Genomic DNA, 72089 nt, shown 5'->3' with positions numbered 1-72089 from the left:
AGTGACCAATATAATTAATATTATCAATAATATAAATTACAAAAACTAATTAATTATTAAATTTTAACCTATAATATCATAACTATTTCTATTAATAATTCAATTAGAAATTAAGAAATTACAATATTAATTTTGATAGTGAGAACTAATGTCAATGATATTATAGTTTTAGAATCAATTCTTTTACAAAAGCTTTTTGTAATACTAAGGCATTATAACTAATTTGAATATTAATTTAATTCATAATAAATAATAGAATTCAAACTAAAATTAAGTTTATAATCAATAATAGTTAACTAAGATCTCTAATTAAAATTAATATTAGAGATGCTATAATATTAAATTAATTTTAATTTAAAAAATAATTATTATTATTTGTAATTAAAGTTCACAAAAAAATAAATAATATGATTTCAATTAAAATTAATTATATTATCAAAATGAACTCTAAGGATATTTAATTAGATTAGCTAAGTACCGATAATTTCATAATACTTTTAATTAATAAATAATAATTAAGATTTATTATATTTATATAACTTTAGTAATTAATATTTCCATTATTAATTGAAATTTTAATTATTTAAAAACAATACATAACTAAAAATATTAAATTTAATATACATTTAAATATCATTAAAAAATGCGATTTGTGTTTATAATAATTAATTAAAATATTTTACTTCTAAATTTATGAAATTATAAATAAGGTTTAGGGCCTATTTGAGAGGGCTTCAACTTTGATTGAACTACTTTCATTGAGCCACTAGGGACCGACCTTATAGAAAGTCCTCCCAAACAGTCACTTAATTCTGATAGTGATTTCAACGTAAGGCCAAGACAAGTATAACATTATTATAATTATAAATCCGAATTTCGTCCTCACAAAATTTGTGGGAATATGTTATCATCAAGTGAAAACATAAAAATAAAGAGATATTCTCAATGCACGGCTGTAGGTATTACTAAGACGGTGTAAGGATAAAATCCTAATACAACGTTGGGCCCAAGCTTGGCTCATTAACGCACTTTTTCATCATTGTTCGGCTAAATTGGAAAAAGCAAGAAAAGGAAAAGAGGGATGAGAGGAAAAGGCTATAAAGTTCATATTTATGCCCTGTTGACATTAATTAATGGCAATTCTGTAATACTTTAACTGAACCAATGGCATCTTTGTAACAATGCCATTATATTATCACCACCATTCATCAGGAAATCAGTAGTAGAAACTAGAGAGCAGGGACCTATCCACGAGGTCCAGCCGTCGTTCTGACTTTGAGCCACGTCATCCGTACTACCGTGTGGGACCCACCAAAAGGCGAAAGTGAAAGGGAAAGCGAAAGCGAAAGACTCCCTTCGTCTCACTGAAGCGTTTCATCTCTTTTGCAGCTTTTTGAAAAAAAAAAATAAGCCACCCTCTTTACGTAACCCGTGTCAGAATTAGGCACGTGCGTACTTGTAGGAAATTTCGAGCATATAAGCTTCTTTTGACACGTGGCGTGGTGCATCACGTCTTTTTCATATAACAGACACGCGTCAGTACAGCAAGAAAAAGTGTCTTTCCTTACCAAGTCTTTCTTCGCTGCCCTGTCAAAAGCGTCTCTTTTTGGCTTTGCCCACTTTTTTATCTTTTCGCTTTTTTGGACTTTTCGCAGAACAAAATAACAAACTTTGTGAAATTGACAAAACCAATGTGACGCTCGGCAAAGAAAAGAGAACAACCTGATCGCGTCGAAATCAGTAGGCGGGGAACGTCTCCTCGAAATCATTAGGGATATACTACCAACGAGACGCTCCCAACTTCACCAAATTACCTAATAATTTTTTTTGAAGGGTTATTAAATATTAACTCTCCCTCACATTTCTTCATTTCTCTTTAAAAAACCTCTAAAGACCGTCTTGTTGAGCGTTTTCTTTATATAAAACTTAATAATTAGGTCATGTTCGCTTTTCGGTAAGTTATTTATCCAGATAAATGCAGTTATCTAGGTAAGTTTTTATTGGGAAATACTTGCCCAGGTAAGTGTATTTATCCATGTTCTTTTATTTCTCATGTAAATAAGGCAATGACTATCTTATCCATAAAAATTCATTACTAAAAGGGGCATTTTTGTCCCATTCAAGTGTTGCCAAATTTCCGCCTAGGTGGGAAAATTATTTACCCACCTAGGAGATGGGTATCACTTACCGAGTAAGTGGATAAGTGATACCCAGGAAAATAAATTTTCCATGATCCCCACATAAATCTGAAAAAAGAACATGGGATTCTTGGTCAATTAAAATCCTATTGACCAACTTTCCCCCCTCTCAAAATCTGAAAAAAGAATGCTCCCTTACTGTAATTGTAAACATTAACAAAGTTGTATACCTAGGCCATTAATTAATTTTAATGACCAAATTAACCTTGAGTGGCCATGTAACAATCTTTGTTACGCATCAAATTTTTACTATTGATAGTTAAAATATAGAAAAGAAAGGTTTTGTTATGCATATATTGGTAGGGCTGTCAATTAGATTGGACCAATCCGATCCAATCCAACATTGGTCCATTTACAAATGGACTGGACCAATCCGATTTAAACCCCATACAAACCGGATCCAATCTAGTCTAATTGAAATGCAAATGGACCATATTGGACCCAATCCAGTTTAAGGGTATTACACAGAAACACACTATAATAACATGAATCAATTATGCACTTTATTCATTTACAATAAATGTCAAAAAGTACATTAATCTAATTGGAGCTAAGGGCATATACTGTCTAACAGCTCCCACTTGCATTTAGGTCTAATTGGGTACAAGCCGAAGTCCCATACTTTCCATGTGTTTCTCAAACACTTTCTGTGTAAGTGGCTTAGTCAATGGGTCTGCCACATTCTCCACTGATACTACCTTCTGAATCTAAATGTCCCCTCTACCAACAATCTCTTGCAGTACGTTGTACTTCCTCTTGATGTGCTTCTACTTTGAGTGGGCTCATGGCTCTTTAGCCTGAGCAATGGCTCCAGTGTTGTCACACAACAGTGGAATGGGCGAGGGCTCTGCCCCCCAAGTGTCCGCCGCACAAGCCTTCATGAGTTTCGCGGAGTACCAACCCGGCTTCGGCTGGGCGCAAGCATCGCAGGTAGGGGAGCGTGTAGGATCGTCGGTACAACCGTTCGTCTATCATGACGTATTTGGCTGCCTGGCGCTGCACCCTCTTGGCTGCGTTGCGGTCCGCGGGGAAGGTTCCGTCTAGCAGGAATCTCGCGAGTGGGTCGATCCAGCTCGGCTCTGCTTCAGTGACGGGAGCGACCCCTTCTGCCCCACCGAGAATGCTGGGCCGAGGTAAGTCCTCTACGTACATGGTTCTCCTGGAGTTGTGGCTCGTGCTAGCTAGTCGGGACAGGACGTCGGCCTCAGCGTTCTCTGACCTCGGGATTTGCTTGATGAAGTGTGACTGGAAGTTGAGTAGAGCCTCCTTTACTTTTTCCAAATATGCAATCATTGTGAGCTCGCGCGCTTCGTATTCGCCTGTAACTTGGTTGCCCACGAGCTGGGAATCACTGCAGATAACTATGTGCTTTGCTCCAACCTTGTGCGCTAGGTTTAGTCCGGCTATAAGTGCCTCATACTCCACTTCGTTGTTGGATGCCGCAAACTCAAAGCGTAGTGCGTATTCCAGCTTTGTTCCGCTCAGGCTGCGTAGCACTATTCTAGTCCCGCTGCCTTGCTGGTTTGAGGAGCCATCTACGTGAATGATCCAGGGCTCCTCATCCCAGTTCGCGCTTAGTCTAACCAGGAGGGATGCTACACTGGCTGCTACTTCACAGGGTTCGGACTCGTTTGGCTTGGGAGCTCCGAGCTCGCCCGAACTGGGGATCTCGGGCTCGACCGGCTCAGGGGCTTCGGGGCTAAACGTGCATTCTGCGATAAAATTTGCCAAGGCTTGGGCCTCAATGGCAGTTCTTGGCTTGTACTGGAGATCGTACTCGCTGAGTTCGATGGCCCACTTCGTCAGTCGGCCGGAAACCTCGGGTTTGAGTAAAACTTGTCTCAGAGGTTTGTCGGTCAGGACGATGACGGTGTGAGCCTGGAAGTACGGGCGGAGTTTCCGTGCTGCTATCACCAGTGCATACGCTAGCTTTTCTATCTACGGGTACCTTGTCTCTGCTCCCTACAAGATTTACTAACATAATATATGGGTCGTTGGACCCAGTCACCGTCCATTACTAGTACCGAACTGATCACCTCTTCGTGCCAATCAGGGGCCGAAACAGCCTATTTACAAGTCTTTGGAAGGTCGCCCCGGCATTTTTTAATCCGAAGGGCATGACCTTGTAACAGTACAGACCGAACTCGGTTATGAAGCTGGTTTTTTCCTTGTCGGACTGGTCCATCCGGATTTGGTTGTAGCCTGAGTAGGCATCCCGGAAGCTTAGCAATTCATGTCCCGAGGTCGCGTCCACTAGGCGGTCGATCCTGGGAAGGGGGAAGCAGTCTTTCGGGCAAGCTCGGTTCAAGTCAGTGTAGTCGACGCACATGCGCCACTTGCCGTTCGCTTTTTTCACCAGCACAGGGTTGGCCACCCAGCTCGGGTAATGGACTTCCCTTATGAAGTCTGCCGCGAGGAGCTTCTCGACTTCCTCGTCGACCGCCTTCCAGCGCTCTGGGGCTAAGTTCCGTTTCTTCTGTCTAACGGGTCTGACTAAAGGGTCAATGTTAAGTTTGTGAGTTATAAGGCCAGGGTCAATACCAGGCATATCGGCCGCGGACCATGCAAAAATATCTAAATTTCGAAGTAAAAAACTTACCAGTTCGGTCCGTAGGGGTTCTTTGATGGAAGCACCGATCTGGAGTGTGCGAGCTGGGTCTGTAGGCGAGGTTGGAATCGCTACTGTTTCCTCTGTGAGCGAGGCTCGCTCTTCGCCTTGTTCCGCGGGCCGCTCCAGATCGAGGTCACCGGCTGCCTTGGTCTTTCCCTTTAGGGCGGCAACGTAGCACTTGCGGGACTCGAGCTGGTCGCCCCGCGCTACCCCCACACCGAAGTCCGTAGGGAACTTGATGGCCAAATAGTAGGTGGAGACCACCGCTCGCAGGATATGCGTGATTGGCCGCCCTATTATGGCATTGTATGGGGAGGGGGTCGCGACCACCAGGAAGTCGTGGTTGAGTCTGACCGCACAAGGCCACGTGCCGACTTCCACAGGTACCGTTATTTTTCCGAGGGGCCTGACTTCCTCGACGCTGAAGCCCACCAGGGGAGTGTTTGCGGGTTTTAGTTCGCTACTCGGCAGTTGTAGCCGATCAAACGCTGATTTGAAGAGGATGTCCGCCGAGCTGCCTGAATCTACGAGTACGCGTCTGACCTCAAAGTCGCTGATCCTTAGTTTAATAACAAGCGCGTCATCGTAGGGGTAGCGAACTCCTCGCGCGTCATCTTCCGTGAAGAGGATTGGTTCTTCGGTCTTTGGCCTTTTCGGAGGGTTTTGCTCCTCGAGGACCGCTTCGCGAACTGAAGTCCAGGCCGCTGCCGAGGTACACCCTGCTACCACCGAACCTCCCACAATTACATGGATGGTTCCCCGAATTGGCCTCTCTACCGGAGGCTGTCGCTGCACCGGTTCGGCAGGCCTGCTGCTAGATTCGGGGGCGTCCTTTTCGTGCTCGCCCGGCCGATCTGCTTTATTGTTATTATTGTTGTGCTGTACAAAGTTTCTCAAGTATCTGCGACGGATGAGCCCCTCTATTTCGTCTCGGAGATTATTGCACTGCTCGGTACTGTGACCATGGTCCCTATGGAAACTACAATACAAATTCTTGTTTCTTTCGTTCGGATTTCCCTTTAGGCGAGGTGGCCATTTCACGTACGGGGCGTCCTTGATCGTCATTAAGATCTCGGTCCACCTTGTGTTCACTGGCGTGTAATCCGTCCGAACTGGTAGGGGAGTTCGGAACGACTGGTTCGGTATTGGGTCCCGGGCCGGGTTTTTTCGGTCGACTGAGTTAGAGGGCTCGCCATCCCTCTTTCTTTTCTCGTTTCCGCCCTCGGTTCGTTGGTTGATCTCTTCCTCCGTCCTCATGAACTTGTCCGTGAGCTTGAGAAATTCGGCCACGGTCGCGGGCTGGTTAGCTACCATGTGCCATTTGAACTCTTTGTGCGTCACCCCTCTTTTTGCTGCCGCGAGCTGCACCGCAGGGTTTAACCGCGGTATCTGTAAGCATGCTTCATTGAATCGTTTGATGTAGCCCCGTATGGGTTCTTCTTCCCTTTGGACTACCCCGAAGATGCTTTCTTCTTCTCTGGGGCACCGTTTGCTGGTGACAAAGTGTGCAGTGAAGACCTGCACGAACTGAGCCCAGCACTTTATCGACCCGGGGGCCAGGTTCCTGTACCAAGTGCGGGCTACCCCCCTGAGGGTGGTGGTGAAAGCCACGCACATCCATGATTCGCTGGCTCTGGCGAGGTGCATTTGGGACTGGAAAGCGTCAACGTGGTCGTTGGGGTTGAAGGACCCGTCATACTTGTCTAGAGGTGAGAGCTTAAAATCTCTGGGCAAGGGGACTACCAGGAGTTCTGACGCGAGGGGGGAAGGAACTGAGAGAAGCGGGGCAACTCCTACCTCGTCCGAGCTCGTCTCGCCTTTGCCTCTGAGCTCTGACAGGACATGGGTGGCGGTTCGTCGACTTCGCCGGCGCCTACGCTGTTGAGTGGGCCTTGTGCTGGCACTGCTAGCCTCCGTGTTGCCGAGCTCGATGGGCCCGAAATGCTGGTAGTCCGCTGCTGCCAGTGTGCCGAATCGGTTTTCCGTGAGTGGGAACTCCGGTTTGGAGCCCCGAGGTGCCGATCTTGCGGGCGAGGTTCCCGACCCGCCTGCGAGCTGCGAGACGGGGATGACTTTTCTCTCTCTCCGGCCTGGGGACGAGGCCTGGCTGTTTGGGGGGTTCTGGGGCCTGGAGGCCTTTCCTTGGTGGGGGCACCCATCCTGCGGAGAGGCCTTGACCGGCTTCGGAGCAGGGTGGCGAGGTGGAAGTAGTGGTTGGTTCGGTGGCAGTTGGGGGAACTGCTGTTGATAGTGATACTGGGAGAGGTTGTGCAACACTTGGTGCTGGTGAAGCTGGTGTTGCTGGAACTGTTGCATCTGGGCTTGCATTGCCCGCATGCACTGCATCAGGTCGTCCAATCGGTTTTGGCTAGTTGCCAGGGGAACGGTGGTTGGTTCAGCGAAGGTAGTCTCGATGGGGAGAGGAAAGGGGATGTTTGTGGCAGGAAGGTTTGCAGGCGCCACTGCTTGTGGCGTATTCAGATTGGGAATTCCATCCATCAAGAGGGGGATGGTGAACTGCCCGACACAAACCACGGGAACTTGAGGCTGTTCCCTGGTGGTGTTTGTCTCTGTGCCGCGTCCGGCGTTGCTGGAAGAGGCCATGAGTGTTGAGTTTTTCAAAGAAGAAGAAAGGGGTATGAAAGTTTGGAGGGAGGCCTTTTGAAGCGTTCCCACAGATGGCGCCAATTGATGATGCACAATCCGGCCGATCTTAGCTGTCAACGATCTTGCCTCTGAACTGAGTGGCAGGGGACCTGAAACGGAGGGAGTGAAGAAGCTCCGGGGAGAACCCGGCGTAAGGGCTCCGAAGCTCAAGTTAGAGTCTTTCAAAGGCAAGATAAGCCAGATAGCGCAAAAGTTAGCATACCTTGTTCTCGGGGGGTAGGAGCCTTTTATAACCACCTCGCGCACTCACTTCCAGGCTTTTGTCAGATCGGGCATGATTATTTCTGAGCTCCTGCCAGTTCGGATTTCATTTCCTCTGGCCGGACAGAACCGCCACTGCTCCTTTTGTCGGAGCCGTCTCTGCGGCTGGTAACGACGGTGGTAGGTGGCGGTAGCAGGAGGCTGTTTGAAGTGCGGCTGTTAGGCGTCAGATCCCAAATCAGTCAGGTGCGCCGCCCTTCGATACGGACATCCTTGGTGTCAGGTACGTTTGGCCAGTCTGGTGTTTCGGAAGCGAAGTTCTGGAGTGGCGAGCGAGATGTCTTGAGTTCGATTTGGGGAGTGTTCCGAGCTGCCATGGGCCAGCTCGGGTCACTCCTTTGTGAGGCTTAGGACCCGAGATAGTTCGGGCTCCTTGCAGGGAGCTCGGGTTCTCAGTAGGGAGCTCGGGTTCTTAATAGGGATCTCGGACTCCCAGTAGGGAGCTCGGACTCCCAGTGGGGAGCTCGGGTTCTTGGTAGGGAGCTCGGGCTCCTAGTAGAGAATCTGGTCTGGTGGAGTTCGGGCTCAGTAGTGAGCTTCGACTTCGTTACTTTCGGTGCTCGTTTTGGGCGCTCTGCTGCCCCAAGTTGCTTGCTTTTGCCACGTGTCGGGTGATTGCGAGGTCGGGCCAAATTTCCCTTCATCAACAGGCATCTGATGTCTTGCCCTTCTATTGCTTTTTCGGTATGCCGACATTTTTTTTTAGGCTTCTTCTTTGCCTTCCGCTTTTCCTTACCCGATTTGCCACTTTCAACAAGCATGACAATCGGCCTATCCTTCTTAATCATTTCTTCAGCCCTCTACAAAATATTGCTAAGTTCCTAAAGGATAAACTTTAGTTTATTCATGTTATAGTTCATGATAAACTGATTAAAGGAGGGAGACAAAGAGTTTAGGATGGCATCAATTTTGGTGTCATCATTTAGCCCAAATCTGAGAGCCTCCAGTTCATTAATGTATCCCATCATCTTTAGACAATGGTCATGAACCTATTGGTTCTTAGTCATCTGTGTGGTCATAAACAATTTTAGGACCTTCTATCGAGTAGAACGATTCTGGTCTTCATACGTGGTCCTCAAACTATCAATGATATCCTTGGACACTTCGATCTTATCAAACTATCTCTGTATCGGATTGTTTAAGGAGGCTATAATGTAACACCGGGCAAGAGAGTTCTTCTCCTTCCATTCTTGATATTCCCTCCTATAGGCCTCAGAAGCCCTATCACTCAGACATTCCGGTGCAAGTTTTAGGCTACCTTGTCCAATTTCTCGGACGTCCGCATCAACATAAGGTTATGGAACTAGTCAGCATAATTTGGGCCCTTAAGTTTGTTGTCGTCCAACAATTTGGCGAATTGTCCGTTTGCCATTTCTGATAAAAGGCAATGCAAATTATTAGTCTTGAACCTAAATTGATTCATGTTATTTACATAGAAAAGTCTTTTAATCTATGTTCCATTTCCATTTCTTCATCTCTCAGATTTCCCTTCCATCTCAGTGATGGAGACTACGGTGTATGTGTCTAGAAATGTGGGAAATCACATAGAGTGCATGGAGCCAACTATTTTAGCTGCATAACCCCACCACCTTCTGTGAAGGATCATATCCACTCATCTTCTGAGTTTTCCCTTTGGCCACTGTCAGACAAGGTTCATTGCCATTTTAGGTTAAACATTTTTGTCCAATAAGTGCTTACCCATCATATTCGTGAACGCCAAGGTACCATGAGAGAGTCTTCCATTTTAGGATAGACCCTTCCCACATCGGTCTATGATGCCCCTATCATCTTATGAAGTAATCAAACAAATTCACCAGCAAATTGATAGCCCAATTTTATGGTACATCTCCTCATTACTGATAAGCCCATATTCATGTTAATGATGGAAGGCCTTCAGAGAGTTCATCATATGAATATTTCTATCACATGCACTTATATATGTTTGGAGGGAACAAGTTGTTATGCCCTAGTTTTGATTTAGGTCAAACCAAAGTGGCACCCACTGAATTTCAGTCAAATTCAAATGGGCCCGAAACGGCTAGGGTTCCGCATGGTTCCTCTTGGGAAGGAAACTGATCTGGGGCCCATTGGAAAGGGAGATCATCCAATGATCTTTTGGGCACCATGGCAATAATGTGCATTCAGCTACGGTGTGCGCAGGGAGCCACAAACGAATGAACATGGGCCAAGTGCTTATGGCCCATGTACGTAGCATATCACACATCATATGCATAAACAATCACATAATTGATCCAATCAATTAAATCAATTGTAAAACCCTAAATTAATTAAGTTAAATCAATATCAGCCCATTAAATCCCACGATATTATCATATAACATTATCTAGGTATATGGGCTGAACTGCAAAAGGCAGTTCGGCCCATATAGCATTTATGCTAAAATAGGGTTAATACAATTTTAACTTAACAAAACTGGGTTTTATAGGGTGGGCCAAATTGCATCTTGTAATGGGCCATCAAACCCCTAGCCAAAATCAAAATTTGGGGCTGAAAATAGACCCCTATTGCACCACAAGTTTGGACCAATCTTGGGTCAAATTGGCCTAGGGTTTGGTGTCCATTGCAAGATCCAATTAGTCGCAGATTGCATGTTCGGTTTCTGCAAATCACAGATTGCAGATCTTGTATATGCGAAAAGTCTTCTCCTCCTCCATGCGAACCAACACTTCTTCCAATGTAAAAAAGAAAGAAAAACATAATTTTCTATTAATTACATCAGATCAAATCCTATACATTTTGTCTAGAAAATAAAAATAAATTATTTACAGACCAAAATAATAGAACAAAAAATGAAGGGTGTGCAAATCTTAGCGCCAATAAAGATTTTGGTCTCCACCATACGAACAACCCAAAATTCAAGAAATAAAGATAGAACGGTTCTATAATTATTGCAGATAAATAAAGAATTAATTTGCAGATCATACTACCAATGCTGAGAACCGATTTCTCATAAAACATTAAACTTGCGCAAATCGGGTAGAACAGTTTCTGCCCATTTGCGCAGGTTCAAATCTGGTCTAGATTTGGTTCAAGACTTGAACTTGGCTTTGGTACTATTGAAGGGAAGGGAGATCCATCATATGGATGGCCCAACCATGCAGTGAGGTTGGGCGAAATTTCAAAAAAAAATTTTCACCCTTCTAGGTATCCTATTCTTGGATTTAGAAAAACTGCATTTTGCAAGGTTCGTTCTTGAAACAAACCGGACCAAATCTATAACCAAGATTAAGGGAGGGATATACCTGATACAGAATCAATAGTAGTTCCCAACGCAGGTGTTCACGCCCAAAGATTTCACCAAATCCTTCCTCCACTGAAGATGACACTTATTAGGGTAAAGCAGGATCAGCAAAGAGATTCTTCAGCAAGAATCCCATTTCTTCAACAAGAATCATGCAGGGATGTGAGCACAACTTCAAGATTGTTTCTTCCAGCAAGAAGCAATATCACGATCCAATCTTGATCTCTCCAAGAACTGGAGATCGAATAGGGTAGGGCAGCAAGAGTAGAGGGAGAAAGCATATTGCAGAAAAGAATAATTCTCTCTATAGAATTCGCCCCCTAATTCATATCCTTTCAAGATCAACTTCCCAATTAAATTAGGAAAGGGTTCTTTGATCCAAATCTTTATTTAGATCTGGACTCTTAAGTGGATAAGACTTATCTTATCCTCTTACTGATACCTATCCAGATATAAACCCAAATTCGCTCATTTTAGTTAATCTCATTTAACCCATTTTGAATTGGGCTTTAGGCCCATTAAGCTTTCAGGCTCGCTTTCTTTTAATTGCTGGCTATCTTGGTTCTCTTTGTATGGTGTGGGACCCTATCATTGATCTCCAAAAAAACCATATGGGTTTAGCCTAGCCTTTATTACAAGGCCTGGACGAATTCACTACTGAAGACAGTGAATTCACTACGAATTCACTAGCCATATGGGTTTAGCAAGCCCAACATTTACACTAAATGGTCTCTGGGTCTTGCCACCTTATGAAGACCTAAGGACTATGGACATATGTGAAATTAGCCCATCAGGTATAAACCCTAAATTGTCTTACACTTAACCTCTCAATCCATAATGATCAAACGCTGCCCGACAAGTGAGGACCTCTCCCTTGGCTGCAAGATACAGTGTTGCACTCTCTACTCACATGGATCCCAGGAATTGAAGCCTTTTGCAAACAATTTGTGAAACCATAATATATATATGTATATCTCTATATAAATATATTTTGCAAAACAAATCTCAACAAGTTTGAAATCAACTGCCGGCAGTTTAGGTTTTCATCAGAGAGAGTGCATTCCCCGATCATTCACTTTGTCCGACAAAGGGGCTGATTCTGTCACTATGATCACCACTCAGGTGAATTCTCATACTACCTCAACATACCTAGGTTTTGACCCCCGCTAAGGATCTCACTGATTAGCATATCAAAGACAGCCCAATCCAACACCTAGTGCAGTACCATAATCGAGTCTAGAGGTTAGGTGTAACTTTCCAGTTCTATCTCCAAGGTCCAGGGCATAACTGGAATATGGTCCAGTTCAGAGTTTCAAGCAAACCCACACTATATGTGCTTCAAGTCTCACCTTGGCAGTCGAGACAAGCTACCCCAACCGATTTGGTAGCACATTAGTGTTAGCCTTGGCAGGAACCTCCCCAGGTCTATCCAACGGCTGTGAAGATTTTAAACTAACACGAGTCACATAAGTGCCAATTTAAGGGTATTACACAGAAACACACCATAATAACATGAATCAATTATGTATTTTATTCATTTATAATAATTGTCAAAAAATACATCAATATGATTGGAGCTAAGGGCATACACTGTCTAACAGAAAATCAAGATAATAAATTGATAATCACCATGAATCTTTGCTGTCAAGATCATCCAACCCTTTATCCAATTTATTACCTAAGATTTGTGTTACAACAAATCATCATCATCACTCCAAGTCTCCAAACACAGCTTACTTGGGGGAAACAACTACCCAAAAGAGTTGTCATCATCATCATCACTCTGAGCTCTGCAATGCCTATAAAACAAATGTATAGAAAGTGAAAGAATTAATTAATCAGTGGAAAACGACTGTTGATGCTCGGATTAGCCGAGGGCAACAAGGTAAATTCACTCCTAAGCTTCGAAGGAAGGCCAAAGGCTTTGAGGGTCCGGAGGAGATAAGCCGAGGCCAAGGGCTGGAGGCCGAGGGTTGGAGGTCGAGGCAGATTGCTCCTTTAGATACTGTAGAGGCCGAGGGGTAGTACTGAGACGGGCGCCCGAAGAGGGACAAGGTACGGCTCCCACAGTAGTGAATCTACAAGGAAGAAGGTGTCAGAGGCGTCGGGTGGGAACTCGAGGCAAAGACTCCGACAGTCAAATTAGTATGTGCACAAGGTAAACAGTAAGTCTGGAGCCAAGGGGTCCAGACGAGGTCTTAGATAGCGCTAAATCCTTAGAGGAGAGAGCAGTAGAGATCACAAAGGTTTCGAATCCATTACCTTGTGGGGGTGCCTTGTATTTATAGTCGGAGCTGCCAGGGGGTAATTGGGCTTAGATGGTCCAAATGTGAGTCGTACGAGAGCCTGGCAAGATCCTCTGTCAGAGCCACGCGGCACCCTATGGTTGGGTCCACCTAGTCCGCATCGGGTAACCCCAAGCATCCTCATGGAAAGCCTATGCTAGCACCCTCCATTCGACATGCGTCAGCCCCGTACAGACCAGTCGAATGCGCCTACATCAACGGCTATGGGCATGAAAATACTAAGCTACCTAACTTCAAACAATATGTTTTACCATTTGAAAATGAACTTTGCATTGACTACTCTATCAGCCAATTAAACCACAAAGTTACAAGAAATAATCAACACACACATCTACTAACCATTTGATTCAATCCAACTTGCATAGCTCAGATAAGTTAGTAGAATCTCCCCCGTGATCTATGTCTGGACCCTTGAATTTTGATCTGCCTTATTTTATCTTTTCTTTGTTAACCCAAAAGTACCATTTTTGGAGTGAAATCTTCCTTGGATTTATAGGAAAAAGAAAAGATTCCTCCTAGTCATAAATGGGCTTCATTGGCTTTCCAGGAAGGTAAGATCAAGGGGCAGTTGGTTCTTTTGACATCTACCAGGAAGGATTTTCAATGTTTAAGATATGCACATGGTTTGAACTTTTCCTCCAATGTAAGGTTAAAATTGTTGCCAAGGGTAGCATATAGAGTTCTAATCCAGTTTTTTTACTATGGATATAATTCTGGTTATTTTTTGATCAATGACTTAATTCTAGTTCTTTATTAGCAATACAATATTGTCGACATAACCACATATCCTATAAGAGGTACGCTTGGAGCATTACTACTAAAGTCACAATAGATATTTCTGTCACAGGACAGAAACCCAACCATGTTATTTTTAATATAATCACAACCCAACCATGTTATTGCTGTCACAAACTCACATGACAGATGATGGACCAGGTGCTCATCTCTGACTCTCTGAGTAGTAAGTGGTTCATGTGTGCTACTTCTATCAATGGTTTTAGGAATCAGAAACATTTGAGCTATGTTGCAGAAATGATTAAAACCAAAGACAACAATATGAATTAGACAGAACACAACATGCAATCTTTAATGGAACACATCTTCTGTTTGGTATCCCTTTTGGTTTTGGAGTAAAAATATCATAGCACAGGAGGAGGGTGTTGGAGGCAGAGGACAAAGAAGGATTTATATTAAGAATTTTCTAATAGTCTAGAAAGATCTTTAATAAGGATCTTACCAATTAGTAGCCCTTTTTTATAGGATTAGTAATTCATCTATAAATTCTTCTTACATAAAAATATAAGAAATGGGATTCAGAAAACAACCGAGTTTTAGTTTTTAATTCCTGTTCTAGTAAAATTAAGAATAATTGGAGTGAGTGTGGCAACATTTAAGACACATTCAAAGAAACAGAACAATTAACAAGGCAAATTTCCTAAGAATGCAATGGATAGTTCACTAAAACTAATCAGTCATGTTATCTGAAAAAAAAAAAAAAAAGAAGTAAATTAAAAAGTAGATTACTGTTGCAATTCTAGAATGACTACTGAACAATAACCGAAAACTCTCCACTCTTGTTCCACTTCCAGCCCCACATATCTAGCTGCCCCTCTTTGACTGCTCTATCTTTTACGACCTATAAAACCTCAGAAATAAAGACCAGCTCCAAATCAAAGAAGGTTTTGCAAAATTTAGGAACCCACACAGTACCAACACCTTCCATCACTACACATCCACCCAGATAATAATCCTTACATTCAGCTAGTCTTATTGGACTGGTCCAATCCAATCCACTGTCTTATTGGACTATTCAACTTAGACTGGATTAGACTAGTATAATCCACGTGAAAATTAATTCACATAGAACACCCACCCCCTTCATCTTTCAATTTTGGAGACAACACATGTACACCCAATCTATTTTCAAACCAGATGGTTCTCATTTGTTTTTGGAACTCACATGAAAAATAATTCACATAGAACACCACCTTCATCTTTTTCTTTCAATATTTTGAGACTCATCTCCTGATGTTTTTAGATGCAATCCTACAATGGAATGACAAGATGGCCCATAAATTTCCTAAAACGAAAAACTATGAATTTTATTCTATTACAATCTGTCACTAAAAGAGAAAACCCTCTGATTCAGATAAAAATTTATCTCTATTGCTGTTACAGCCTCAATCCAACTGCACCCCTAATCCCATCCTTTATCATCCCACTAAAATCTTCCCCCGAACTAAACACAACCTCTAGATGGGATGTTGATCAATACAGGAAATGGGCTATATTAGAGTAGAATAGAATACCTATTTTATCCATAAAAATTAAAGTATTGTCCATTTAACACGGCCTGCGCCCTTTAAATCAAAAGCGGGATGTACTCAAATCTTGCAGCGATTAGAAAAAAAAATGCACTCAAATCACTACTCTGATATTCCCGTAGTTTTGGTTTATTAAAAGGCTAATTAATTGTTTAAATATTGGGCAAAAAGTCAATTTGTCTAAGGGGGTGAATGGGATGATCTTATTTAAACACAGGTGTAATTAATCTTGCCAATAATTTCAATTCTCTCACTTGCTTCAACTCACCCATTTGATGAATGGTTATCTAAATCTGATCTGTTGATTAGATTGAATATCTGGATTTCTACGTTTTGATCTTCCTCCTACAACCAAACAGTTATAGCTTTATTTTTTAAATACACACATGAAAAAATAGTGCCTCTCAATAAGGAAGCTCATTGGTCCTCTCTCTCTCTCTCTCTCTTATCCAAAGATATTTGCCCATAGTCAATAGACAGGTGTCTCTGTGTCACGTGGTCTATGACATGGGCATTGAAGATCAAAGTTAGTATAGAACCACCACTGCTTCTACAGATAGGCTTTATCCACTTATGGATCTTCCACTTCCACCTCCAGACAAGCCTGTTCCGTTCCCACCTGAACTGGGTTCAAGGGTTGGGTTCTAGACACATCTATATCTTTTCAGCGGGACCACTGCCAACAGAAATATGTGGCCAAGTTTGGAAGTTATTGACCCCTGCTATTACGACCCAGTAGTTGAGATGGCCACTTTCTTTGCTGTCAAATGAGGCTGAGGTCAATAAAGTGATTTCACTAGTTTCGAAGCCGATAAGTCTGATGTCTAAACAGAAGAAAAATACATGTCAGAGACCTTGGGTGTTATCCCAGGGATAAAGACTCCGGTGGTCAAATCAGTTGAGTTTTCAAAGAGGGATTGGATCAGGCAAGAGACAAGAAATTGGAGCTTATTCTTTAATAGTCAAGGATAATTTTCTTGAGATTCTAAATACTTACTTTGAGATGAATGCCCCCTTTATAAATAACTTTGCCTTTGGAGTGGCAGAATTTGATCTGATCGATGCCTCATGACACCATCTAAGGCCCACCAAGTATCTTTACATCACCAAATTTATATTGGTGCCCCAAAGAGCACATATTAGGAATATCTCCCAATAACAAGAATGAGAGATGTTACTAATGCACACTGTGGAGTGTAGTAATGTGATCTCCATCAGTGGGATTCACGTGCACCCTACTCTAATCCTATTCTTGTGCGCTTGGGAGTATAGCATACTCTACTTAACCTCTCAATAAAATGTGAACACACTAACTTTTGCAATAAATTACAAGCATTACATCAACCAATTTTTCATTTCAAGTGCTGGTGTGTTGGCATTTTATTCGTGGTTGCATGCAACACGATTGCAGGAAATGTTTTCTTTGGGTCCACTTTAATTTGTACCATGTAATACAGCAAGAAAACTGCTTTCTCATTTTGTTTTTTCTAAGTTCTATGGGGTTATGTTTTGGGTTTTGGCCATGTGAACCATTTTTGTGGTCCTCGGTTGTAAGGATGTATAAGGCAAACCGGTAAGCTTTTAAAGGAGTCAAGATCTCCTTCCCTAAGGCTCCATTTGTCTGTTATACAATTATTGAATTGGGGTATTTATGTATTTCAGTTCAGCATTTGGGAGCTTTTATTTGAAATGTAAAAAAAGTAATGATTGTCAGAGTAAAAATGTATTTTCTGATATTTTTATATTCTGAGAAGAGAGCATTATTGTACCTACTTTTTGGATATAATTTTGTGTTCGTTTAATAATTAACTTTTTGACCAAAGTTAAGGCATTAGAGCAAAAGATAGTTTGAGCATTTAGTAATGGACCTATACTTTGCATCGATTTCAAACAAACAAGATGAATACTAAAATGGTTTAAAATGTGAATCGTGTTTACATTCATGAACCAAAAAATAGGTAAATATGTAATGTACATATTTGTATTTGCATTACAACCAAACACAGCTAAAAGAACAAGGTGTGAAAACATGTTAAAAGCATGGCATCAGCTGCAAATTGAAAACATCTCTTATACTTCTTGTATGTTGAATTTATGGGAAGAATTTCCTATGTGTGATGGGATGCTGTGTTTTCGGCTGCACACTTTTTCGTTTTCAGGGAGGTCTTGGATAACCTTTCAAAGAATCAATTCTGGTGATTTTATATTTCGTTACCAACTTGATGAACTATATTCCAGGAATTATAACAAAAGTGCTCATATGTTAGCTAAATTTAGAACCTGTAACCAGTGACGTTGGACTTGGTCCATCCCTCCAGGGATTATCATGTTTAGTTTGAAGGAAAACATAGGCAAAGGAAAGGAAAGGAAGGGAAACCTTTACAAATCTAGTATAAGTTTTCCTGCATTTCCCTTACTTTCCCTACTTTTTTCTTAAAACCAAATATAGTCTTAGAGAAACAAGTTTTAGTCAGATTTTTAAATAAGAAAATCAGAGGTAATTATATATTATTTTGGACATTCTTGAAATTCATATTCGCCTTACAATTTGAAAACCTTGTTGGGTCTCATTGGTGAAACTATTATCCTATTCAGAACGTTACTTAACGATTTTAGGCTTTCTTTTACACTAAATGGTTCCTTAAGATGGTATTAGAGTCTAGACCAAGTGGTTTAGTGGTTGTATTTTGTTGCCTCCACTGTAATTAATTAAATTTTATCACAATAGGAATGACAATGGGGCAGGGTAGGGCTGGGTCAAATTGCCCACTCTAAACCCACCCCGAGCCCCAAGGGGACGGGTCAAATTGCCATCTCCATGGGTTGCCCTGTTTGTCCATGCTTTAAGCCCAATGGACTTTTGTATGAGGGGGTGTTAGAAAATAAAAAACTATTCAGTAGGGGTGTCAACGGTATTCGAAAATCCGATTTCAAATTCGAGATTCGACACAATCAAATTAAATTTGGATAATTCGAATATCTAATCGGTCGAATTCGGATATCCTATTCATGCCAAATAGTTAAATGGATTCGAATTCGAATATGACCGGATTATAAATATCTGAATTCGATCGATTATTTAATTTTTATATATAATGCATAAAATATTTAAATGTCTTATATAATTTATATATAATAATAATTAAATTCTATAAATAATTTATATATTTATATGCTTTATATAAATAAAAGATTTATTTTATATATTTATTAATTACCTAAAAAAATTAATTAGTTGAATTCGAATTAATTCAAATATTTAATCGAATTCGAATTCAAATATTAATTTTTAATATCCGTCGGATATTGAATCGAATTCGAATATCAAATTTTCTAATCGGATTTGAATTCGGATAATGCTTGATTTGATTCAAATTCGATCCGTTTACACCCCTACTATTTAGGGACCTCACCTAACAACTTAAGCTTTTAGTTTGAATGATTACTTGAGAATGGTATTAGAGCATATTTGATCAAGTAATGTAATGCTTATCCATGATTCAATTCCAAATTTCCAATGGACTATTGTGTGAGGGAGTGTATTAGAGAATAAAAACCTATTCAGGGACCTCACCTAACTACTTGGTTTAGGTTGAATGGTTCCATGTGAAAACCATTAGACAAAAAGAGATTATTATTGTAAAATACCAAAAATAAAAATATTTAATTAATTGGGGTTGGGGAGTTACCTTGTAACTTTCCCACCTTGGAGGGACATTTTAGCAAAAACAAAAAACAAAAGAAAACACAATGACTAAACATAAATGTCTACACTTGAATGTAGGAAACCTTTATTTTTTTTCTTCTTTCAAATTTAAGAGCCTTTTTCTATTTCTATTAGAAGGAGGAGGAAGTGAAGTATTCAAGACTCAAAGATGTTGATTCAAATTGAGATCTCTACTTCAAGCAAGGAAAATGAGGTTTGCTTTCTTTTGCATTTTGGATTAGTTTTAAATCAAGAATTAGGGTTTTTTGCTGGGTATCTATTTTACGGCCACTTTCCGACAAAGAAAATGATTGAAATTAGAACCTCATGCCATTATGATCCCAACAAAGCCAAACTTGTAGCATTTGAATTTATAGATTATGAATCATGTTAAATTTTAGATTGTAACAAACTAGATGTCAACTAACTTTAGGCCACCAAAAACCAGCCCTCTTGTCATGTGGTTAATCAATGGTGCCCCTTGCGGCACTCAATTGTGTCAAAAAAGCATACGAAACAAAGCAACAAGCAACAAAGGCAACAACAATGACATACAAATTAGTCAAAATGCTCTTTGTATTATATAAAATGATGGAAAGCTCAAGCACACAGTTTAGTGTTGAGGGGACCTCATGCTTAACCTTTACACATTCTTAGTTTATTCGACTACCTACCTCCCCTCAAAGAATAACTTAGGCTTTTAGGGGAGTGATAAAAGGAAACATCAAAGTTTTGAAAAAATCATATTAGTAATTACAATAATGCCATTCGCATTCCCCCATACAAAATACATGTATTACCTCACCCAAGACACACTTGATGATACTTTGATGGCATTTCGCAGGCACGGAGATGGCACTTGATGGATTCTATTGGTTGCTTGGATCCGTTGTTGATGAAGGAAGATTCTTTGGCTGTTCCACGAACTTTGTCTCTTCCAAGGCCCGAGCATAAGGTTGGGTGGAAGGCTTGAAGGTGCTTCTGATGGTGGGAGAACCTATGGCTAAATCCTAAGTTAAGTCCCTTCTTGGCCGCTTTAAGGTAATATTTTGGGTGCTTTGTTTTGGTGGTAGGAAAAGTTAAGGCTAGGGTTGGGTCAAAATGATGGTTTCTATTTTTGGGGCATTGGTGCCCAAGAATGTTTTTCAAAAGGGGTTTCCTCACTAGGCTACTACAAGTGTTAGGTTGAGGCCAAGTTGGGTTATAGTCCATATTTCGAGTGGTTGGCACTTTCTCTCCCTTGGTGGCTTGGTATTAGACGAGTGTGTTGTTGGAGATGGCCTTGGGTCTTCATCTCCGTTGTGAGCGTTGGAAAATGTCTCTCTTGCCACTTGGGCTAGAAATGGAGTTTCCACACATCAAATACGGAATTGGAGGTGATGGGACCTCCGAGACCAACATCAAAAAACGTATTTGATTTAATAGTGACTCCAAAGCCCAAGGCACTGGTTCAACTAGTCCAGGTAAGACTTGGATGGGAGGGGAAAAGGATTAGGCACCCCTCTCCTAGGTCCAATAGGTGGAGCCCACATGGTATAACAACAAGCACAAATAAGCAATTATTTGATTGATAAAAAGCATAATAAGCAAAACAAATGTGAAGCGAAGCATCACAAGAGAAACCTCATTTTCTTTGCATTTTTCATATTTTTATATTTTTATATTTTTATAATATTTTATTTTTATTTATTTTTCATTTTTTATTATTATATTTTTTAAGATTATTTCCCCTTTTGCAAATATATTCTACTTACCAAACTAAAAAACTAGATATGTTAACTAAACCTATGGTTATAGCTTTTTGTTCTTCTGTTTTCTTCAGTTTTATACCCTGTTTTCACCGACCTGATCCCTCTTCATTCTTCTAATCTGCAAAAGATCGAATACCCTCTATCTTCTCCTCTTTTATCTCTGATATGGTATTATAGGAAGACACCCCTATTTCATCCTCCTATCCGACCCCAATTCAGATAAATAGATAAATAGAGAGGAAAGAAAAAAAAAAAAAAGAAGAAGAAGCAGATAGACTGATTAATCCACTATCATCATACCACAATTCCACCATGAAAGAAATTATCAGTAAAATAAATCAGTGATAAAAAATAGCAATAAATCAAAAAATGAAAAAAAAAACCATAACTAGAACTGAAACCTACGGGAGCTGGTTCAACGGAGCCGATTACCAGCTCCGCCGAACCTCACTCCTCCCAACTCGCAATTGATTCAAATATCAGACAAAGACAATGACGAAAAAAAGAACTAAAAGAGAAACCACTGCGGGAGAGAATGACGAGATTTACTATATGTCGACAAGGAATCAACTGCTGCTGCGGCGGAATCTCAACTCGTTTCAGTGGATTTGCTTTCAGACGGTAACAGAAAATGCTGATTGCGATCGGGAGAACGATGTGAAGATGATACCTCCAGTGATTCACGTTTAAGTTTAGCGTTGCTGCTACCGCAGGCTCTGCTCTGCCAGCGGTGAGGATGAAGCTAAGGGGAGGGGGCTAACTGGTGACCAGATGATAGAAAAAATGACGTGGGATGAAGGGGCTAACTAGTGACTAAACGGTAGGGTTTCCAGTGGATTCGAATGGGAATGAAGGAGAGAAAATCGCCGTTGCAACTCCCCTATTTTCGACTAAGGAGAAGGTGAACAGCAGCTCACCGGCGAGAGAGAAGATAGTGAAGGAGGTGGAGAGCATAGGAGAAGGATCGAAGAATGAGAGGGCGGAAGGAATCGGAGGAAGACGAATCTCTAGTTGTTGCCCCTCTGGTTTGGGTTTGAAGGTTGAAGATGATGAACAGTCCTCTCTTCCCCTTTCTCCGCCTTAGGGCGAAAATGAAGGAGTCGATCTCTTTTAAATGGCGCCAGGGGGTGTTTTTGTAATTTTATAAAAATTGAGAGTAATTTTGTAATTTAGGAAAAGATTGGTCAAACCGGGTTTAAGGGAGGTCAAATCGGGATTCGGGATGGATGGCTGAGATTCTGGGTTAGAAATTGAAGGGTCGATATTGGTCTGCCCACAAAGAGGGTTTGGATGCATGAGGGCTAATGAGATTGGTCGAAACAGAATATTTTTGAATGAAGATGCATACGGGGGTAGTTTTGAATGAAATTTTATGGGGTGGGGTTTTTGGACATTTTGTGTCGATTGGTGGGGTCAGATTGGCCCGACTGGGCCCGGATTGGGCAGATATGGAAATGGTTCAATTCGGTTAATCTAGGGGCTCGAAATGGAATCTTTGTGTGATGAAGGGGAAAATAAAGGCAGTTTTGGGTGAAATTTCTTTGAGTGGGATTTTTGGGTAGTTTGAGATGATTGGTAAAATCAGATTGAGCCAATTGGGCCCGGATCGAGCAGATTTAGAATCCGGTCAATCTAGAGCCTTGAAATGAAATCTTTGTATGATCGAGGGTAATGAAGGTATTTTGGGATGGAATTTCATATGTAGGGGTCTTTTGGTATTCTGGGGTGATTGGAAAAGTTTGATTGGCTTAGAAGCATTTGGATCAAGTGGATATGGGTTGTGGGTGTGAGAATGGTCGAAATCGAATATTTGTTTGACGGACGGGTTAATGAAGGAATCTTGAGTTTAAATTTCATGGGTAGGTGTTTCGGAATGTGCCATGCCTTATGGTTGTTTTTGATCTAATGGTCTAGGTGTAAGTGAGGGTCGATCGAGGACCATCAGATAGGTATCGGGCAGGTTTAACGGTGGATCTGAAGGCTCTCGGGGTGAAATTTGGGTTTTCTGGGTTTTGGGGTGTTTCAGAGAGGTTGGAATGGTATGATCGGGTGTTTGAAGTGGATTGGAGGTTCAGGCGGTAGACCGGGCAAAAATTGGGTGCTAATAGTTGCCCCTCTTTATTGTGAGGTAGGAAACTACGAAACAATAAAGACCAAAAGAAACATACAGAGATTTTTGCGAAGGGCGGCTTGGAAGAGGGGCAAGATGAGGAGTGAGGAGTGAGACGAAAGGGTGTTCCCATGCAGCATCATTTCATCATGTTCATGCCATTTTATTCTTGGCAAAGTGACCCTTCCTAGGTATCAAGAACCTTTGGAAACAGGGTACATTTTCCGTAAAAGAAAACAATAAAAACAATTTATAATATGAAAACTATTTATTTTGAAAAAGGACCCCTCCTAGGTATCAAAAACCTTACGGAATCAGGGTAAATCTACAAAAACTGGATATGGGATAAAACTGTGAAAATTTCTGACGCGGGTCAAAACATAGATGTTGACATGATCAACGGAATTTTCTAACATGGGTCAAAGCATAGACACTGACATGACCAACGGAATTTTCTAATGTGGGTCAACGAAAACTGGTTCTGAGATAAAACTGCTAAACTGGATTTGGGATAAAACTGCACAAAATTGGACCAAAGTAAATCTATCACTAAGAAAAACATGTCAGAGACAAACAAATCATTCATTAAGAAAAAGGTTCAAAATTCTCGCAAAGCACCATCATAAAACACCAACAAATATTCTTTAGTTTTTTTTAGAACATTTTGGAAGATTTTAATAACCGCTTTTTGACACAACACAATGTAAAATAAGAGTTTCAAATATTATTTATCATTCATTTCATTCTTTCTTCTTTCTTTTTTTTGTTTTTCTGTTGATTTTTTTATAGTTTTTATTATTATTTATATCATCTCTATTTATTCATTTAAACTAGTGTTGGTTGAAGAAAGGAGATTTACAAATGGGATTTATAACATGGGTCAAAGCATGGAGGCTGACATGACCAACAGAAGATAGACGCGGGTCAAAGCATAGAGGCTGACATGACCAACGAGATTTTTAACGTAGGTCAAAGCATAGAGGCTGACATGACCAACAGAAGACAAACATGGGTTAAAGCATAGAGGCTGACATGACCAACGGAAGACAGACGTGGGTCAAAGCATAAAGGCTGACATAACCAACAGAAGACAAATGCGGGCCAAAGCATAGAGGTTGACATGACCAACGAAAGGCAGACGCAGGTCAAAGCATAAAGGCTGACATGACCAACGAAATTTCTGACATGGGTCAAAGCATAGACACTGACATGACTAGTGGAATTTCTAACATAGGCCAAAGCATAGAGACTGACATGACCAACGGAATTCCTGACGTGGGCCAAAGTATAAAGGCTGACATGACCAACAAAATTTTTTGACGTGGATCAAAGCATAGAGGCTGACATGACCAAAGGATTTTCTGACGTGGGTCAAAGAATAAAGGTTGACATGACCAACAAAATTTCTGACGTGGGCCAAAGCGTAGAGGCTAATATGACCAATGGAAGACAGACACGGGTCAAAGCATAGAGACTGACATGACCGACGAAATTTCTGATGTGGGTCAAAGCATAGAGGCTGACATGACCAACTGAAGACAGGCGCGGGTCAAAGCATAGATGCTAACATGACCAACGAAAGATAGACGCGAGTCAAGGCAAAGAAGCTGACATGACCGACAAAATTTTAATGAATATCATCAAAGAAATTTGGAATTCAGATACTTTAACTGACAAATCTTCAATAAAATTATAGAATCATGAAGCAGAACACCGAGGTGCGAGATAAACATTTGAAGTAATTTTTGAAGAATAAGGCAACGATTTGCACAAAAGAGCTTGGAATAACCAACATAGAAGCAAGCAAAAGGATATGATGTGATGGTAATGCCAACATAAAAATGGGTTTGTATTGAAAATGTCAAAACATTTCCTCAAACCGTGGTACAAGAGGGATTCAAATATCTGAGTAATGCACAAGGACATGAAATATGAAAATGGTAAGAAGGAAAAGCTTCAAAACCCAAAGGCAAAAGTGGCTTCGACCTCAACTCATATGAAAGTGATTATGTCCAAATGGGATATTTCTGGTTCGCATTAGATGAGAGTGTGTACTCTCTCTTCAGGATCATCCCTTAAAACTCATTGAGTTCAAAAGCATGCATGATAGAATTGTAAGTTGTTGAACAAGGGATTCACTGTAAGAACAACATTCACCAATTAAGGGGGTATGCCCCAGTTTTTTTTTTTTTTTTTCTTCCTCTCTCTCTCTCTCTCTCTTTTTTTTTGTTAACAAAAATGCTAGGCTATGAAACTAATACTTCAATGGAGTGAGTAACAACTTTGATCTTTCACCGCTGGCCAAATAGGTCTGTCTAGTGCTAATTTGCCAATTTCTCAAAGATCGATGAGGTCTTGCTCATTAGGACAAAACATGGTATGGGATAAAGATTACAAATGATGTATTAAAAGGCCCAAATAACAATTAATGAGAGGCATCAGATGTACGGATCACCTTAAGGAAAACTTGATTCAGGGTCTTCTCTCATCATCATTTTTTCGTCATCATTCTTTTGTTTCTTTTTTTTTTTGATTTTTTTATCAAGGCATTTCTTCCTAGTCATAAAAATGGAGATTGTTCTTCATATTCTTGATCAACATGAATAGTGCCTTCTTATTGATCAGGGGGAGGACTTTATTTTGGGACAAAATGTAAATGGGTTGGGAAAATCAAAACTACATGTAGGCATCATCATAAAAGCTCCCATAATGATAAAATCATATTAACTGTCCCAGTTTCTCTTGACTGCTTCTTAATTTTTCGTTTGTCAATTCAACTTTTGCATTGATCTTCCTTGCCCCACTTTCCTTGAGTATTTCATTTTTAGCAAAGTTGTCAGCAGTTCATTCATTTTTTCCTTTTTATCTTTTTTTGCACTTTTCTTCCATTTATTTTTCATTTTTCTCCCTTTTTTTCTTTTCTCCTTTTCTTTGAGATCTTGCTCGATTGCTCTAATCACATTCTGCTCGTTTTGACACCCACTCACTGGAAAGTGTTTATTGTGAAGAAAAGGCTGGCAAGAGGCTCAAAGGGCCAACAGGGTTTTTACTACACAAGGTCAAACAAGCGGCCAATGATGGCCTCCCTTCATTTCATTATTGACTACACGTCACATATTGAAGAAACATATGTTGAGCACAATATATGTTAAGCAAAACCTTATTGGATATTCTCCTTCTTCTTTCTCTTTTTTTTTCTTTCTCTATTTCCTTTTTTTCTCTTTTTTTTTTTGTTTTTTTAGCCCTTTAATGATCCCTGAGGTGTATTTTATGGGTTTGGCTAGTTTGCTAGAAAAATGTCTAATGCATAAGCTCAACTAGTTAACTAGCGACTTTTGTAAATTCAATGAATTACTAAGGAAAGAAGAACGGCCAATGATGGCCTCCACTCCTTTCTTTGATTAATCGACAAAGCACTAAGTTAGGATGGTGCCTTTATTTTATGTCGGCTTAGTCATTGTTCAAAGGGAATGTAGCATTCTTTAGCGGCTGCAATTCTGCCCTAGTTTGGTCAAAGATGACGGCTTTGTTACCGGCTGGGAGGTTACCAGGAAGTTCAACTAACTTTTCTTCAAGCATGCTTTTGGAACTCTGAGAAGAAGTAGACTCTGCCTTCTGTAGATATACAACCCTAAATGGACTAATCACACTCTTATGAGTAAGCATCTCAGGCAAGGAAAAGAGAAATGGGGGAAAATAATATTTTATTTATGAAAGTGGTCGGACCCATAAGATGGGTTGCTCTACATTCCCCTTTGAAAGGGATCAAGCTGGACGTAGTTCAAATTGCCTTAGAATGGCAAAGAAGAGAGAATAACAAACTAGATGCAATAATAAAAGGAGACTCTCGATGGCTTGAGGCAGGGTAGAGAGCATTGACCCCCTGTCTCAGAGATTACATTCACATCCACGTAGTTGGCTTGATACCACAGATAATACCCAATATTGGCCACAGACGACAATCAAAACATGTTGACAAAAGGGAGAACAACTCAGCTCAAAGATTACTCACGAGGCTTAGGAAATGCAATGAGACCTTGATCAATTAGCTTTTAAACTACAGTCTTGAGTTGATGGCAATTGTCAATGATATGCCATAAGCTTCTATGATAGTCACAAAAGGCATTCTCATCATAATGCTTTGTCTTACGCACCAAGGGAGGCCTCTCTTTAGGCATTTCCAGATATTCATCATTAAGCAAGGCAGGTAACAACTGAGATTATGAATGAGGAAGTGGTGACAACTCCTTTTCTATTTGGGGAGTTTGTTGCACCCTTGGGGTACGCTGCTATTGTCGTGATTGTGGATGCATTGGAATAGGCACCCTAAATGAAGGATTAGATGGAGTTGTAGATGCAAAACTAGCTAGGTGGCCAAATATGAACTATACTTCACTTCCTCCTTGATGCTTGGTTCCAAACTTCTTTCTTTCAGAGGTGGTTGCCCCTACCCATATCATCAATGGATTAATCCGACCATGTCTAAGAGACTCTTCGATTCTAACAACTCCTTTCACCACTTCACTAAAGTCCTTGAGCGGTTGTGCAACCAACAGAGTATGGTAGGGATCTTTCAAAGTCTTGACAAAAAACCTAACCATTTCTTTCTTGGGCATGGGGTGTCGTAGTTTGGATGCCATTTCATGCCACCGATAGGCATAATCTATGAAAGATTCTCCAGGATTTCGAGTCATGGACTCAAGATCTGCTCGATTTAGCACTAATTCCATGTTATAAGAAAAGTAGTCTAAGAATGCTTCAGATACTCGTTTCCATGACTTCTTTTTCTCTTCCTCGAGATTGGCAAACCACACTCTAGCATTCCTAGTCAAGCTTTTCTAGAACATTTGGATCAAAAGCTTCTCATCGGAACTGATGTGGTGTAATCCAGCTGCTCCCTGTTGGAGATGATCGGGCTGCCAGCAACGACAGGGACTGAGTAACCTGCAAGAGATGAATCAGAGATCCCGAGGTGGCTTACCCGGCGGGGACACTCCGATGGCTAAGCTAGCATGTAGTAGAGAGATTGAAGATGATATCAGAGAATTAGAGAGCTAGAGAGCAAAGATTACACATCATACCTTCGCCCCTAGGGGGTGAGGTCTTTATATACCGGAGTCCCTGCAGGTTTGGTGGAGCAGTTCTTGGATCCTCGCTGTGATGGGATCCGCTTTCATGTCAGGTGGGGATAATGCCACCAACCGGTAAGGTTTCCCATCTCCGCCTGAATCGGGAGTGGGTGAGCTAATATAACCGTTAAGGTACGATCCCGTAAGATGCGGAGTACGGTGGTGAGCTCCTCGGGGTTGTCACACAGAGGTGGGCCTGACTAGGTAACGAGCTGCCTGTGAAGTGCCGGGCTACTTGGTGGCAAGCTGCCTGAGCTTGTGTTCTTCAAACCCGACTTGCTCTGAATGTCGAAGTGCCTTAGTACTGAAATGATCTTGCACCGAGGTAGGCTTGTCCCGAGGAGAACTCTTTTCGAGGTGGGCCCAACTGTCCGAGCTCGGTCTGTAGCGAACTTGGTACCATTATCCTGGTCGCGAACTGGTACTGAGGTGATCTTAGCTCGAAGTAATTCTAGTTCGGGGTAACAGGGTACCCAAGGTTGGTTTGTAGCGAACTGATCATGCTGAGCTGCCACTTATGCCGAGTCACGTCCACGTGTCTCCCTGTTACGAGGTCAGGCCAAATTTCCCTTCATCAATTGCCCCCCACTCCCCGAGCTAGGGGTCTTGACCCGGTGCGGGGAGTTCACGATGTGACAAGTAGATTTGGCTCAAAGTCCAGGCTACTCTGTCAGATAGGTCATTGGTCAGACCAGTTCGGCTACTCAGCTCAACCAAGAATAACCCAGGTCGTGTGCGGTTTACGCACAGACGTCACGCGATCTACAAATTCCACGGATGCCAAAAAAACGCATTAAACTGATTTCGACCTCGAGGGTCATGCAGCCAGTTTTCTTAAGATCCGTTAGATTGCTTTGATCTTGACCGTTGATTCTTCGATACAGTGGCTATAAATAAGGGGGTCTCGAGACTCATTTTCTTCGCCACAAGCTTACTATCCTTCGATCTGAGGTCGCATTTAGCTTCTTTAGCTCGGGTTTTCTAGTTCGTTACCTTCTTCCAATTCGATCATCATTCTTTGGTGAGTCTTCCTTAGCTTCTTCTTTTCAGTTCGGTTTGTCAATGTCTTTCTTTAGTTTTGATAGTCTTTTAGATGAGACCGAGGAGGGTATCTCGGTCCAGGTCGATAGCCAAGACGAGGCTACTTCGGGTCCAGGGGTAGTTCGTGGCCCTCCCGGGGTGTAGTCACCCCGAGAGGCGCGAGAGGCCTCGGGTAACCTGGCATCCACTTCTCATCAAGGTCGGGTGTCGGATAACTTCGGCCATTCAACAATGACTTTGGACAGGCTTCGGGCCTTAGTACACCAGTACAACCTCCCGGGCGAGCTCTCATATAGTCTCCCCGTAGGTAAATTCCCTTGGGAACACGATCACAATGAGATCGTGATTTTTGAAGAGCAGCTCTTGGCTGGTCTTTGTTTGTCTTTGCATCCTTTGATTATAGAGGTCCTGAAGTTTTTTAACATCACCATATCCTAATTACACCCGCACTCCACCCGCAATGTAGTAGGGACCATTTCTCTTTTTTACGAGTATTGTCTGCCCCTCGACCTCGATATTTTTTCTTCTATCTTGTCTATCAAGAAGAACTCTTCTTGTGTCCTTCCCGAGCATAGGCGGACCTACTATGTGTCTCCTCGCCCGGGCTATAAGCTTTTGCACGAACTGCCCAATAGGATCCCGGCTTGGAAATGGAGTTATTTCATGGTTCGTAATCCCGCGGGGTGGCCTTTTCCTACCCATTGGAGAGCTGCCATTCAAGATTCCAGTGTTAGGTTGGACCTAAAGACAAGGGAGATGCTCTAGTCTTGGGCGGAGCTCGGCTTTCACTTCGCAGATTACATCGCCAAAGATAACCTCGTACAGGCCGGCTTGAGCCCTGGTAGGTCGTCCTTGGTTTAGAGTAGTACTTCACTTTAGGCGCTTCATCAACAAGAGAAACCTCCTTAAATATATTTTTTGCTTTCTTTGCATCTTTCATATTTTTATATTTTTTTAATATTTTCTTTTTATTTATTTTTTATTTTTTATTATTATATTTTTTAAAGCTTATTTTCCCTTTTGCAAATATATTCTACTTACCAAACTCAAAAACTAGATCTGTTAACTAAACCTACGTTTATAGTTTTTTGTTCTTTTGTTTTCTCTTTTCTCTTTTATTATTATTTTTTTATTTTATTTTTTTAATTTCATGTTATTACCATTACTTTACTTCAAGTATGCTCTATTTTCACTAACCTAATCCCTCTTTACTCTCTTAAACTGCAAAAACCGGATATCGGTGTTTGTTCATTTTAAGTATACCCTGTTTTCACCGACCTGATCCCTCTTCACTCTTCTAATTGACTAATCCACTATCGTCATACCACAGTTCCACCATGAAAGAAATTATCAGCAAAATAAATCAGTGATAAAAAATAGCAATAAATCAAAAAAACGAAAAAAAAAACCCATAACTAGAACTGAAACCTACGGGAGCTGGTTCAACGGAGCCGATTACCAGCTCCGCCGAACCCACTCCTCCCAACTCGTAATCGATTCAAATATCAGACAAAGACAATGACGAAAAAAAGAACTAAAAGAGAAACTACTATGGGAGAGAATGACGAGATGTACTATATGACGACCTGGAATCAACTGCTGCTGTGGGGGAATCTCAACTCGTTTCGGTGGATTTGCTTTTAGACGGTAACAGAGAAAATGCTGATTGCGATCGAGAGAACGATGTGAAGATGATTTCTCCGGTGATTCATGTTTAAGCTTACCGTTACTGCTACCGCAGGCTCTGCTCCGCCAGCAGTGAGGATGAAGCTAAGAGGAGGGGGCTAACTGGTGACCAAATGATAGAAAAGCGATGTGGGATGAAGGGGCTAACTGGTGACCAAACGGTAGGGTTTCCAGTGGGAATGAAGGGGAGAAAATCGCCGCAGCAACTCCCCTGTTTTTTATTGAGGAGAAGGTGAATAGTAGCTCATCGGCAAGAGAGAAGATAATAAGGGAGGTGGAAAGCACAATAGAAGGATCGGAGAATAAGAGAGCGGAAGGAATCGGAGGAAGACGAATCTCTAGTCGCTGCTCCTCTGGTTTGGGTTCGAAGGTTGAAGATGATGAACAATCATCTCTTCCCCTTTCTCCGCCTTAGGGCGAAAATGAAGCAGTCGGTCTCTTTTAAATGGCGTCAGGGGGTGTTTTTATAGTTTTATAAAAATTGAAGGTAATTTTGTAATTTAGGAAAAGGTTGGTCAAACCGGTCTAAGGGAGGTCAAACCGGGATTCGGGATGGATGGCCGAGATTCTGGGTTAGAAATTGAAGGGTCGAGATTGGTTTGCCCACAAAGAGGGTTTCAATGCGTGAGGGCTAGTGAGATTGGTCGAAACGAAATCTTTTTGGATGAAGAGGCAAACGGGGGTAGTTTTGAATAAAATTTCATGGGGTGGGGTTTTTGGATATTCTGTGTCGATTGGTGGGGTCAGATTGGCCCGACTGGGCCCGGATTGGGCAGATCTGGAAAGGGTTCGATTTGGTTAATTTGGGGGCTCGAAATGAAATCTTTGTGTTATGAAGGGGAAAATAGAGGCATTTTTGGGTGAAATTTCTCCGGGTGGGGTTTTTGGGTAGTCTAAGATGATTGGTAAAATCAGATTGAGTCAATTGGGACCAGACCGAGCAGATTTGGAATCCAGTCAATTTGAAGCCTCGAAATAGAATCTTTGTGAGATCGAGGGTAAATAAAGGTATTTTGGGTTGGAATTTCACATGTAGGGGTCTTTTGGTATTCTAGGGTGATTGGAAAAGTTTGATTGGTTTTGAAGCGTTTGGATCAAGTGGATATGGGTTGTGGGTGCGAGAAAGGTCGAAATGGAATCTTTGTTTGATGAACGGGTTAACGAAGGAATCTTGACTTCAAATTTCATGGGTAGGTGTTTCAGAATGTGCCGGCCCTGATGATTGTGTTTGATCTAATGATTGATGTATAAGTGAGGATCGATCATGAACATCAGATAGGTATTGGGCAGGTTTAACAGTGGATCTGAGGGTTTTCGGAGTAAAATTTGGGTTTTTTGGGTTTTGGGGTGTTTCGTAGAGTTCAGAGTGGTATGATTGGGTGTTTTAGGTGGACTGGAGGCTCAGGCGGTAAACCGAGCAAAAATTGGGTGCTGACATCCGTGTAGTTGTTGCATTGACACTGGTGTTGGAAAGGCTTAGGTGGAGACTACTTCTTGATGATGATTTCTTGGTTCATCCTTGTGTTGGTGTGAGATGTTGTAGTGGGGGTCTTCTCTATTGTTGGCATGGCATTAGTGCTGACAATGTCTTCTTCTTGGTACAATTGTAGGGATGAAACTTGCTTTCTATGTACCTTCACTACAGTTGTTACAAGGTTAATGCAAGGCAAGCTCTCAACTAGGATGAGTAGGCTATCAATTTGTGGCATAAGGGTTGCTTCTGCTTGTGTTAGGAACTCCATCCCGAGGATAACTTGGAAACCCAGGGGTACTACAAATAAGTTTATGCTTCCCTTCTAGGGTCCTACTTGAAGCTCTACTCAATGAGCCATGCCTTCCACTGCCTTAGCATTGGAGTTGACTGCTTTGATCCACCCTATCCGTTTGGATGTAGCCAAGTTAAGTCACCTAGCTTCAACCAGTGAGATGAAGTTATGTGTTGTGCCCATGTCGATTAGGGCTTGAGTCGACCTCTCGCCGAGTGTAGTGTCAACATATTTGAGTCCCTTGTGGGCCTTGTTGGGTAGCTTAGATGTGGCTTCTTTCTTTACCATGGCATTGAGTAGTTGGAGGGCACCGTCCCTTGGGGCTGGAGCAGTTCTGTCCTCATTGCTTTGTTCATCATCACTGAGCTTGGTGATGAGAGCATTGAGTTTCTTCCTTGTAGGGCAGTTTCTTGTCCAATGCATTTCATTACAAATGAAGCATGGTTGTGACGAGGTAGTTGACCTCTTGTACTTGTAAGTGTTATAGTTTCCTTGTGGCTTCTTCCCTTTTTAATACTCGGTGATTTGTTGTAGTGAGGTTGTTTCTCTCATAAGGTGCAGTTTGGATGGAGTACAAATACAAATATGTACAGTGCAAAATCATACAAAGTAATACAAAATGCAAGTTTTACACTACATATTTGTATTTATACTCCTTCCAAATTGAGCCTAAGGGATTTGATTGATTGTCTCCCCCACTCAAGTCTGAAGTACACGGGCTTGGAGGCTTATCGTCGTTCAATAGTCTCATGTCAATGAATTGTTCGGCTATGGCATGGCTGATGCAAGATCTTGAACATTTCGTTGTTAAAGTTCTATCTTTGCCCATGGTTGTAGACCATCCATAAAATTGAAGATCAAGTCCTTTGACATGTCGGTGATCTCGAATGTGAGGGCTGGAAATTCCTTGACATAGTCATGGAGTGAGTTCTTGTGTCGGAGTCCTTTCAGCTTTCTACGGGTCAGGTATTCTATGTTCTCTTGGTAGAATTTTCTCTTTATTTCTCTTTTGAATTCGACCCAAGTGTCAATGGTGCACGGGACGTGTTAAATGTCTCTGCATCTTCTATGCCACCATAACATAGCAACATCAGCTAAATACATGGATGTAGTGCGAATTTTGGTCATTTCTTCGATAAGGTTTGTTGCCAAAAAGTATTGTTCCATCTACCACAAAAAGTTATCAAGCTCACGTGCATAGCAACCACCTGAGTAGGGAGTTGCCTCTCGAATCTTAATGTGGGCAGGATTGAATGTCGTTGTGGAGCTTGCCAAATTGGCAACCGCTCTCTTCAAGATGTTGCACTTCCCCCTAATCTCATCTAGTTGGGACTGCATGTTGGCTGAGGTGCACATGGCTGACTTTGTGGTTGCCCAATCTTCTTTCATTGCATCAAATTGGGCCTGAACGACCAAGGATGTGGACATGGTTCTCTTCCACCTTTCCATTCACCTTTCATTTCTTCAAGCTATGCTTGAAATTTGTTAAACGAGTCTTGGACATTTGTTTGAGAGGAGCTTCCTTCTTGTTGACATGAAGTACTCAAGACCTCCTTGAGGATTCCATTCATCACATTGTGAACTTCATCCAGGATTCCAGGGCACCATTCAAGTGCTCCTCCAACTCCACCACCGCAGATTCAACTACTTCCATGGTGAGGTGAAGCTCCTCTACATGATAATGTGTCTTACTATTACATCACAACATAGCATGCAAATGTTAATGTTGGTAAGCTTATCAGTAGATTTTTCACGCTTGCTAGATTTAGATGTTCACCCCTTTGGGGCCTTGTCCTTGTTAGGGTCATCTTTAAGTGCATTGTTGGTCTTGTAGGTGTGGAAGAGTCCCTATCATGGTGTCTTTATTGTCAAGGGTCACATGCTTGGTCCGAGGCATGTAGTGAGCTCCTACTTGATACCAACTATCATGGGGCTAATCGATGAGGACCCGTGCGCCGCTTGGTTGTGTCGAGAAAGCCTACAAAACAAAGCAATAAGCAACAAAGGCAACAAAGGCAACAACAAAGCACATAGATTAGCCAAAAAGCTCTTTGTATTGCACAAAATGATGGCAAGTACAAGCACACTGTTTAGTGTCAAGTGGACCTCATGCCTAACCTTTACACGTTCTTAGTTCACTCGACTACCTACGTCCCCTCAAAGAGTAGCTTAAGCTTTTGGGGGAGTGACAGAAGGAAACATCAAAGTGTTGAAAAATCATATTAGTAATTATATGCCATTGGCATTCCCCCCACCCAAGACACACTTGATGACACTCTGATGGTATGTCACGAGCATAGAGATGGCACGGTGAAGAGTTCACTTGTAACACTCTAGCAACGTTTTTTGCTTAGATTTTGATTCCAAACCCTAGTTCTTAGTGAGCTATTTGAAACAATAGGTAGAACATTTCATTTGAACTTTTGGGTGAAAAGTTATGATCTTGGGAACAAGCATTCCAAACATATTGAACCTGGAAAATCTGAAAATCATGATGATTAACTAGTTTTAAACCACCAAAAAGGGGTCATATAGTGATAGAAAAGGTCAAAATTTGTGTCTAATTGATAGTATGTTATGAGATCTAAGTAATGGTAGGTTATACTCTCAAAACAAATAAACAACAGGAAGTTATGAGTTTGAGAAATCAAGTACTTGATCATGATGAATCTGGGTAGTCTGGAAATAGTTGGTCAATAGTCAAATTTGGGCCACCAGAAAATAATTGTTTTGTAATATTTTTAGGTCAAATTCCATTCTATTTTATATCTAGTCATGGAAACACTACAGTAAAAGAGGGATTTTGCGATGTTTCTTTTGAACGTCAATGGCAATGGGTATGGTACCCATGGAAATTGCCTTGAACCCACCTATGTACCCCTAATCCCAAACCCGTATAACTTTTCCTCTCAATTTCTCAAACTCGTCCCATCCCAAACCCATTAAACCCGTCTCGATCCGTCTCACCTGAAAAAAATTTATTAACGCTTAAAGCATGACTTGAACTTGGATCAATTAATGATAGCACTAAAACTCTTATCGCTACTTTAAGTCACTAAGCCATCTTGCCTTTTATGCTATTTAATGAAATAAAATAAATTTTATTAACTTTTATGCTCATCTAAACAAACAATATATATTTATATATTTAGGGTTAACAATTCCAACTAAAAATTAAAGGAAATAATATTTAAAAATAGAATTTTATAACTACATGATATAAATAATCTATCAAATCCAAATTTATAGCAAATGGTGATTTTGATCCTAAGATAGAATAGTTATCTTAGTACTTAAAATTAATAAGTTTGTGCATGCTATATATCTTACGAAAAAGTAAAAAAAATATTTACAAAATATTCAAGAATATAATATTAAATTGAATCTATCAAATTCACTAATTTACATTTATATGAAAAAATGATTTTTAGTTTCAAAAAATATAAAAGTTCAAATTTAATAATGAAATAATTATTTTAGTAATTAAAAATTATGAATTTGCATATGATATATTTCTTATAAAAGTTATCAAAATTGACATATTTTGAGTAAAAATTATCTATTTTTATAAATCATTTAATGATAACTTAATTTATATTTGAGAATTTAGTATTTAGTTAATCTTTTTATATAAAATAATTAAGTATATAAAATAATGTTCTTCAAAGTTCATTAGCAAATAAAAACATTCAACAAGAACCAACATTACATAGAACACTTCCATATAAAAGAATAAAACAAGATAATATAAGTGAAAAAATAAATAAAATTAAAGTGACATAAGAGAATGGGTAAACAAATAAACATGAAGGCTAAAGGATTGGAACTTAACTTAAAAGAAAAGAAATTCTCTTAATATGTTATATATTATAAATTATTTTATACTATATATTATACCATAGTTTATTTCTTTTATATATATAAGTAGCAACGGTTATCAATAACTGTTGCCAAACGTCTGAATTAAACATCGCAAAAAACTGTTTCCCGCTATCCCCTCACATGTTAACACCTAATTCGCTATCACGTTTATGATTCCAGTTTATTGGTTTATCTTTTTCATATCATAATCGAACATATTTAAATGTTTTATATATAATATATATATATATAATAATTAAATTATATAAATAATTTATATATTTATATTCTTTATATAAATAAAATATTTATTTTATATATTTATTAATTACCTAAAATAATTAATTGATCGAAATCAAATTAAATCGAATATTCACATATTTAGTCAAATTTAAATTAAAATATCAATTTTCAATATTCATTGGATATTAAATCGGATTTAAATATCGATTTTTTAATCGGATTCAAATTCAGGTATTATCTAATTTAATTCGAATTCGATCCATTTACACCCCTACCCGTGAATAGCCTACTGCCCTAACTCAACTTGAGCTAATTTAGTAACATGCAATTTTCAAACATGACCCAACATAATAAGGTTCAATCAAATACCAAGTTGACCCAACCCAAATCAACCCAGCTTTCAAGTTGGATTAGAGTTATGATTCAGGGTTCCATAACTCAGGTTGGGTTAGGTTGACCTCAACTTGACATAACCTAGCCTAACTTGCACCCCTTGATCATGATCCAGTGCGCTTGTTAACCAAAAATCAAACCCGACCCAAATTGGACTTAAAGGTTAAAGAATCAACATTTTTGTATTATTTTATATTCTATTTTTAATTAGTATTATTAATATTTCATTAACTAATTATCATTTTAATAATTAGTTATTTAATGATTAATTAATTAAATATGAAGTATTATTATAATCAATAATATTTTATATTATTGCACATTTTATTATTTAATTATCTAATTAAATAATTAGTTAATTAATTAATATTATTAAATAATTATTTAATTATTAATGAATAGTTGTTAGTTAGTAACCCGGATGTGTGTGGCTGACTGGCTGGGGCTGGGCAGGCCCACTCTTGGAATCTAGCCCGACCAACGATGATATTTAATATCCCTTTTTTGACAAGTATTTAATTTCCCTTTAAACCCCAAAATTGAAACACCCGCGCATCCTCGCGTATTATATATCAAAGAAGTGTGCACTACTGGAATATATGTTTTCGGTGCACTTGGGGAGAAGGCGGTCATAAAAATTAGGGGGTGTTTGGTCCTCTTTCTACCATGAAATTGATTACAGAGAACAATAGAAATACTTCTTCGTTTGTTGGTTTCTGCACCAGGATTCTTGGTGGGAGATCATTTTCGTTGCAAATGGAGAACTTGATGAAAATTTCTTTTCTTATTGTGATGGGTTCGTGATTTAGTTTGGTTTTGAGAGTTGCTTACGTGATTAAGGGGTACTTAGGAGATTTGGTTGGTTTGAATACGGGGATTGAACTACAGTGTGATGTTAATGAAGGTTTGCTTAGCGAGGAGAAAAATTCACGGTTTCAACATGCATTTCGTGAAGATGTTTCGGAAATAGGTGCGATGCTTTTTCTTCTTGAGCTCTTATTTGTTAAAAGGAAGTGTTTATGTTTCTAAGGGTTCGTTGTTCTGCTCTTTTTATTTTTTATTTTTATCATTTGCTTTTATTTTTATTTTTTTTTATTTCGTTTTCTTACTCCTCGTGCACTAGGTGTTGGTTAAGCTCTGTTATCTTCTCTACTGTGGGATGTTTTTACAATTATGGAACTTTGAACATTTGACGGGTTAAATGCGACTGTTGCATCTTAAATATCTTAATTGCTAAATGTCTTTAATTTTCTATCCCTCAATACGAATATTTTAAAAATGAAATTATAAGGGGATTGGATAAACACCATAGTGATTTCTTCATTTCAGGGAAATTGTGATTGCTGCTTCAAACCAACATACTAATCCTAAATTCCTATAGAGTTGCGAGGAATTCAAGATTCAGCTAATACATCCTTTTCGAGCAACGCAACTGACTTTGGTTGAGACTGTCAATACAAGTTTCATATGAATTGAAGGGTTCTGAATGTATTTGTAATTGTAAGTGACCCCATCGGTTTATAGATTTTGGCGTTTCAATTTCCAAATCTCTCAGGATCCTTTATCTTAGCGTGCTATCCTACGGTAGTAACTAATGGGTGGTTTAGATATGTTTCCGCTGCAAGCTTCTCATTCCTTATTTCTGTGCCTATGGTGTGCTTCTAGAAATATTGCAAAATGTAGGGCCTTTTCCTTTTGGTGTAATTATTCGTTTATATCTAGGTTCTGCTGAGATGATTTCAGGAATGGGCAAAGCTTGGAATTTATTTTTCCTTTTCTGGGTTTCTTATGTCCATGAAACCAAAAGAAAGGGGATGCTGAAGTAGGTACCTGCTGAAGGATTTTATTGAAGATGGAAGCACCTGATGCACTACCAAGATATCAGTAAATGGAAAGGAGGATGTTGGTAATGCTATAGAGAGAATTATAGGTAAAATAGTATATTTCCATTAATGGACGGTAACGGTAAGAGTATTTAGTCGATTGTCAGAGAACTTGGGGGTACTTTAAGTCAATTTCTAAACTGTAGGGGTTAGTCAATTTCCTAGAACTTAAGGGGTACTTTATCCAATTTTGATTTTAACTAGGATAGCCTTAGGTTTGGGGCATGACAATTTAGTGGTATTAGAGATGGGTTATGGTTTTTAGGGAATCACTTAGGTTTGCGCTGAGATGGGTAGGAATTATATGAACTTGGGGCATTTGATTTGATTGATTGTGTTTTATTATTGCTTAGTTAATTTGTAGATCATACATTTAGAGTACTTGCTATAGTGAATTAGTAAATATTTGGAATAATTTAGGTAATCAACTCATGATTTTAGTGTTACTATTTGATTCAATAGGTCACTATGTCTCCTCACTCAAAGAAGATTGTCCTTGAATTCTCCTGTGCCACGAAAGCTTAGAGTCATCAATCTAGGGGTCCCCATTGACAAAAGGAAGTTAATGATTTTGATGGTACCTGCCGCCTAAACCCCTAATTCACTCCGAACACCCAATAGACCTTTTCAATCTTCTCAAAACACCAAAAAACCCAGATAGCCCAAATTTCAACCTAAAAGCCCCTAAGTCCATTGTTAACTTGCCCAATACCAATCTGATAGCCACAATTAACCTCCATTTACACCCCGTCCATTAGATCAGACACTCCCATTCGAATCAAAACATCCTAAAGTACGTACCCATGAAATTTCAACCCAAGATTCCTTTGTTTAACCTTCAATCAAACAATGATTCCCTTTCAGGCCCTTTCGTTAGCCTAAAACACCCATGACCCAGATCTCCTTGATCCTAACACATTTTTTTGATAAATAACTGGAATTCATTAGATTAAAAGAATTTAGTTACAACGCTCCAACAGTGATTTAGAAGGCGTGCTTGAGGTGCGCCTAGGCACACAGGGCACGCACCTGATGCGCCTTGCGCCTCCCCTGTGGACTATTGTGATAGCAGGGCGGAGATTGCCGCCTTGATATCCTTGATCTCAGAGGATACCTGATTCAGGTTAGCCTCCACTTGATTAAGCCGCTCGTCTGCCGTGGAAGATCTCATCTGCGGCATGGTTGCTTTGATACCAAAAATGGTAGGAACCACCTACCTTAGAAGTCTCTTCAAGGGAGAGTCGCCCTCCTGAAACAGAGAAATGGGGAAAGAAGAAGGTGAGAAGAAGGAAGTCTGAGAGCAAGATAGGTAAGGATGATATTAATTCACTATGTCTGTCCATACAAAACTAGAGCCTCATATAGCTGGCTCGAAGCTATTTCCATGCGCAATCATTGTTATTGTAGCTGTTTCTGACAGGGGATCTGTTGACGTGGCCTTCAGTGCCCTGTTCCTTCTAACAAACTTGTTCATTCCTTTAGGGGGGTATGTTCCATCCTTTCGAGTTGGGCGTGAGCTGACCGTGGACTGGGTTGGGCTGGTCTCAACAGATCTCTGCTGCAATCAATCTAGGTAAGTTATTTTCTTTTTTAAACCACTGAGTTTTGCTTTCTCTTGCATTTTAGGATTAGTTTTAAATCAAGAATTAGTTTTTTTTTAGACATCCATTTTCTCTAGCAAGGAAAATGATTCAAATCAGAACTTCATGTCATTAGGATCTCAACAAGTCCAATATTGTAGCATTTGAATTTGTAGATTATGAATCATGTTAAACTTTAGATTGTAACAGATTGGACGTCATCCATCTTTAGGCCATTGGAAACCAGCCCTTTGGCAATGTTTTTGGCCAAATATTAATTCTAAACTATAGTTCTTGGCGAGCTCTTTGAAACGGTAGATAGAACTCTTCATTTGGACTTTTGGGTGAAAAATTATGATCTTGGGATGTTGGCATTTTGAACATATTGAACCTAGAAAATTCGAAAAGAATAATGATTTTCCGATGTTAGACCACCGAAATGGGGCCATAAAGATAAAGTGATAGAAATGGTCGAAATTTGTCTCTAATTCATAGTATGTCAGGAAATCTTTGTAACGGTAGGTTATATTCTCAAAACAAATAAACGAATAGGAAGTTATGGGTTTAAGAATTCAGGTACTTAATCATGACAGATATGGGTAGTCTGGAAATAATTGGTCAATAGTCAAATTTGGGTGACTAGAGAACAACAGTTTTTGTAATATTTTTGGGTAAAATTCCGTTCTATCTTATATCTAGTTGTGGGGAATCTACATTTGAATGATGAATTCATAAATTTTGTCCTTAGAAAATGAGCTATAAATTTGGAAAATGGTCTCAAGAGCTTAGTAGTTGAATATTAGAAATTAAAAAAACTTAGAAGCCCAAGTGATAAACCATTTTATCTATTTATTATTTATAGTCTTTCACGACACACCTTGACTTGGTATATATATTGGGTACTAGGATTTAGCGTACCAGGTAAGTGACCTTCCATATCTCTTGTTAGTTTTAAAAATGTTAATTGAACAAAAGTATATACTTTTTAGTTTTTTTTTTCCTTACATAAAACAAGATCAAGCACGAGAAAATATTTGACCTTATGAAATGATAAATCATAATCAAAACGTTTAGACAATTGTAGTTTGGAATTGTGCTCATTAAACAGTTAACTATTTGAAATGATTTATTTGATACTCCGTCTTTCTTAAAAATGTTCCATTAATATTTTGAATATTTGGTATCCAAGTCGAATATGTTTGGGCTATTGTAGTTAAATATTTTATTGAGACCCCATGCATAGATATCTATGACTTTGATAGTGGCGAGCGACGAGAATGGTTGAATTGGAATAATTTTTGTAGGAAGGGCAAACTGTGGATTTTAAGTTTGAAATTTGATGGGAGATTGATCAGGAATTCTAGGAAGGTAATAGTATGGTTTGGAGGTTTTGCGGGAAGTGTCGTGATGGAGATCCATGATTTTGAGAGTGACGGATGATGAGGGTGGTTAAATTGGAATGTTTTTTGTAGGAAGGGTAAAATGGGTATTTTTGTCTAAAATTTGGTGGATCGGTATTTCAGGATATTTTGAGTTAGATGGAGGTGTTTGACGGACTTAAAGGCATTGAAATCTTGGGGATCTGGGATGTAGGTATTTTGACTAACAAGGGAGTTTGGAATGGAATCTTTATTTAATAAAGGGGTAAATAATGGGGTTTTGGGTTGAAATTTGGTAGAGTGGCAAGGATTTGAGTTATGAGACTAGTGGGAGGGTTCTATTGTGTCAAGAATGTATGAATCATAGGTTTTAGGCTTGAGAATGTCGTGGTGTCAAATTCGTTGAAATGAAATCTTTGATGGATGAACGATAAAACCTTGGAATTAAAGGGTGAAGTTTGATGTGATTGTATGTTCAAAGGTTTTGTTTCATGTGGTGAAGTCCGATCATGTGTCAGTGTGTTGATGGGGCACAGTCATGACCTTTGTAAGAGAATCTTAAAGATTTAATAGTGAATTTGAGTTAGGATTTGGTTTTGTAGGATCGAGCAAAAATCAGGTGTTGATGCCAATTCTTAAGCCCAACGGTCTAATTGTCTAGGTTAACAATGGTTTTAAAACCATGATATCATTTATTTTATGTATAGATATTATAATATGATATTTCTAATATATGTTATAGTTTATATTATAAAATATATAAAATAAATTTAAATATATTATGTCATTTAATATAAAATATTATATATGTATGTATGTATATGTATATATTAGAATTTAGACGTAGGATCGGAATTCGACCCACCTAGCCCCGACCCTTGTAGGCCCAAGCCTGGGTTTATGTGCAGAGCCCAACTTGGGCCCATCCCTTGATCACCCCTAGCTCAAAATCCATGAACATGCGAAAATCCCCCTCTCTTCCAGTGGTTGAGTTCCCTACCTCTTCCTCTCCCTTACTCTATCAACCAACCCTAACAATACTGGAACATCTCTTCCATCTCCCCCCTTTGGTTGTGATTGATTGAATCAAATAGAGGGTTAGAAACCTCCCATCTTCCCTCAACCACACTAAAGAAGCCTTTTCCCTCTCATCTTATTCTTCTTTTTATTCTTCTTCATTTTTCAGGTTTCCAATCAAACAAGAAAACACAATATAGGTATGTGAAAGCCTGCTCATGCCTTTGTAAAACATTGCCAAGATGCTACCATGTAAATTGGATATCATAGCTATAGTTATATCTTAGGTTTTGTATCTTAAGTTAATACTAATTACAAAATTGGGTTATACCTTTTTGAGCATCATAAATTTATCCTATAAAATTTACTTCCACATTAGACTAACTAAAGATGTTGTTAGGAGAACACAAACCTATGACCTTTATCAATTTAAAGCAGATCAAAGATGTTGATGTCAAGTGACAGAATAGCATGTTTGGAACTTTTTTGAAGTGGCAATATTATAAGTTTTCTCTCATTTTATTCTTCTCCTAATATATACTATCTTATTGCTTTCTAAGAAATTACATTATCCGATTTTTTTATTTTTTTTTTATTTTCTTTACTCTTTTCTTCCTAGGGATTTTGTATAAGGAGCTTTAGTAAAGATGTTGTTACGTCTATTTTGCAGTTGGGGTCATTGGGAACTTATTCACCTTTATTGAGCTGGCTCCACTGAAAATAATGTATGGAAATTTAGATTTCTCAATTTAGCCAGTAGTGTCAAAACTAGCATTTTAATTTTAAGATTTCAAGAAGATATAGTTGGTTGAATTATCTTCAATTCCTGATATGTACTGACTACTTACTGGGAATGTGATTGGTTCCTCAAAAAAGAATAAGAAAAGAAAAGTTGTGGAAAGATCCTTTAAATTCCCATTTCTTTTTCCTCGTGATTTTTCTCAAGGAAACCAAAGATGGCCTAAAGGATGAATTCAGTATTATTTGTTCTCGGGAAGGGTATTGATTTGGCATTGCATAGGGCATAAAATCTTCAGTATTCAAAACTTAATTGGTGATGGTCATGGTAGGTTAGATCTAAACCAGTGTTGTCAACCCACTGTTGACCCGGTTGGTCAAACCGTTCGAACCAACACCTGGACAAGATTCTGGGTCTGGTCCAGTCAAGATCCGTAAGATGGTCAAAAACCGTTGACTTGGTCAAGAATCATTCGACCCAGCCGGTTCAACCGTTGACCCATTCGACCTGGTCACCGGGTCGCTGGTTGCACACTCAATGTATGCAAACTTTCGGAGGCCATAACTTTGCACTCCGATGCCCGATTGGAGTGATTTTTTTTTTTTTTTGATTTTGGGTTACTTTTAGAGATCTATGCGTTCTAAGGTGCCTTGCTAGTTTCGCAAAAAAACCCTTTTTGGCCACAAATTGAAATTTTTAATATTTTTTATAATAAAAAAAAATTAAAAACTGAGTTAAAAAATATAAATTAAATATAAAAATACATATCACACATCTAAAACATATTTATACATTATTTATTGGTAAAATATATATTTATACACATATATACATATATACACATATATAAATATATACACATATATACATATGTATATAAATTTATATACTTAATACATATATGATGATGTGGAACTGTCTGAACCATTCGACCCGGCCGGTCGAACCGGTGACCCGTGACTCGAAGACAAAAACGGTTTGGCCTCTGGGTCGGTTTTTAAAACATTGATCTAAACTATAGTGGAGGGCCTATCTTCAAGCATGGTTTTGTATTTTTTTGATCGATTACTGGAATCTCATCAAATTATGGAGACTTTCAATCCAATTTAGGATTGAGGAAAAATACATTACATTCCATATCTGACCCAAAATAATTACTAGAATGCTCAAAAGCACCTTAGTTACATTCATATTGGTTTCCTAAGCCTTTGGTTCTCTAATTAAATATCTAAGAGTCCCTTTCTAATTAATTGCAGCCTGGTTTACTAAGGCACTTAGTAAAAGTGGTAGTAAATTAGGGTAGATTCTTCTAGGGGCACAAAGCTAGACCATTTGGTTGGACCCTAACAGTAGGGTCTTCAACCAGGCGGGTCTAGGTCCTGAGCAGCTAACTGGGAAGGTTGAAAGGTGGTTGATAAAATGGGCGGGTGCATAGAAAGAATTTAAAGGCGCAAGTATAAGGAACTATGAACCCATGGGAAAGGATTCTATTTGTGGATTTTGTAAATGAATGAATATTGAAAACAGGAAGGACACTCAGTATACTTTTGTATAGGTGTCTAGGCCTATATATCTCCATATTTTTTGTACTTCTTTGAGGGACTCTCACCTTTTAAGCTATACAATACATCATTTTACCTTTCAGAAAAAAACAAGAGAAAAACTAAGAGTCCAAGGACCAGGGGCTGTAAAAGTGACAACACGTGCGCATGATACAACTAAATTAGAAAATTTTGAAGAGGAATGCAGTCTTAGGTCTTGCAGAAAAGCAAGCATTTCAATGGTCAATGATTTTCCTTCTCCCAAGGGGTCTGAAAAGCTTAACAATATAGTTCCTGTTTCATTCCCCAATAGTTCTGTTCTTGTTGTTGCTTGTTGAGCTATTTTGTTTTTGTTCTACCTCAAATTATTGGGCTTGATTTAAATTTGCCTCTATATGTATGGACTGACTCTTGTACCTATCTTCATGTTAATATAATCTCTTTGTCCAGTTACAAGTCAAAAAGGTAGAGTTATGCTAGGTTAGATGTTCTGCAATATAGGTTCCTCCAGGGATAGGGTAAGAATGAGCCAGAGCCTAAAATGCCAGGATTGTTGTGGTGCATAACAGTGATGGTCTATGGGGTTTCTTCCTTATACCTATCTTCACAAGGAGATCTTTCCCATGCTTTTCCTTGATATAGAGTAAATTCCTGGAGTTAATTCATAGTATCCTATATTTTTGTGCTTGGGTCTATAAAGGAGCTTATACTGGGGACAGATATATAATTATCTGTTTCATGAAGTTTTCAATTCTAACAAATCTTTGTCGTGGCATTTATGGGGCATATCTTTTGCCTTTAAAATCATCATTTAGATTCAATTTTGAGGTTCATCATCTCTGTCTTCTTTGTGATGACTATATGTTATGAACTTGGTGGTGAGACACAACAGAGAGGTGATTTTTTAGATATTTTTTTTCCTTCTATATTGCAAGTTGCTTTGAGGCATGAGGTCTGGGAGTGGTTGTGCAAATAGTGTTGCAATAATAGTTCTTTTGTGGAACAATTACTCTTTTTTAAAATGACATCGCTTTTGTTATGACTTATTGGTTTAGTATTTTATTTGGCTATATCTTTGTTAGGCAATGAAATTCATAACTTCTACTGGAACATGCATAAAGCATCGATCAGAGGTTCATTTACCGGTTTAAAGAATTCCCAACAAGCCTAAGATGTTCAACATGTGGGTGGGTGGGTTATCACATTGGTATCTACAAGAGGGGAATTCAAGGGACTCCATGGACTTTTTATTAGGGGAATGCAACTGGTGATTGTCTATACTCACCAAAGTTGGTAGTGCTATTTGAATGCTCCTTGAAGCAAGAATGATAAAACTAAATTCTTATGATAGTTAAGACCGAACTATCATAAGATGGTCTAGTCGCTACAAATAATCAAGAAGTTAATGTCCCTATAATTAAATTTGAGCCCGTTGATCCTTTACTGTACCCATTAACCCATATTCACAATTCAACCTTACATAACCTCTTTGGTGATGGATTGATTACCTAAGAGTCATCATTTCAGAATGACATATAATATGTATATGTTTAATTAAAATATTTTAAACACTATTTTGCAACAATAATAATAAACATAAAATTCTGGTCAGATTGAAAAAAAGTGTTGTCTAAAGCCAATAGCCTAGGCTGTCAACAAGGAATTTGGATTTCCTCGCCACATCAGAATCCTCTTCACACTCACCTTACAACATGCAGCTACACGTTGGAAATATCTTACGTACTTGCATGTTTTATTCAAGAGGAGATGTTCTCAATTCATGGCTACAAATGCTGTGAGGTGGGTGTGAGTACCATTGTGAGGAGGAAATCCAGATTTGACAACAGAGCTCTCTCTGCATAACACCATTCTTTGATCACACATTTACGACAGAAACTACTCAAACCGATTACAGAAACTACCCAAAACAGTTCATTCAAATGGGAGCTTGACTCAACAAATGCCAATGGATTTGTTGATTCACTTACTTAGAGATGGGCTGGTGAGGTAAATGTGAGTTTTCCTAAAGGCTTCCTGCCCCTTGAGCCGTGCTGAGTGGAGAGATGGTGGAGTTTAGGTAAGCCAAATTTCCTTGGTCATATGTCCATGTATGCACAAGACTATCAATATTGTCCTTGGGCCTTGGCGTTCAAACAAATGAAGGTTGCTTCCAAAGCCCGATGAATAATTAACTATATTCTTGTCATTCCACCGCTCACATATGGCAAGGCCCATAACCCACAACGCATAAAATTACAAATGTAGTTTATATTATCTAGTGGTTATAGAATTAAGATGGTGGGGTTATTCAATTCTCTAGAGTTTTCCTCCTTAATGAAAGAAATAGATTTATCAAGAGAAGATAATGGTAGCAGTTGTTTAGGATCTAAGAGAAGATAGTATAAAACTCTTTGATATGGTCCAAACACAAGAACAAGTTGATTTTTGGTAAGAGACCTCTTTTAGCTTGGAACAATCCAATAACGATTCCTTATCTTCTGCGTTGGAAATTTCATAGGATATTATGCTTGCAATTATGATATTTATTTTTGCCTTTAAATTTTACACTTTAAACATTATGATATTTTTTAGTGGTAAACTTTGAATTTATCAATATTTTCTAGTAAGCACTCCACATTCTAAGGCACATTGGGTTGCTGTAATTCAAATAACTACAACTAAATTGAAATGGGTAATGATAAAAATGAAGTTGTAGCAAAGGGTCTATTTATCATTGTTGACCCTAAAAAAGTTATGTCGAAAGAATTTGACCATAGGTGGTGCAAGTTAGTGGTAAAGAAAGTTTTAAAGAAGGATTATGTGTTAATGAAGAGAAATGCAAACTTGAAAACCTTGGGAGATGCACAAGGTTGTAGCCATTCCTTGGGTTACCTCCTTTGTATCTACATATATTAATTTACATGCTTCTAATTAAGACCATAATAGTGTTTTAATTATCATTGATTTGGTTTTTTTGATAACTTTTATAGATTGAAAGGCAACCAAGTGGAAGGAAAAGGCAAGAAAGCCGATGATGTTTTAGGTACTTGAAGATCCACTATCGTTAGCATTTTATTTTGTTTTGTTTCACTTTAATGATTTTTACTTGATATATATGAACTAATATGGTGGAATGCATTGCTACATGGAGAGGAATGTTTGGGTATATATTTTCCTCCACGTAGTTAAGTTCATTGCAGGTGATGGTTGATGGTATTGAAGGTGATTGGATGTATTTAAGTTGGAAATAGTGGGTGGAGTACCTTGATCCTAGCTCCTTTTCTAAGTGATACGTGCCCTACCTTCTTAAACCTATAAATCTACCATTTTCAGTGCAAAAACATGTTTCAATTTAGCCTACAAGAAGTCCTAATTACAACTTAACACCTAATCTAAAATCAACTCCATATCACCCAAGGTTTTAGTGCCAAGAACCTACCCAATCAACATAGAAACTAACCTAAAACCAATAACTTGGTTATATCATAAAAATCGTCCTAATTCATATTTTGAGGCACCCCCAATTCATCCGTTACAAGGCCTAAATCTACTCCTACCAGCCCAAGACCTAAACCAAAAGTTCATTCGCTTAACCCATACTGTTAGTGCCATGAATTCCATGATCATAATAGTCTGGTATCCAAAGGTGTCTGAAGAGAATGGTGGTGAAGAGAGGAGAAAAGGGAGAAATATGGTTGTAGAAAAACCCTATCAGCAATTGTCCAGTTTCTTCCAAGTTATGGCTGGTCAATCTGAAAATTCTTGACTCAAAGGAGGAAAGTATCTTGAACCTTACTACATCTACCATTGTTTTTACTTCAGAGATATTCTCAAAAATAAAAAAAATTGTACTAATATACCACTAATTGGACCATTCATACATCCTGCATCTTTGTCCTGACTTCACTTACTATCCTTATGAATTTGGAGATATCATCCTTTAGGGACCGTATGCCGACGTAATGGGAGTTGTTGCCCTGTGGTTCACCTAAGTACGAAACACAAAAAGAAAAAAAAAAGACAAATCAAACCGTAAATTTTGGGCATCTGAAACTAAAACTTATTACTCTATTATACAATTATTCAAGAAACTGGTTCTGACAATGGATCCGTTGCGTTCAAGCGAGGCCACCAGTTTTTGTCGTCCATTTAAGAGGGGAGCTCTTCTAGAAAGTGAAACTCTGACAATCTGGAACCTGGCTTAAAAACCCCGAGAATCCATTTTTGATGAAATCGATCAAATAATGTCAAGCACCGATGACGGAAATCCTCAGGTAATTGAGATCAATGACTGTAATCAGGAACGACCCGAAGATCACAGGGGTTTAATGCTTGACATTGTCTTGGCGCCACAACACTGAAGATTATCGTCGAATTTGAACCAACAAAGCCAGAAGGATTGTGTGGTTTTCGAAGGTTCAGAGAGTGGCGGTGAAGAGAGGAGAAAAGAAAAGGGAGAAATATGTAGAGGTGTAAAGTGGGCCGTGCCGGGCCGGCGTGGGCGGCCCTTGGTGAAAAATTTGAGGGTTGGCCTGGCATGGTTCACAGCCCGGGCCCATGTGGGCCTGTGCCATGCCGTGCCGTGCCACGGGCTGGGCTGGCCTGTGGGCCGAGCCTTGGGCCAGGTCAGGCCATGTATCGGGTCAAAGCTATTTATTTAAAAAAATTTAAAATTTTAATTTTATATGAATTTTGTGTATAAAATTGCTTATATATGCAATAATTAAATAAATTAGTATAATAAAAAAAAATATTTATTTTACTAATATATTATATACTATATATTATTATATAATTATAATATATGAAATATATATATGGGTCGTGCTGAGCCATGCCACAGGCCGTGTTGGGTCGAGTTGCGGGTTGGGTTGTGCTAGCCTGCTGGTTGCAGGTGGCACGACCCATTCGGTCATGCTGGGCTTGGCACGGCCCGCAGACCATCGTGCCAAGTCGTGCCGGGCCATGGATGGCACGACCCGATTTACACCTCTAGAAATATGGCTGTAGAAAAACCCTAGAGTTAAGGTTATAGAGTGGTGTCTTACATGAGTCCAAGAGGGTCCTTCCCTCTATGGCTTTAACCTTTCATACTTATATATATAGACAAATGGCCAAGGTTTGAAAGGAATGCAAGAAAGAGATAGGACACTTTCTGATGGTGTGCAATTCGGCTGGTCTTAGTTGTCAACGACTTTGCTTCTGAACGGAATTGCGGGGAACCTGAAACGGAGAAGATGAGGAAGCTCCGGGGGGAACCCGGTGTGGAGGCTCCGAAGCTCAAGTTAGAATCCTTCAAAGGCAAGATAAAACTAGATAGCGCAAAGTTTGCATACCTTGTTCTTGGGGGTAGGGGGCCTTTTATAGCCACATCGTGCACTCACTCCTAAGCTTCTGTCAGGTCGGGTATGATTACCTCTGGTTTCCTGTCAGTTCGGGTGTCATCCCCTCTGCTGGTTAGAACCGCCACTGTTCCCTTTTGTCGGAGCCGTCTCTGCGACTGGCGATGACGGTGGCAGGTGGCGGTGGTAGGTGACCGTTGAAGTGCGACTGTCAAGTGTCAGATCCCAAGTCAGTTAGATGCGCTGCCCCTTGGATACGAACCTCTTCGGTGTCAGGTATGGTACGTTTGTTCAGTTCGGCGTCTCGGAGGCGAAGTGTCAGATAGGGGAGTGTCCCGAACTGCCATGAGGCAGGTCAGTTCGGGTCACTGCCTTGTGTGACTCGGGGCCCAAGGGAGAGTTCGGGCTCCTCGTAGGGAGGTCGGGCTCCTCGTAGAGAGTTCGAGTTCTTAGTAGGGAGGTCGGGCTCCTCGTAGGGAGTTCGGGCTCCTCGAAGGGAGTTCGGACTGATGGTTTCTTCCCTTTGGTGCTTGCGTCGTGGGTACGCTGTTTTAAGTGCCGAGCTATTTGCTTTTGTCACGTGGGGTGATTGCGAGGTTGGGCCAAATCTTCCTTCATTAATTTCCCCTCACTCCGCGCGTTAAGGTTCTTGCCCTAGCGCGGGGTGTTCGCAAGGTGTCAGGTGGATTTGCCTTGTACTTTGAATCTTGGTTCTAATGGCACGAGGTGCGTTGTCAGGGTTCCTTGGGTTTCTTCGAGCGCTCAAAAGGCGGGAAACATGCCGACCTGCCTGAACGCTGATAGATGCGACGACGCGTGCTTTATTTCAAAATTTCAAAAAAGCGCGCCACTTGGGAGACACGACAGCAGCCGTCTTTTCAAATTTGAAAACGTGCCGCTGCCGCTTTTATTGTGAGGAGACGTGCGCTGGCGTTCCATTAGTTTCGAAAAGATGTGCGCCGGTTCTTTGTCAGTTTTAGGAAGACGTGCGTCGGCGCTCTGTCAATTTCAGAAAGACGTGCGCCAATCACGTCTCGGTCTCAGGGGACGTGCGGTCAGTGCGACTGTGGGCCGTTGGATTGGCTTTGATCTAAGCCGTCGCTTTTCGATCACTATGAGTATGAATAGCGGGGGGGGGGGGGGGACCCCAGTCACTGTCACTTTTGTATTTCTCTCGAGCTCGCGTCCGAGTTTCAGCTCGCATCCAGGTTTTTTCTTCGCGTCCAGTTTTTTTTTTTCAGTTCGCGTTCAAGGTCTTTTGCTCGTCCGAGCTCCCGTGGTCTATAGCCTTTTTCTGGGTGAGTACTTTCTTGGAATCCATCTTACTCCCCGATGTCTAGCTTGGATAGCTCAGATAGTCATTCCAGTGGGTCTGATGCAGGTTCTATGAATTGAGTTGCATCCCCTGATAGCTCTAGCGAGCCGGAGGTAGAGCTCGAGGAAGAGTTCGAACTCGTAGGCCGAGGCGCTTCGGGTAGTTTGGCGTCCACCTCTCGTCGGGGTTGGATGTTAGACAAGTTTGGCCCTTCGACCATGACGCTTGAGGGGCTCCAATCCCTTATTACCTACTATAACTTGCCCAGGGAGTACGCTTATTTCATACCTTCGGGTAGCTTTCCTTGGGAACACGGTTCTGATGAGATCGTGATATTCCGGGAGCAGCTCGCCACGGGGCTGCGATTGCCTTTCCATCCCCTCCTTGTCGAGGTCTTGAACCACTTCGGCGTGACGGTCGGCCAGCTTCACCCGAACTCCATTCGAAATTTGGTGGGGACAATTTCCTTATTTTGCGAAGAGAGCTTTCCTTTGGACTTGGAGATCTTCTCTTCAATCTTAATGCTTAAGAAGCAAGCGGGTCCCCTCCCCGGGCGTAGGCGGGCATATTACCTGTCTCCTCGCCTAGGCTTTAAGCTTTTACATGAACTCCCCAACAAGGTCCCGGCGTGGAAGCGTGACTATTTCGGGGTGCAAAGTGTGCTGGGGTGGCCGTTTCAGACCGGGTGGGGGATGGCCGCTCCTGACTCCGGGGTCACGCTTGACAAAGAGACGGCGAAGGGCCTTCGGCAATGGGCACGGCTTGGGCTGAAGTGTCAACAGTATCTGACGGAGGCTAAGCTCATTGCGGCCGGCCTGAGCTCGGGTAGGTTCTTCACTTGGAGATTCTATCTTGCTGTCTTTCTTGCTTTTTACTGATGGCGAACTTCTTTTCGTAGGTGTGATGGACTCTCGAGGGACCCGTGGTGGGCACTTGTTCCAAGGCATGAAGAGGAGGAAGCGGGTTGCTAAGCAAACTCGCGCCGAGTAGCCCCAGAATGCGGAGCCCGAGGTGTTGGACTATCCGTCAGAAGATCTGCCCAGGGAGCCCGAGATGGTTCCTCCAATGCAGGAGCCGGTAGGGGTCCCTTATACTGAGACTACTTACACAGGGGCTCCTACATACTCCAGTGCTCTTGTCAACTCTGGGTCTGCTCATACACGAGCTGGGCCCTCAAGCTCAGGGGCCCCAGGGGATTTCAGGAATGTGATGTCGCCGACCCATGCTCTTCAAAAGAGTAAGGAGGCCATTTTCCCCGAGGAGGTCACGACGTGGAATGATCTTCCTCTGCATCAAGTGGCCTGTCGTGCCGTTACCCATGCCATGGTGGTAAGTGATCTCCCTTTTTTAGAGCTCTTTGGCTTTCGTTTTGTTGGTTCTTTTGATCACTCGGTTCCTTTTGGTAGGTGAACTCTTCTATTCACGCCTTGGCGGCCTAGGTGGAGAGGAGCTCGAGGCAGGCGCGAGCTGCCGAAGAGGCTCTTCGTGCTGCTGAGACGACTTCGCAAGCTGCTGAAGGGGCTGCTCGTGCTGCCGAGGCTGCTGCTCGTGCTGCCGAGGAGGCTGCTCGTTTTGCACGGATCAGGCAGGCGAGGTCTCAGAGAGATGTCGAGGCTATGGGAGTGGTGGTGAAGCACATGGCGGACTTGAGGCTGGATCTGCAGCATCAGGTTGAGTACCTTCAGGAGGACATCAGGGAGAGGACGCAGATCTTTTCTCAAGGTATTGAAGATGCCAAGAAGAAGGCTGTCGATGAGTACATTGTTTCGCCGGGCTTTGATGATCTGATGGTGGATTCATATAGGAGGGGTTTTAAACTAAGCCGGTGGATGATCCGGAATACGTACCCCGAGCTCAATATTAGTGCCATATCCACTTTGCGCATAACTCAGGAGATGGCCAATGCTGCTGATGGTGAGCTAGACTTCGAGGGCGAGGCGGGGCCTTTGGGTATTGTTTCCGATAACGAAGAAGTAGCTCCGGGCTTGTAATTTTTTTTTTTTTGAAATGTACTACCTTACTTTTGAAATGGAATGACTTTCTTTTGGTTAAGTGTTGGTTGTTCTTTCTCTCGAACTGAGCATATTTGCCGAACTAACCATATGTCCGATCTATTTCCTGCCCGGGTTACCGCACTCGCGTGGCCTATTTTGGTGGTGATTTTATCCACTTTGCTTGGTGGTCTAAAGGTAGTATCGCCTTAGGTTGACGATGTTCCATGCTCGGGGTACTTGCTTACCCTCTAAGGTTTCGAGCTCGTATGCCCCCCCCCCCCCCCGAGTGCTTTCTTTACTTTGTAGGGTCCTTCCCAATTTGGTCCGAGTTTGCCTACGCCGGGTTCGGGTACCATGATCTTACGGAGAACCAGGTCGCCGATGCGGAAGCTCCTCTTCTTTACTCTGGCGTTATAGTACTGAGCTACTTTTGGTTGGTAGGCCGCTGTTCGGATGTGCGCGAGGTCTCTTACCTCATCCAGTAGGTCGAGGTTGGTGTGTAACTCGTCTCCGTTTGTCTGGTCGTCGTATGCTTCTAGTCACAGTGCGGGTATTTCGATTTCCACTGGGATTACCGCTTCGGTGCCGTAGGTGAGGTTAAAGGGGGTCTCTCCCGTAGCGGTTTTTTCCGTGGTTCAGTGAGCCCACAGGACACTTGGTAGCTCATCCGCCCACAACCCTTTAGCTCGGTCTAGTCGTGCTTTCAGTCCGCGGAGGATGGCTTTGTTCATTACTTCTGTCTGACCGTTTGCCTGCGGGTGTGCGACCAACGTGAAGTTCTGACGAATTCCCATATTTTGGCACCATTCTTGGAACTTGATATCCTCAAACTGTTTGCCATTGTCGGAGATCAGTACCCGAGGTAGCCCGAAGCGACATACTATGTTCTTCCAAAAGAAGTTCTGTATGTTTCGAGCTGTAACTATTGCCAGAGGTTCAGCTTCTATCCACTTTGTGAAGTAATCTACTGCCACCACTAGGAACTCTCCCACCTGTTGCTGGCGAGAATGGCCTCAGAAGGTCGATGCCCCATTGTGCAAAGGGCCATGGACTGGTGAGGTACTTGAGGTCGGCAGCAGGCTGATGGTGGATATTGGCATGCTTCTGACACTTGTTGCATTTTCTGACGAGCTCGACGGCTTCTGCCTTCATTGTTGGCCAGTAGTATCTTTGTCGAAGTGCCTTTTGAGCGAGGGCTCTGCCCCCTAGGTGTCTGCCGCACAAACCTTCATGAGTGTCGCGAAGTACGAGCTCGGCTTCGGCAGGTCGCAAGCAACACAGGTAGGGGAGCGTGTAGGATCATCGGTACAACTGTTCGTCTATTATGACGTATTTGGCTGCCTGGCGCGGCACCCTCTTGGCTGCATTGCGGTCTGCAGGGAGGGTTCCATCTAGCAGGAAACTCGCGAGTGGGTCGATCCAGCTCGGCTCTACTTCAAGAACGAGAGCGACCTCTTCTGCCCCATCGAGAATGTTGGGCCAAGGTAAGTCCTCTAAGTACACGGTTCTCATGGCGTTGTGACTCGTGCTGGCTAACCGGGATAGGGCGTCAACCTCAGTATTCTCTGACCTTGGGATTTGCCTGATGAAGTGTGACTAGAAGTTGAGCAGAGCCTCCTTTACTTTTGCCAAGTATGCAATCATAGTGAGCTCGCGTGCTTCGTACTCGCCTGTAACTTGGTTGACCATAAGCTGGGAATCACTGCAGATAACTACGTGCTTTGCTCCGACCTTGTGCATTATGTTCAGCCCGGCTATCAGTGCCTCGTACTCCGCTTCGTTGTTGGATGCCGCGAACTCAAAGCGTAGTGCGTATTCCAATTTCATTCCACTCGGGCCGTGTAGCACTATTCCAGCCCTGCTGCCCTGCTGGTTCGAGGAGCCATCTACGTGAAGGATTCAGGGCTCCTCATCCCAGTTCGCGTTTGGCCTAACCAGGAGAGATGCTACACTGGCTGCTACTTCACGGGGTTCAGACTCTATTGGCTTGGGAGCTCCGAGCTCGCCTGAACTGGGGATCTCGGGCTCGCCCATCTAAGGAGCTTCGAGGCTAAACGTGCACTCGGCGATAAAATCTGCCAAAGCTTGGGCCTTAATAGCAGTTCTTGGCTTGTACTAGAGGTCATACTCGCTGAGTTCGATGGCCCATTTCATCAGTCGACCGGAAACCTCGGGCTTGAGTAAAACTTGCCTCAGAGGTTTGTCAGTCAGGACGATGACGGTGTGAGCCTGGAAGTACGGGCGGAGTTTCCGAGCTACTATCACCAGTGCGTATGCTAGCTTTTCTATCTGCGGGTACCTTGTCTCTGCTCCCTGCAAAATTTTACTAACATAATAGATGGGTCACTGGACCCGGTCTGCTTCTTTTATTAGTACCGAACTGACCACCTCGTCGCTTGCCGAGAGGTACAGTTCTAAGACCTCGCCCTCCTCGGGCCGGGCTAAGGTTGGCATACTAGCGAGGTAGCTTTTTAGCTCGTCGAACGCGAGCTGGCAGCCTCAGGTCCATTTGAACCCTTTGCCTTTGACTGCTTTGAAGAAGGGCAGGCAGCGGTCTGCTGATTTGGACATGAAGCGGCTTAGAGCGGCTATGCGGCCGTTTAGCCTCTGAACTTCTTTTACTTTCCGGGGTGGTCTCATATCTAGGATGGCTTTTAGCTTGTCCGGGTTGGCCTCAATACCGCGCCAGTTGACAATGTACCCTAGGAACTTGCTCGAGGTGACACCGAAGACACATTTGTTAGGGTTCAGCTTCATGCTAAATTGAAGCTAAGTCTTGTATTAATTCTTGTGAAAACTGTGTCTTGACGACCATGTCGTCTGCATAACATTCTATCTTCGTGCCAATCAAGGGTCGAAACAGCCTATTTACAAGTATTTGGAAGGTTGCCCCGGCATTTTTTAATCCGAAGGGCATGACCTTGTAGCAGTACAGGCCGAACTCGGTTATGAAGCTGGTTTTTTCTTCATCGGACTGGTCCATCCTGATTTGGTTGTAGCCCGAGTAGGCGTCCAGGAAGCTTATCAACTCATGTCCCGAGGTTGTGTCCACTATGCGGTCAATTCTGGGGAGGGGGAAGCAATCTTTTGGGCAAGCTCGGTTCAGGTCGGTGTAGTCGACGCACATGCGCCACTTGCCGTTTGCCTTTTTCACCAGCACTAGGTTGGATACCTAGCTCGCGTAATGGACTTCCCTTATGAATTCTGCTGCGAGGAGATTTTCGACCTCCTCGTCGACCGCCCTCCAACGCTCTAGGGCTAAGTTGCGTTTCTTATGTCTAACGGGTCTGACTACAGGGTTAGTATTAAGTTTGTTAGTTATTAGGCTGGGGTTAATACCGGGCATATCGGCCACGGACCAGGCAAAAATATCTAAATTTTGAAGTAAAAATCTCACCAGTTCGGTTCGTAGTGGTTCCTCGACGGAAGCACCGATCTGTAGTGTGCGGGTCTGTAACCGAAGTCGGGACTGCGACCGTTTCCTCTGTGGGCGAAGCTCGTTCCTCGCCTTGCTCCGTAGGCCGCTCCAGTTCAAGGTCGTCGGCCACCTTGGTTTTTCCCTTCAGGGCGGCAACATAACACTTGCGGGACTCGAGCTGGTCGCCCCGCGCTACCCCCACACCGAAGTTTGTAGGGAACTTCATTGCCAAATAGTATGTGGAGACCACTGCCCGCAGGATATGCGTGATTGGCCGCCCTATTATGGCATTGTATGGGGAGGGGGTTGCGACCACCAGGAAATCATGGTTGAGTCTGACCGCACAAGGCCATGTGCCGACTTCTACAGGTACTGTTATTTTTTCGAGGGGCTTGACTTCCTCTCCGCTGAGGAGTGTTCGCGGGCTTCAGCTCGCTCCTCTATAACTGTAGTTGGTCAAATGCTGACTTGAAGAGGATGTCCGCTGAGCTGCCTGAATCTACGAGTACGCGCCTGGCCTCGAAGTCGCTGATCCTTAGTTTAATGACAAGCACGCCATCGTGGGGGTAGTGGACCCCTCGCGCATCGTCTTCTGTGAAGATCGGTTCTTCAGTCTTTGGTCTTTTTGGGGGGTTCTGTTCCTCGAGTGTCGCTTCGCGAACTGACATCCGGGCTGCTACCGAGGTACACCCTGCTACCACCGAACCTCCCACAATTACATGGATGGTTCCCCGAACTGGCCTCTCTTCCAGAGGCTGTTGCTGCAACGGTTCGGCTGGTCTACTGCTAGATTCGGGGGTATCCTTTCCGTGCTCCCCTTGCCGACCTGCCTTATTGTTATTATTGTCATGTTGTACAAAATTCCTTAAGTATCCACGACGGATGAGTCCCTCTATCTCGTCCCAGAGATTATTACACTGTTTGGTACTATGACCGTGGTCTCTATGGAAACTACAGTACAAATTCTTATTTCTCTCGTTCGGATTTCCCTTTAGGCGAGGTGGCCACTTTACGTATGGGGCGTCTTTGATCGTCATTAAGATCTCGGTCCGCCTCGTGTTTAACGGCGTGTAATCCGTTCGAACTGCTAGGGGAGCTCGGAACAACTGGTTCACCTTCGGCTCCCGGGCCAGGTTTTTTCTATCGACTGGGTTGGAGGGCTCACCTTCCCTCTTTCTTTTCTCATTCCCGCTTTCGGTTCGTTGGTTGATTTCTTCCTTTGTTCTCATGAACTTATCCGCGAGCTTGAGGAATTCGGCCACGGTTGTGGGCTGGTTTGCTACCATGTGCCATTTGAACTCTTTGTGCGTTACTCCTCTCTTGGCCGCCGCGAGCTGCACCGCGGGGTCTAACCGCGGTATCTGTAAGCATGCTTCATTGAACCGCTTGATGTAGCCCCAGATGAATTCTCCTTCCCTCTGGACTACTCCGAAAATGCTTTCCTCTGTTCTGGGGCACTGCTTGCTGGTGACAAAGTGTGCGGTGAAGACCTGCACGAATTGGGCCCAGCATCTTATCGACTTGGGGGCCAGGTTCCTGTACTAAGTGCGGGCTACCCCTCTGAAGGTGGTGGTGAAGGCCACGCACATGCACGATTCACTGGCCTTGGCGAGGTGCATTTGGGACTGAAAAGCGTCAACGTGGTCGTTGGGGTCGAAGGACCCATCATACTTGTCCAAAGGTGGGAGCTTGAAATCTCTGGGCAAGGGGACCGCCAGGAGTTCTGATGCGAGGGGGGAAGGAACTGAGAGAATCGGGGCAGCTCCTACCTCGTCCGAGCTCGTCTCTTCCTTGCCTCTAAGCTCTGGCAGGACACGGGTGGCAGTTCGGCGACTTCGCCGGCGCCTTCGTTGTTGAGTGGGCCTGGTACTGGCGCTGCTGGCCTCTGTGTTGCTGAGCTCGATGGGCCCGGAATGATCGTAGTCTACTGCCAGGGTGCCGAATCAGTTTTCCGTGAGCGGGAACTCGGGCCAGGAGCGTCGAGGTGCCGACCTTGCGGGCGAGGTTCCTGACCTGCCTGCGAGCTGCGAGCTGCGAGCTGCGAGGCGGGGGTGATTTTTCTCTCTCTTCGGCCTAGGGACGAGGCCTGGCTGTTAGGGGGGTTCTGGGGCCAGGAGGCTTTTCCCTGGTGGGGGCGTCCATCCTGTGGGGAGGCCTTAACCGACCTCGGAGCAGGGTGCCGAGGTGGAAGTAGTGGTTGGTTCAGTGGCAGTTGGGGGAATTGCTGTTGATAGTGATACTGGGAGATGTTGTGCAGTACTTGGTGCTGATGGAGCTGGTGTTGCTGGAACTGTTGCATTTGGGCTTGCATTGCCCGCATGCACTGCATCAGGTCGTCCAACCGGTTTTGGCTGGTTGCCAGGGGGACGGCAGTTGGTTCAGTAAATGTTGTCTCGATAGGGGGAGGAAAGGGGATTCTCATGGCAGGAAGGTTTACGGGCGCCACTACTTGTGGCGCATTCAAGCTAGGGATCCCATCCACCGAAAGGGGGATGGTGAACTGTCCGATGCACACCACAGGGACTTGAAGTTGTTCCCCGGTGGTGTTTGTCTCCGTGCCACGTCCGACATTGCTGGAAGAAGCCATGAGTGTTGGGTTTTTTGAAGAAAAGAGGTAACGAGAGTTTGGAGGGAGGCTTTTTGAAGCGTTTCCCACAGACGACGCCAATTGATGGTGCGCAATCCGGCCGGTCTTAGCTGTCAACGACCTTGCCTCTGAACGGAATTGCGGGGAACCTGAAACGGAGAAGATGAGGAAGCTCCGGGGGAAACCCGGTGTGGAGGCTCCGAAGCTCAAGTTAGAATCCTTCGAAGGCAAGATAAAACCAGATAGCGCAAAGTTTGCATACCTTGTTCTTGGGGGTAGGGGGCCTTTTATAGCCACCTCGTGCACTCACTCCTAAGCTTCTGTCAGGTCGGGTATGATTACCTCTGGTCTCCTGCCAGTTTGGGTGTCATTCCCTCTGCTGGTCAGAACCGCCACTGCTCCCTTTTGTAGGAGCCGTCTCTGCGACTGGCGATGGCGGTGGCAGGTGGCGGTGGTAGGTGACCGTTGAAGTGCGGCTGTCAAGCATCAGATCCCAAGTCAGTCAGATGCGCCGCCCCTTGGATACGGACCTCCTCGGTGTCAGGTATGGTATGTTTGTTCAGTTCGGCGTCTCGGAGGCGAAGTGCAGGAATGGTGAACGAGGTGGTCTTGAGCTCGGATAGGGGAGTGTCCCGAACTGCCATGAGGCGGGCCAATTCGGGTCACTGCCTTGTGTGGCTCGGGGCCTAAGGGAGAGTTCGGGTTCCTCGTAGGGAGGTCGGGCTCCTCGTAGGGAGTTCGAGCTCTTAGTAGGGAGGTCGGGCTCCTCGTAGGGAGTTCGGGCTCCTCGAAGGGAGTTCGAGCTCTTAGTAGGGAGGTCGGGCTCCTTGTAGGGAGTTCGGGCTCCTCGAAGGAAATTCGGACTGCTGGTTTCTTCCCTTTGGTGCTTGCGCCCTGGGTACGTTGTTTTAAGTGCCGAATTATTTGCTTTTGCCACGTGGGGTGATTGCGAGGTCAGGCCAAATTTTCCTTCATCACTTTCCAACTGTGGGGAAGCAAAAGAAATTTGATAGGTACTAAACAAGAAACTTGGGGTTTCTCCTTGTTTCCATGAGAATCTCTTGGGATTGGGGACTCCTGTTTTTAGAATCCTCATATGAGCACGTTTGTAACTATAATCCCTTTTAAAAGATTGTTCGTTGTTGTACGGTGTGATCGCTCTTGCAGGAGTGTTTAAGTATTTGAGAGCGGCATCACAAGTGTCACAATGCGAGAGTGTCGTTGTGCCATGACACGAGAGCATCATGATGTTGCATTGTTACCTTAGCGGATCTTGCAATCAGGTACTCATTGGAAGGGGCAATGCGATGTTACTAACATTGTAAACTTTGGTATTTCTTTGTATGTTGTAGGTTTTAGTGTTTTTGTTCTCCGAGTTTCGAGAGAGATGTAGGATTTGTGATTCTAGTTCTTGAACACGCAATCACACCTATGTTTTGGAATGGACGTAGCCTCCATTGTGGGTTCCATAATGTTTAACTCCATGTACTCACTTATAACCTATGACCTAACTCAAACCACCTTACCACCTTAAGACTGAATTTACAACCAATTTAGTATCACAAGTTTTTATATCTATGAAAGCCATGCAACTATCCTAGAACCACTTCATTTGCAGCCTTAGAACAATCCATAATCAACCTATTCCAATTAACCAAATCAGCCCATTTTTACCTAGGCCTAGAAGCCCAAAACCTAAACCAAAATTTGACCATCTTCACCCAACCTTTATAATTCATGATCTAATTCAAAACACTATTACAATCTTAAGGGTAGTAACCAATGCATAAACCGACACCCAATGTAAAGCGAACTCCATTTTATCAAAGTTCTTAGAATTGAGAGACCTACCTAATAAACTTAAATACTAACCTAAATCCACCCAATTTTAGCTTTAGAAAATTAGTCCCACGTTAGCCCAAAAAGCTGGATAAAATTTAGCATAAAAACCATCGTAAGTCATTTTTATGGGTACTTACATTTCAACCATAGAACCAATCCATGATTAACCCTTATCAAGCAACCAAATCACCTCACTTTCACATACTCCTACCATCTTAAAACCTAAACCAAAAGTAACTCTTTCTCACCTTACTTTTACCTAGTTCTCAGGCCAAGACATAAACCAAAATTAGACCATTTCCACTCAACCGTTATAATCCAACATCTAACACAAAACATTGTTATAACCCTATGACTAAACTAGGAGTCCACTCTTATCCAAACTTTTATAATCAAGAAACTTACCCGATCCGATTAGCATAAAATCTAAACTAATAAGCTAACCTAATATTAGCTTTAAAATCAATCCTAGATTAACAAAAAAAAAAAAGGAAAAGCATATCCACTTCACTTGAGTCTTTTTTATATTAAAATAAAATTGATTAAATGGAAAAAAGATACAACTTAGCAACCTTATACTTCTCAAGGATACCTTAAAGAGCTTAACCAAGAACTTGACAAATTTTTGGAAATCAATAACATGTGATGCCCAAATAACCATGCTACTAAGGTGATGTTTGGCATCGATGATGATTTCTCCTTGCTGATTATTGAGAAATCAGCGATTTTTGGAATCGGAGATTTTTGAAAAAATCAACAAATTTTATTTTTTTTGGTATTATTTATGCCATCTAAGCAGTTTGGGGAATCACTAAAAATGGTGATCCATCACAAGAATAGTTTTTTTTGCCAATTTCCCAAAAAGCATGAAAATCGACCAACCAAACAAATTGAAATTCATTGATTCTTCTTTATCCCAGGTGGCTCCGATGTGGTGCCGATTTTTGAGAAATCAGCATCGATGCCAAACATCACCTAAGACACAATATTCAACTTAAACTTTCATCCTTCTCCCCCCTTCTTGAAAACTCTTCAACAACCTCCCTTCACTCTTCATAAAAAATTTCTTCTTTCCTTCCTCCCAAACCTATCCCCTTTCTCAACTGCTTTTCTTTTGTTATGTACTTCCCTTCTACTTCTTTTGAAGTGTTCAACTGCCTTTTTCACCAACCTTTCCACCCAAAAAAGAAAAGATTGAGAGACGTCCCAATTGCTACTTGTTTGTCCACAAACTAATCAATACTCACTTCCCCCTTAGTATTATCTTCCCTAGAAACCTCTTCAACTCCATTCCCATTGACTTCTCTCCCCCTTCCCTCCTTTCCTCTTCATCCTTGGCCTAAACTTTAATGTCCACAAGTTTTTTTTCCCTAAATCTCTCATTCTTTGACCTTTCCCCACTCTATTAACAATCACCACCTCTGCATTCCACTTCATTTGAATCTTGTGTATGTGATTCTTCTTAAAATGTCTTGTCTTGTAAAGAAATATCTAAATCATAAGTAAAACATAACTCTGAAATTAAAGAAGCTTGAAATCAATATCATAACCTACATACAATATTTTTCCCCCTTTTTCATAAGAAATTAGTCAAACAAGTGCACCCAAACCCATTTAATTAGAAATTCAAAATTTGTGTTGCATTCACAAACTCTTAATGGATTTTGTTACCTAGCTTCCATTACTTTTTTTTATTGTATATTGAATATTTTATTAGGTCATTAAAGCAAGCTTTGTTCTGACTTTTTTTTTGTTATTCTTTGTAAGTTAAACATGCAACAAGTATCTCTTAAAGTGTCGCTGAAGACAATGGATTATTCTTTTATATTTAGAAATTCTCTTTGCTTTTAAAGGTCATCTAAACTTTAATATGTATTGAGGGTATTTTGACATTTGTTATACATTTTAAACAATGGATGTATTTTTTTAGTAGAACAATGAATGTATTCTAATTATACACTACATTTAATTTTTTATTACAATAACATAACCATTTGCAAGAAATTGTTATATAACTTCCATGATATGTATGAATGAAATAAGTATTACATTAAGGTGGTAGTTCCAATTGCCACCATTTTATTATTTTAATTAGAATATAGCAATAACTTTTCAAAAAGAAAAAAAACATGGCTATAGATTGAAACAATTAGCTATGGTTTTGCAAGAAACCATGGCTATAGATTTAAACTTTTAGCCACGGTTTCTCAAAAATTGTAGTTATAGGTTGTTGTATTTAACTTTGTTCTGTAGAAAACCGTAATTATAGGTTGGCACATCTAGCTTTTAGCCATAGTTTGTGAAAACCTGTAGCTATATGTTGAAGTATTTAGCTTAAGTTTTAGCAAAAAAAATGTCATAATAGGTTGACAAATTTAGTAAACCATGGCTATAAAAGACTTTAGATATGGTTTTGTGAAAATCCATGGTTATAAATTTGGATACATGGTTATGGACAACTTAAAATTAGTAGGTATATGCATCTTTTAGCTACGATTTAGTCTGTGGCTAAAGGCTCATATGGTTTGCATTTGTCCTTAAGCTATTGACCGCTACTATAGCTATAGATGGGTTATAGTCGTGGATTAGTTGAACCATAGCCATAGGCTATAGCCATGCAAACATAGGTTGCGGTTTTCTATCTGTAGCTAAACCATAGCTATAGGTCTATAGCTACAGTTTTTTTTTTTTTTTTTTTTAGCCATGGTTTTGTCTATAACTAAAGGTCATATATCGTATAATATCTGGAATTCAGGTTTGAATTTAAGACATTCAATTTTTTTAAACTCCACCCAATTCACCCCCTCTTGGGGTAAGGCCATTGGTCCCAATACTTGCCACAATTTCTTTTAACAACAACCATGCATTGCACAAGGCCTGACTAGTAAATTTATATTATAAGCCAAACTAAGCAATAAACAACATATATTATTATAAAAACCTCTATACTAATAAGATAACCAACATACCCTTTATTCATAAGCAAATAAGCAATCAATAACTTAATATAATAAATAATTATTAAAACGAATTCTCAATATAGTATTCTTGACAATTATGTTAGCTCACCTTGAGATGATATTGGTTCTGTTTGGCAAGGCTTTTCCAAAAATCTTTTGGGCCGCTAGACCAAAAAATGGTAGTCCCTCTTTTGGCAACAAAAGATGGAAAGCTGAAAAGACCCGTGTTTACTTGAAATGGTTGAAAATCAAAAGGCTTCAAATGACCTTTAAAGACAAGACCTCAAATGCCAGATAGGCCATTTAAACCAAGATACTTACCAAAGGGTCTTGACCTTTAAAGACAAGACCTCAAAAGTTCAATACATCTTTTAGCCTTTGCTTTGGGAAGATCTTCCTAAAAAGACTTTCCAAACGGTACCATTAAATATGGTGATTAAGGTGTTTTTTTAAGTTAAAATTTCAAGCACCTTTTGTTGATCAACTTGAACCGCTATAATTAATGACCCAATTGTTTATCTTCAAAGACCAATTAAATCAAGCTTGATTGATGAGCATTTGCATTCACCTTCATATTTACATAACTAATTTTAACCTAAGACTGCATTTGGTTGTAGTGTAATTTTTTTTTTTTGCACTAGTACCGATATGTGGTAGTGTAAATGAATAGAATGCAAATTTTGGTTTAATTTTGTTTTGTATTTTACTTCATGTCTTATTTTACTTCTTGCAAATTGCAATCAAACAAATAAGGTAAAATTTCAAACAAAAATAAATCAGAATTTGCATACTAATCATTTGCACTACCATAATTTTGTATTAGTGCAAATAAACTTGCACCACAACTAAACACAATTGTTAGCACTCGATTTTTGCTCGGTTTACTTCCTAAACTCCTAATTCACTTCAAACACCTAATCAGACCCTTTCGATCTTTCCAAAACATCAAAAAACCCAAATAGCCCAAATTTGAGCCTAAAATTCCCTAAATTCAATGTTAGTTACTCTATACCAATCCGATGGCCCTGATAAACCCCTATTTACACCTTGACCATTAGATCAGATGCTTCCATCCAAATCAAACATCCTGAAGTACTTACCCATGAAAGTTTAACTAAAGATTCCTCCATTTACACTTATGTCAAACCAAGATACCCTTTCGAGCTTTATCGTTAGCTTGAAACACCCATGACCCAAATATCCTTGATCTTAACACCTTTGTACTAATCAAACCATACAATTGAACTCAAGACACACCAAAACATCTACACATAAAGTTTTAGTTCTAAATTCCCCTATTTACCCATCCATTAAACCAAGATTCCATTTTGAACCCTCTCGTAGGCCAAAATTCTCATGATCTTAACCATTTGGAACCAATTAGATATTACCATTAGATCTTGGACATCCCAAAATCCCTACCTACAAATTTTCATCCCAAAATACCCTTGTTAGCCACTTAAATCACATTGAGATTCCATTTAAGCTTTAGATTAATCGAACTCTAGATTTGCCTAATCTAGGCCCATTAGGACTGATCTGAAACCACATATCGATCTAAGGTGCCCAAAAACCTACCCTATCAAATTTTAGCCAAAAATACCCATGATTGCCCTATTCTAGCCAATTATATTGGCCCGTACATGTAAAACTTTAGCAAAAAATACCCGTGATTGCCCTATTTTGGCCAATTTTATTGGCCCACACATGCAAAACCTCTATATTCACTTAAACCCATCTCAACCCTTTGATCTTTGACCTAGAACTTCCACTATTAGATTAGAATACCAGTTTGACCCCCCTTAATTTTAATTGGACCAAATTACCCTTGATTTTTCAAAATTACCAAATTACCCCTAAACTTCCTAAAAATTAAAAAAAAAAAATTACCTTTAACCCTACATATAAATGAAACCCAAAGTTTTTGATTTCAGCAAATCTATTGTCCACTATCTTCTTCCTCTCGACACTAAACTGAGGTGGTGGAGCAACAGTTCTGATACATTCTCTCCCTCTCCTTCTCTCTTTCTCATTTTTTCTCTCATCTTCCAACAAAATCCACTTGAAGGTATTGTTCATTTCCTTCAGCTTCATGACAATAATGATTTCTAACAACGATGAAACCTTGATTCCTCTCGCAAGTCCCCTTGTTTTCGCCCATTTTCTGAAGCCCAATTCATCCTCTGCATTTCATTTCATTTTTTTCTCCCCCCTTATCTTAGCCAGTCCCACGTTTGTAACAACTCTGTTCATCGTCTTTTCTGTTGCAAATAGAGCTTGCCGACAATGGGAAAAATCAACATTCCACCTTTATTTTATATTATTTTGAATAATCCCCTCTTCCCCATTTTCATTTTTTTTAGCTCCCAAAATTTCAACGACCCCTTGTTCTCAGTCTTCTTCACTAGTTAAGTGGAAACTGCAATAATATGCCATCACTTGGATCCATTCTCTCATCGGCCTCAAGTGAGACATACATCCATCAAACTGTTTTCCCCGCCAAGCTTGTGGTTAATATCGCTAGTCATCATCGCAATCCATAGATATTGCTAGTCATCATTTTTTATTGTGTTTTCTCCATTTCTCTACTGGTTTTGGGGACAACTATGAAGCTCCAATGAGTAATTTGTACAAATTCTAGCCAATGCCGAAGGTTATAATGAAACTTTTGTGATTAAGTATTGGAAATGATAACGGGGTTTATGTATATGGATTTGAAGGGGTGGACATCTTGGTAACGATTTAGGGAGAAGAATAATTATTTTTGTATGTTTTAGCTATCGTTTTTTCTATTATGTTATTGATGATGATGTAATTTATTTCATAGCTTCTTCATGTTCTTATACTCTAAAGATTAAATTCTCTTTAAGTAGTCAACCGGTAGTAATGCATTGTTGGAATTGTGTCTTATTTTTCAATGATTGCATTATTTTTAATCTAACGGTTGGTGTGATTCCTCTTTAGGTTAAAGAGGATTTTACATATAAAAGGTTTCTTTTATATGTAGGGTAGAGAGAGAGTGTCTAAGCGAGAAAAAGAGTCCTCTTGGTGTGAGAGTGGAGTTTTTCTCTTCTTTTTGTTCTTCGGGTTAAGAGAGAAAAGGGAAGATGGGTGTAAAAGAGTTAAGGGTTGGTTTGGGTTGCAAGCTATAAGGTACCTATACTATCTCTTGTTTCTTTCATAGTGAAGAATATAGATTTCATCTCTTCCATGGATGTACACAGTAAGGCCAAACCATGTAAATCCTTTGTGTTCTTGGTGGTACTTGTTTTTATTTTCCTTTACTTGGTTGCCTTGATATTTTTTGTTATTTACAGCTTATTCTTGTTGCTATTTTGAGTTCTATTGAAGTAGTTGTCGACTACTAGGAACAAGTTATTGATAGTAGTCGACTACTACGAAATCTCTTCATGAAGTAGTCGAGTACTAGCAACAGGTTGTTGTTTTTGGGACCAACAAATTGGTATCAAAGCAATGTTGGTGTTTCAAGGTATTTGTAAAATTGCTTAAGAAATAATGGCAATAAAAGGCACAAGTTCTTAATTTAAGATTGAGAGGTTTGACGACAAAGGTAGAGGACATCCTGGTTCAATAGGGCTTGAACTTGAAGGGAAAGGGTGGGAAGCCAGAAGATATGAAGGATGTTGATTGGGAGGACATCAAATTAAGGTGTATTAGTACGATTTGATTGCTCCTAACTGATAACGTTATGGAGGAAGATTTTTCATTAGAGTTGTGGGACAAGGTGGAGAAACTCTATTTTGGAAAAAAGCTTAACCACAAAGCTATATTTGAAGTGGTAGTTGTATGGGTTGAAGATGGTAGAAGGTGGGAATCTCTTGGAAGACATAAATGTGCTCAACAATATCTTGGATCAATTAGGGAATGTTAATGTCGGAAGAGGAAGACAAAGCTCTTTTTCTTCTTACCTCGCTTCTTGATTCGTATGAAAATTTAGTAATATTATTGTACATGAAAGATATAGTGAAATTAGAAGAAGTCACCACATCTCTTCTATCCAATGAGGCTAGGAGAAATCCCAAGTATGAGAGTGGGCAAGATTTTACATTGATTATGTAGGGAATGGATTGGAAAAAAAGGTCATGTGACTAGGGATCTGAGAGCAACTGGTCTAGGTCCAAGGTTAGGGAAAAGAGCAAAATACTATGTTATAGCATGGAATTTGGAAGTGTGACATTTGCATCGAATGGCGATGAATACGTTCTCATAGTCTCCAAAGGTTTGTGCAATTTTTCTCCAAATGAGTGGGTTTTAGATTCCAAATGTTCACTGCACATTTGCTCCAAGAAGGAATGCTTTGATATGTTCTAAGAGAATAAGAAGAAGACAAGTATTGTCTCCGTAGGTGATGGATCTATGTGTGTCATCATGGGTGTTGGGACAATAAAAATCAAAATGTTCAATGGAGTGATTCACACTTTGGATGGTTTGGTGTATGTCCCAAAAATCCATAGGAATTTAATATCACTAAGCTGGTTGGACTCTAAGGGTTGCAAGGTCTTTGTTGCAAGTAGAGTCATGAAAATCATACACGACAGTATGATCTTGATAAAGGAAGAAAAGTGCAGGGGTTTATATGTCTGGTTGTAAGTGTTAGACAGTTATGTCCTTAGCTCCAATCAGATTGATGTACTTATTGACATTTATTATAAATGAATAAAGTGCATAATTGATTCATGTTATTTTGGTGTGTTTCTGTGTAATACTCTTAAACTGGACACTAATGAGATTCGTGTTAGTTTAGAATCTTCATAGCCATTGGATAGACTTGGGAAGGTTTATCCTACCAAGGCTGACACTAATGTGCTGCCAAGAAGGTTGGGGTGGCTGGTCTCAAGCTATCATGGTAAAACCTAAAGCACATGTAGTGTGGGTTTTCTTGAAACCTTGAACTGAATTATTTTTCAGTTATGCCCTGGACTTTGAAGATAGATGGACAAAATTGGAAAGTTACACCTAACCCCTAGACTTGATTATGGTACTACACTAGGTGTTGGATTGGGCTGTCTTTGATATGCCACTCGGTGAGATCCTTAGCCAGGTCAAAACTTGGGTATGTTGGGGTAGTCCAAGAATTCACCTGAGTGGGTGATCATAGTGACAGGATCAACCCCTTTGTCAGACAAAGTGAATGATCGGGGAATGCACTCTCTCTAATAGAAACCTAAATTGTCAATAGTTGATTTCAAATTGTTGAGATTTGTTTTGCAAAATATATTTATATAGAGATATACATATATATTATGGTTTCACAAAATGTTTGCAAAAGGTTTTAATTCCCAAGATCCATGTGAGTAGAGAGTGCAATACTGTACCTTGCAGCCAAGGAAGATGTCCTCTTTTGTTGAGCAGTGTTTGATCATTATGTGCTAAGAGGTTAAGTGTAAGACCATTAAGGGTTATACCTGATGGGCTAATCTTGCATCTGCCCACAGTCCTTGGGCCTTCATAAGGTGGCTAGACCCAAGAACCATTTAGTGTAAATGTTAAGCCCATTAAGAACCCATATTGATGAACTGAAAGGTTCACTGTGTTTTGTAATGAATTTGGCCTGGCCTTGTAACAAAGGCTGGGCTGAACCCATGTGACTGATGTGTAGATCAATGCTAGGGTTCCACGCCATACAAAGGGATCCAAGGTAGTCAACATTTAAAGGGAAAGTGAGCTATGTGACTAAATGGGCCTAAAGCCCATTTCAAACTGGGCTTAAGTGAGTTAATTAAAAGGGGCGAATTTTGGTTTATAATCTAATTAGGATTAGGTAAAGGATAAGATAAGTCTATCCATTTAAGAGTCCAGATCCAAATATCAAATTTGGATCAAGAAACTCTTAATTGGATTATGAAGCTGATCCAAAGAAGGCTATAAATAGGGGGCAAATTCACCAATTTCATACATTTAACAATCTCCTCCAGTTCTTGCCGCCCCTACCCAGTTCAATTTTTACCTTTGGATCTGATCAAGAATAGTTCTTGATATTGCTTCTTGCTAGAAGAAACAATCTATAGTTGTGCTCACCAGCCCCTTGCGTGATTCTTGCTGAAGAATTGGGGTTCTTGCTGAAGAACCACTTTGCTGATCCTGCCTCACCATAAGCTGTGCCATGTTCAGTGGAGGCGGGTTTTGCTCACCTCTTTGGGCATGAACACCTATGTTGGGAGTTACTGTTATTCTGTATCAGGTATATCCATATTTGTTTCCTTTTAGTTTTAGATCTGGTCTGGTTTGTTTCAAGAATGAACATTAAAAATGCAGTTTTCTAAATTAGGGAATAGGATTCTTAGAAGGGAGAAAGAAAATTTTTGAAAATTTTCCCAACCTCCCTACAAGGTTCGGCCATCCATATGATGGATCTCCCTTTCCTTCAGGGAGTATAGTGGTTCCGAAGACCTCGATAAGATGTTAGATATGGAGTACGTAAGGTAGTGTGGCCACATAGAGAATCTCTTTTACAAATAGGGTAGATACCAGTGCTGCAAGTTTCTAAGGTATAGATAATGGTGAGAGGAATATTCTTGTTAGGAGAGGGGAATGATCGAGGCCCCTCTCTAGAGTTAACTAGGACTATTAGTTTGGGTGCAATTACACAAGTACATTGGCCTTTTATTGAATCAAGTGGAATCTGGACCAAGTAATTCAGGTTATGTGTAGCTGGTTAAAAAATAGATCTCTAAATTGGTTGAAAAATAGATGGAGATTGTTGGGGATTTGCGAATAGGTGGAGGCATAAACTATAGATATCTAAAGTGGTTAAAAAATAAGCCAAGGTGGAGATTGTTGAGGTTGTCTTATTTTTCAACCGCTGGATTATTTTTAATTTAACGGTTGGTGTGATTCCTCTTTAGGTTAAAGACGGTTTTACATATAAATGGTTTCTTTTGTATGTAGGGTATAGAGAGGGAGTGTGTGTTAGAGAGTGTTCTTGGTATAAGAGTGGAGTTTTTTTCTTGCTTTTGTTCTTTAGGTTGAGAAGGAAAAGGAAGAATAAGTATACAAGGGTTAAGGGTTGGTTTGGGTTACAAGCCACAAGGTACCTGTACTATTTCTCGTTTCTTTCATAGTGAAGAACAATTTTCATTTCTCCCATGGACGTAGGCAGTAAGGTCAAACCACATAAATCGTTTGTATTGTTGATGGTGCTTCCTTTTATTTGCAT

At 40.9% G+C, this 72089-nt stretch overlaps 2 long non-coding RNA genes across 3 annotated transcripts; one reads left to right on the top strand and one right to left on the bottom strand.

Annotated features, from left to right (window-relative positions):
* Positions 1-19893: 19893 nt before the first annotated feature.
* Positions 19894-31461, bottom strand: LOC148802325 (uncharacterized). Its single transcript, XR_016081816.1, has 2 exons — positions 21636-31461; positions 19894-20671 (listed from the first exon to the last, which is right to left on the bottom strand). It is a non-coding gene; the product is annotated as an uncharacterized LOC148802325 (long non-coding RNA).
* Positions 31462-37884: 6423 nt separating this feature from the next.
* On the top strand, positions 37885-63707 carry LOC104604170 (uncharacterized). Of its 2 annotated transcripts, none has more exons than XR_016082875.1 (5): positions 37885-38285; positions 38645-38815; positions 40681-40771; positions 48445-53440; positions 53518-63707. It is a non-coding gene; the product is annotated as an uncharacterized LOC104604170 (long non-coding RNA). The 2 variants fall into 2 exon arrangements; XR_016082874.1 differs by having other exon boundaries at positions 37886-38285; positions 48445-52936; positions 53010-63707.
* The last annotated feature ends 8382 nt before the right edge of the window (positions 63708-72089 follow it).

This window comes from Nelumbo nucifera, chromosome 2 (genome assembly GCF_055504915.1).
Source record: "Nelumbo nucifera cultivar China Antique chromosome 2, China Antique-T2T, whole genome shotgun sequence".
NCBI lineage: Eukaryota > Viridiplantae > Streptophyta > Magnoliopsida > Proteales > Nelumbonaceae > Nelumbo > Nelumbo nucifera.
The sequence above is the reverse complement of the archived record's forward strand: the minus strand, read 5'-3'. Positions and strand labels throughout refer to the sequence as shown.